Here is a 67,043-nt window from a genome sequence, read left to right as displayed (position 1 = left end):
AAGCTCTTTCAGTTTTCAAGTGTTTACATGGTTAATTCAAAAGGGTTCTCTTCATTCTTGTTGTTCATCATCTCTATTACAGTTTATATAGAGTTTTTTTTTTTAAAGAGGTGAAGTAAGAGTTAAGTGTGCCACCACATAAACCAACTTAGAGGATTAATGACCATATAGGCCAATTAGTGAAGATGGGACCTAGTATATAGAAATAAGTAAATTTTTTGCCTCACTTCGTTTCTCCTATGTGGTGTATTAAAAGGCTCTTTCAATTGCAAGTCACTGGAATTAAGTTACTTGATGCATAGAGTTGTTGTTTGTTATCTAACATTGAAGAGCTTGCTCAGTGGAATTTAGACAAAAATTTAGTGTAGGGTTGTGTCTATATTTGTCTTCGAACTTCAGACGACAGACCAAACTCCTGCCTTGTGATTATTGTGTTTCTTCTTCAGATTGTAGATATTGCTTGTTTTCTTTAATGAAATATCACTCCCTTGGAGTAGAAATTTGAGTTAAGATTGCAGAGAAACGGATGAATCGCCCTAGAATTGCCTTGTTGACATCATGTTGGTGGATTAGTGTTACTTCACAATATTTTATTTTTAAACCATGATAGAAAAGGCTAAAAGTCAAAACTTACTAGGGATCAAGTTTTTTTTTTTTTTTTCTCTAGACAGACTTTAACACTCTACTTGATGGAAGGTTGAGTTTCGTTTACGTCTAGCTAGGTGTATATTTTTAGTCGTTTTTTTTTTAATCATTTTCTTGTCACCCATTTTCATGAAGGTCCACCATTCATATGGCCTCCCATACTTGGGAACAATATAGTGGAACATGTTCCTCTATTTTGCTTTTATAGGTGGAAAAATTGATGGTAAGATGTGGATACATTTTTTTTTTTGTTAAAGGAGGTAAGATGTGGATACATAGTAGACCCAATTTAAATGCAACCAATGACTTTTTCCAACAATATTTAAATGGATGACCCATCCAATATCGGATACCCAATTCATTGATTCACACTACTCAACTTTTAACATCTCCGACAAACCACAATTCTTCACGAAATAAGATTGAGATATACGACATTCATATCTACAACAAAATGACATATAAACTAGCAAAAATTTCCAAAAAAAAAAGACGTTTCTACGAAGGATCTTGGTCCTTTCATCTATTTATGGGTATAAAAGTTTAAAGGAATCAACAATCCAACTCTCTTTTACTAGTAGAAAAGAAGTTTACTCATCAATTATTATGCAGAATTGATATGTTGCATTGTAAGGCAAACTCAACCTCAATCCCTTGTGGTCCAAGACTTTATATTTCAGACGGTGATTCAATTTCTAAACTAGTACATATAAGAGTCTTTCCGGTGGTACGCAACATTTGACCCTAACAAGATCAGACATCTTTTGGTGCCAACTATGTGGCACAATTTATGCACAAATCGACCACTTCACTTTTGCAATTGCGAAAGAAAGTTCTTCGTTATAAGGTACTTTGGGTTAATTGCTAGAGATTTGTCAACTCGTAATGGATATTCAAATTATGAGTGCTTGCTGTCCAAAAACGAGAGGGTTCATTAGTGGCTACTGTATTTTCTATGAATCTACACACCTTACAAGCTATTCTGTGATAATGCGAGGGCAAAACATCTAACTATGAACCATATGTTGTAAGAACGAAACTCATTTTGGTAGAATACCACTTTGACAAACACATGTTTAATTATCTCAAGAACAAACTAACATATTGTTGCTCGAACCATCATTTTAAAGGGAAATAAGAGAAGTGCTAACTGACCTGAATTTTGGAGCTGACCATAGACGGAAAATTGAGTTACAATGACAAAGGAATGAGAAATGCAATTCACAGAAATCCGAAAAGATGGAGACAAAAGTCTACCTCTACAATAAGTTGATTTCCATTTTCCTTTGGAATCATTAAAGAAATACCAAAATCACATTCAAGCTATCATATATTTACATGTCATACTTGCACAAATATAAACAAGTGATGGGTAAACATGTCACTTATTTTTTTTTTGTTGAGTTAACATGTCACTTATTTATTTTTTTTTGATGAAATAACATGTCACTTATTTGAAAATTTGAAAATGGAAGGTAATATAAGTCAAAAAGCTCTTTTCCTTTGGGTCGAACAGAAATCATTGAAATCTAGAAAAATAAGCAAATTTGTTTCTTCTTTTTCCACACAAGTTTTGACGTAAAATTGGCGTTTTGTTTCTCATTTTATCTCCTTTTAGGATTTTTTTTTCTCATTTTTCATTTTTAACATTAGGGTTTCAAATTCTTCTTTGAGCATTTTACAAACCCATTATAATAGTGGGAGTCCTCTTTCAATATATTCACAAGTACACCGACAACGTGATTTACCCTATTAATTTACCCTATTAACCATTCATCTTAAAAGCGATAAAATCTTGTACTACTTAATAGAGAAATCTCATTTTCTTGAAGTAATATACCTTTCTCTTTTATCAACTGAAATTTTATTAAATTGCAGACACGTAATAGATTATGCCAACAAAATGGCAAACATGAAAATAAAATGCATACATTAAGGTGCATCAAACATACAGGTCTACGACTTAGTACCCCATTGACTAAGAATCATCCTATTATGGTTCTAAAATAAAGTACTCCTCTTTTTCATGTAAAAATATAAATAATAAAATGATAAATAAACAGAAATAAGGAATAAAAGAAAGAACCTAGACTTTGAATCCATTAATTAAATTTCTTAAAAATTCCAATCCTTGGGGTGCACATAAAAGGTTACTAGGATAGTAGGATTAGGTAGAACTAGAAGAAGGGAGATCAACTAAAGAACAAGAAGATGAAGGAGAAGAAGAAGAAGACATTCTCATCTCCAAAACTTTCTTATGAGAATTTGAATGCTTATAGCTAATAAAAGTAGGGCTTTTAGCAGGTCTATATTCGGGCAGCAACCTGCCCGACTTAAACCTAACTCCACATGCATTACACAAAGTTTTAGGACCCATAGGTCCTGCCCTCCATTGTGGGGTCCTCTGAGATAAACAATGTGTGCATCTCCTAGCTGCCCCAACTTGACTGACCGAACTGCCCATCTTCTTCATTTCATCTTCCATGACATTATCTTCTTCTTCTTCTTCCCCATCTTTTTCTTCATCAATGGTGGTTGTTCTATCAATACTAGTGTTATTTTCCTTTTTGGGTATGTGAATTAGTTCACTATCAGCTAACCAGTAAGCTTGCTGGTTGACTAGTAATGGGGAAGGGTCAATTAGTAATGAAGAATTAGTATAGGTTTGATAATTTTGTGGGGTTTCAACATTGATGATTCTATTGCTTGTAAATGGGGATAATTTGGTTGATCTTTTTGTTGGTCTTTTAGTTCTTGCTTTTCCTGGAATTGATAGAAACTTATGAAGAGATGGGGAGATTTGCTTTTTTGATGATGAGAAAGGAGAAGGTGGGTTGTTGTTGTTGGTAATGGGAAGGAGTGGTGGGGGATTAATGCAGTTACCAGAGTTGTTGGATAAGCAATCTTCTACAAAATTTGAGAGCCATTCAATTCCCTCTTCTTGCCCCTACAAAACAGATAGAGAAGTAAATTCTATGAAACCCCATTATTTTAGAGAGAGGAATTTGAGAGAGAGAGAGTTTGATGAAAACCCAAAAATGAGAATGAAGGGGAGAAGAAAATTGTAATGAAAATTCCCTTAAGTGGAAAAACAAGGAGAGAGAAGTACTAACCAGATTCTCAGTTGGAAAAAGGTCATCAACAGAACAAAAGGAAACCCCAAGTTTAGATGGGTAAGAAGCCTCTACTGCCGGAGAAACTACCTGCTCAGGTGGGTAATCTGACGGCAACCCACTACCTGAAATTGACATATTCTGGCAGAAATCCATTTTTAGAATGAATAACCAATTCTAGAGAGCAAAAGAAAGAGAGAGAGATAGAGAGAGGGGGATAAGTTGAGTAGAAGTGAAGTAGCGGAGTGTTTGGTTTGAAATTTGAAGTGTGGAGTTTGAAATTTTGAATGGGGAAAATATAAAAAGAGTGTCGGTGGGGGAAAGCAACCCCATCCCTTCAAAAACAACATCAATTATAACGACAATCATGCAACAATTTCAAAAAGAAAAAAAAAGTCTCTCTCTCTCTCTCTCCCTCTCCCCCCACCACTCTCTTCATCTTTTTCTTCAAACTTGACTTTGTTACCATTACATACCATCCGTTATTTGATGGTCCTCTTATTACTAACCGTTCGATCTGATGAAGGGTTTCACACTGAAACTCTGGTCGAGGGTCTGCAAACCTCAACGAAGTCGGAACCCTCGAGAGGGAAAGAGAGGTGGTGGTGGTGGTGGTGGTTTGCAACGCTAGTCGGAAAGATGAAAGTGGAGGTAAGAGAAATATTTCTACAAAAAGAGAAAGAATGATGAATTTCAAAATGAATAGCCAATGTCTATTCACGTAAAATGTGACATATTAGTGTAACATCCCTTTATATCTTCGGTCCCCAAAGCAACAACCTTAAAAAAGACATATCAATGGTTCCAAGCTTGGGTCTCTACGAACAAGTGCAAATGTTATATAAAAAGTTTGCACCAATTTTGCCGTGTAAACTTGTAGTAGAGATTTTCTTTAGACTATATATTGATCAATAGATGTCAAGGAAACTAAGGACAAAACTAAATTATCCTGAAAGTTAATAGACAAGACAAAAATTAATCTCACATGAACTCCAAGATTCATTACATTCAATATTATAACGATACACAAAATATTTCCTTCATGTCTATTTCTTCTTACATATTAGATGGAAAATGGTCACACGCAGACAACCGTCACAACATATCAACAATCTTCATCATATTTAAAAAAAGGTTGATCTCTCTTCCTTTCCTCCTCCGCCTCCTCTTTCCGAGAGAGATGGAGGTCCATGATATTGATGGTAGTGTTGTCGGTATTGGACAAAGAGAACAAATGAGATAAAAAAGAGATCTCGAAAAGAGTTCACAAGAATCGTTAACAAAGCGGTAGCCATAGGAGGGAGGGGTCACCCAATTTGGTTCGACTGAGCTGCCCTCTCTCTCCAACTACTCCCACATAAAAAGTAGCATAAATGCTGACTTCCAATAATATGCAATATACGTCCTGTCTTTAAGGGCCCTCATGAACTGTCTATCTTCTCCAAAGAACTATCCCCACTCTTTTTCTTTTTTTGACTGCTTCTAAGACAGGAAAAGATGACTAATTTCCGTATTAATCAATAGAAAATTCATATGAAATTAAATGTTCCGATGTCTCTTTTACACTTCGATGTTGCAACTGCTTACATTTGACATGTAAAAATTTCAAGGTAGTACGCGACCTAAATATGTGTTGAGCCCATGAAGTTCGTAAACAGCTCGGCAAGTCAGAGAGTCCTGAAATTCCCAAGGGTTCGTTAACTGTCTCTTGATTGTCTCTCTACTTACCCTATTTACAGTTCAGATTCAATTTTTGAGAACTGGCATAGTCAGAAGCATCCATCAAAACATGATTGTGTTCGTATCAGAATTAGTTTATCTGCCAACCGAAACAACAGAGATTAGAATATACTTCTTCAATGTTCAATACTAACCATATTGTCCTTAGTTTATCTGCCAACCGAATCAGTCAGACTAGTCGAGTTCAATATGATAAAACCACCCAAAGTCCACGCGAATATGTAGGACAAGGTGTCTGAACCTAACTCAGTGTTTGTCTGAACTAACTCGCATGAGTCTGATTTGTCTGAATCTAAACTTGTTTTGAGTCTGACTTGTCTAAGTCTGATACTAGTCCAAATTTAACGTCTTCTGGTCAGGGGCACTATATGACTATAGTCAGCTAATAAAAATCATACCAAGTTCTTAAAGAATAAAATGTTAACTGAAGTCTTTGAAACACCAATAACACCTCATTAAGCAACCATACCATTGTTGACTTTTCCTGAACTCTGTGAGCACCGGGTATATATTCTCAAAAGCTGTATAGGTCTCGTCTCGAACCTGAAATAGAACACCAAATATACCATAATTAACTAAATCACCAAGAAACTAACATATAATCGTCAAGCATGCAACTGAATTAGTCTAAGTATATCATATGAAAAATTTATTACCTTAGCTCCTGTAAGAACTATTTTCCCTGACACGAAAATTAGCAGTACAATTTTTGGCTGTTTCATTCGATAGATAAGACCCGGAAAGAGTTCTGGTTCATACTGTATCAACATGTCGCAGCTGCGTTTCAAATAAGTAATACCACCCAGACAACAAAGAAAACCAATCTACTTTAACAAATATCAGACTATTTTTTATGCTAACCAGCTCCCAACATATTCCTGTTTTCCTAATTATGGAAGGAACTACCTAGCCATGCACACTAAATCTGCTTCTATCTGTTTTATATTATGAGGCATCAAGCAAGTCCAATTTTGATCAGAAAAGTGAGGTATTAAGAAGATACATAACCCACCCACTGGGACGTTCACTTTTGTACAGTTGTAGTTAGAGAGAGATGAGGTTCCTTTTTCAACTTGTTGAATGGACCAAGGAGATATACTTACACTTGAAAAGGCACCATGAGAGTATGCAAGCCCTTCGAGCCGTATGGGAAATTTTACATCACATGAGCCAACAATGTTCTGTATTTTGAAATCCTATAATCACGAAAATAATTTTTTTAAGAAACAACAGCAGCGACATCCTTCAGCCAAGTAAAGCCTCGAACTAACCAAGCAAACTTGGAAATGTATGAATACCTTGAACTGGGCTGGGAACCCAAGCTTCTGAATTATTCGAGCATACTACAAAAAATATATACCACATCAATTGAGAACCTTGTTGCGTAACACATAGCTCATCTTGATAAACTAATGAACCCCATTTTCGAGAATGACATGTACCTTTCTTGCTGCCAGCTTTGACTGGTGTTCACTCTTGGCCCCAGTACATACCTTCAAAGAGAAGAGCAATACATCAGATATCATTATTTTCAGAATAATGATATTTATCCCTGGAAGTAACAAAACATCAGGTAAGGGTACTTAGCCCCTCTCGCTGCCAGAATGTTAAAGGGATATCCATTAGGGTTCCTAAAGATCAACTTCTGATAAATTAAATAGAAAAAAAAAAACAATATTTAAGTTTTGAGTGCATGGTTCTTTTTACGAAATCCATTAGGGTGATCATCTCACTGTCTCAGTTGAGCGTCAGAGGAGAATATCCTGGTGACAACTCACTGCCCTATGTGCCACACTGCCACTTCAACACAACAGATATGGTACGACATAATGGTACTGTTTTTAGCCAAATTGACATTTACTCTGAACTGGTAAACTAAAGAGAAGCATGACATTCCCAAATCCACCTATACAGTAAAGTTGCATACTACTGATCCTGACTACGTTCAGGCAGATTAAAATAGGGACTCAGGGACCCTCTTCAGTGCAACATCAGACATGAAATCTGCCACTGCTTTCTTACATAGGAGATATCATCGTTAACTGCAACGACACCTCGTAATATCTACAACTCAACCACACTAATAAAGCTATCGAACAGCCTTAAAGATAAGGATCTTGTTAAAAAGCGTAGGAGTAAGATCTAATTAACATGTCATTGACTTGCAATGATTGATTAAACCTTTTTTTCCTATAGGTATTCGGGGACAAAGCAAATGTCTGCTGAACCTGATCAAATCGGACTTTGTAAGCATACAAACAAAATGAGGACGTTCAGAAAATTAGCCTTGAGTAAAAGATGCTAGCATATCCGATATGCAAGATAATTCAATGAATCTTATGTATCCACCAAGTATTAGGATATAGCTCTAACTTAGCTACAAGACAAAGTCAAATATAGCATACCGAGAAAAAGTTACAGAAGCATCAAACATTAGGCACAGATTAAATCTTGAAGAGCATTACTAAAGGACAAGCTAAGAGCATCTCCAATGCAAAACTCACAAAAATCTCTATTCATCCTATGTGTCAAGTTCCAATTGAGATTCTCACTCCTATGTGGTCTTAATAGAGATCCTCAATTTTTTTTGTCTCCAATGCAAAACTCTAAACTTATCTTATTTACTTATGTGGCATAGTTATTTTCGTAAATAAATATTTTAGAAAATATAGAAGACTTGATTTCTATTGGTTGAAAATCAAATATTGATGAGTTGGACTTGAGATATCTCTATTCCACTCTCGACATGTCATCTTAGAGATCCAAATAGAGTGTTGCATTGGAGATGATTTTTAAGAAAAAACTCTAAAAATCCTACATGGCACTCGGAGTTTCTAAGATTGAGTGTTGCATTGGAGATGCTCTAAAATCACGTATATCTTAGCGCAGACAAAGTTATGAAAACCTACCATTTTCCCGGAAGCAAATATTAGAGCAGTTGTTTTTGGTTCCCTTATTCTCATAATCACTGCAGCAAAACGCTGTGAAAAATATTTTTCAAATGAAAAGTAAGCCACAGAACTCAACCAGAAACAAATAAGAACTGACACCAAGAGAATGTTAAGGTTTGCTACATGTAAAAAATGACTAGAGTACTAGACTTAGTCATCAAGATATGCCATATCTAGTACGCCAAAACCCCATGTCAATAAAATAAGTTTACCTCTGAATTATCGATACTTTATCCGTTTTCAGTACTATCAAGATAAGGGACTAAGGGTAAAATTCTAATAAGACATTTTACGATTCTTAAACTAAGATTTAACAATTTTTACGGACTCTATCAAACCTTAGGATTATATTCTGCATTACGAGCCTGTAGAGCAATGGCTTTGAGATCCAACTTGCAGTCTAAATTCACAGTAGACACAATATTCCTGGGAACATGAAACGTTTCAGTAAAAACAGCAACAGATTTAGCATACTAGCATGTGTGGCAAGAGAACTATTATACTGAAAAATCATGATATGTAACTTAGCAAAATTACTCAACTGGAGAGTTGGAACAATTCCAGATGGATGTTTGGCAAGATCCACTGGTTGGCTCCCTTCTAAGGCGAGATCAGCCATGTTATTACTTCTTTTCCTGATTATTAGATCGAACAATTCCAACAACGTATGAGCGGTGGAAATACCTAACAAAAGCAATACTCTTGTCACTTCTAAATGTAATCCAAGTATAAGGGACATCTAGATGAGTATTCAAGTGTGATTATAAAGTGGTAATTACAAAATGAACACTGATACAATGTCTCATACATAAGTTCAAAGGGTGTAAACCAAATCATGTCTTCGTCTTGAGTTGAAATCAACATCCCCGGCATTCGACCAACATTGATTTTACTCCAAAAGATCCAATCAATTTACAAACCAAATTGACTCACACAACAAAACAGAAATGGGTATTGGGTAAAAACAACAGATCAAAATCAATATGTCTGCTTCAGTCTGAAATTTTAATTCCCATCATCCTGTTTTTAAGGATTAAACAAGTTTGATGCCCTTTCATTATACTTTTGACATTTTAGTTACAGTATCTAAAGGAATTCAGCTCAAATAAAGAAATTGATATTTCTACAAGATTACATTGATAAAAACTAGGGCAATACTGAAAGTCTAAGAACACAATTCGCAAAATTTCTTAGCCCTCGTCATGCCTTGTTTGACCTCCGGATGATTACAAGATATTACTTAAGATATAGATGACATGAACGAGCGAGAATACCTCGTTAGCTTCTTTGCCCTTGTCCGCTTTTTACAATCCGAACTAAATCAGGAGAGTTTTGCTTCACTTTTTTAGGGTTTTATCAAAGATCTGAACAAGAAATTGCTTGTATCCTTCTCGATAAATAAGAGGGGAGATTTAAGAAAAGAATAAGAAAGACAAGATTGGTACCTCTGTCACAATAAATGGGTTCAATCTCAAAGAAAATTAGGGTTCTTGTATCGATCTGGATCAGGTATAGATGAAACTTCAGTTCAAAATGGAGGGAATTAGCAAAAGTTTGAAAAGAGATGTCTTTTATACAAGACCAAGAGAGAGAGATATGGAGGCAAAAGAACAAGATATTAGTAGATTTTAGGGTTTGGTTTCGTTGAATAAGAGAGAGAGAGTAGAGAGAGAAAATTTATGTGTCCGAACGTTTCAATATGTAAGCGGTGACTTGTTCTGGTTCGATTTAGCAGGTGACACGGAAATTTAACCGGGTCTTGCCGGTTGGGGAGCCTCCATTTTATAGGCTGGGCCTTTGGGGAAAACACCCGAATAAAGATTTTTTTTTTTTTTTGTTGTTGAAAAACTTACTCAATAAACATTGATTTAGGCCCTTAGGGCAAGTCCAATGTGGGGCTCGGGCTCCCAATTTTGGGAGTCATTGATTTTTAGGAGCCTCGGGGTTTTTTTCAATTCCAACGTCGGGCTCCTAACAGGGGCTCCCAAATCAAAATTATGCACGTGTGTAATGTACGTGTGCGGACTTTTAATTTCAATTTTCAACTATAAATTATTAATTTTAAACATAAAATTGAAATTTAATATTATGTTAGAGAGAGAGAAGGAATTTTGAAAATATAAAAAAAATTAAAAAAAGAAAAAATTAGAGAAATGATTGGAAAAACAAATTTAAAACAATTTATATTTTTTGAAAAAAAAATTAGTTAAAAAAAAAATTAAAAAAATTAAAAAAATAAAAAAGAAGTGGGGTGGAATATGGCCGTTGGGAGACCCCCAACGGCCATATTTGGGGTTGGGACCCCACAGGGAGCCCAGCCCCGGGGCTCCCAAATTTTGAATTTGGGACCCCCACATTGGAGTTGCTCTTAGGGACGTATTCTTTTTAGCCCAAAAATTAAAGGTTATGGTCGCGGCTTTGGGGAATAAAAAAATCTCTGGAGAATAAAAATTCTCCACAAAATTGGTCGACCGAGATTGACTTACTTTATATCTATTTGTTGTTATAGGGCTCCCAAAGTTAGGGTTAAACAAAACTAATTTTTTAGAAGATCACATAAACGAATTTAGAAAGAACTTTTATAAATTTAAGTAAAATCTTTCTAGGATTCTAAACCCTAAACTCTTTCCAAGTTTCTTATTTTCTTCATGTTATTTTTCAAAGCTTTGTTTTCTTCTAATCACTAAACACTAAAAACATAGGAGAACAACCTAATATGTTTAGAATTGAATATGTTTTAGGGGTTATAATGTGTTTATCTTGGGGAGGATTATTGGAGGAAGAAAGTTGTTTTAGACATCCCATGAAAGATGTATTAAAAACTTCAAAATATTTTGTTTGATGATTTCTAGGGTTTAGAATGTTTTTTTCCTCTTTATCTCTCTAACTTTGTTGTTGATTTTAGATAAATAAGGTTATTATGTGTTCGAGATTTGAGGAAGATAAGTAAGAGAAGTGATAGAGAAAGAAAAAAAATGAGATGAATAAGTTTTTCTCCGGAGAAGAAGAAAGAAGAGGGAAAGAAGAAAGAGGTGAAAGTTATAAAAAAAATTGTGTTCCCCATAGAAAAATATTCCTTAGAGATTTCACAAAAAAATATGGATTTCCCGGAGAATTTATTCCCCTAAGATTTTTCTTTATTCCCCAAAGCCGCGGCCAAATTAAATTGATCAAACATTCCCCTGAACTTCATACTCTCTCTCCCTATCTCTCTTATGTCTCTCTCTCTCTCTCCCTCCCGCTCCTTGCTTCTCTATCTCTCCATCCCGCTCCTTGCTTCTCCCGTTTATTCTCTAAGTTCCGTCGAAGGGGAGAGCCCTTTCTCCGGATCCCTTCGTCTGAAAATCAGACGAGTTTCCGACGAAGGGGAGAATCCCTTCGTCGTAACTTATAAACCACCAACAGGAAAAAAAAAGAGAAGGAAAAAGAGAGAGGGAAAAAAGACAGAAAAAGAGAGTACAAGAAAAGACGAACTTGGTGGTAGTTGGCTTTAATGGTGGATGTCACCGAAATATGGTGGAACTTGGAAGTCAAGAAATATGGTGGAAGGCACCAGAATTTTGGTTAAAGAAAAAGAAGTTGAAAGGTTGTAGTGTTTGGAGGAAACAAAAGGTTTCAAAAGATGTGTTTCCCCCCAAAACTTTCCACCCCAAATAATTTTCTTATTTCTCAAAACCACCCACCTTAATTAAACACGTCAAAGAAGTGGTGTTTCTTTTTGTCGTAAGACTGTAACCGCATTTGCTTCTAGACCGTATTGACTAATCTCGGGGTTAAAATGATCTATCTTTAACTCAAACTTAGTTCAATTTAAGATTTTTTTTTCACTTCTAACCTCAACGTAAGTCTTAAAATTCAAAAATATGGATCTCACTTTTACTTGGAATATAGTTTGAGTTAAAGATATGTCGTTTTAAATGTGGAGGGTCACAAATTTATAAAGAAGGGAAACAACACCTACTCCATGAAACAGTAAAATAAGTCGTTTTAATATTCACTATAAGACTAAGACCGTGACCACATTTGTTTGTAGTGCATATTAACTATTTTGGGTTAAAACGACCTATTTTGACTCAAACAAGTTCAATTTAAGATTTTTGTGCTTTCAACTTAATTTTAGATTGAAATTCAAGAAATCTCCTTCTCACTTTTGACTTATCATACTCGTTATGCATAACTTTCAACAAGAAAGAAAACAAAATACTAGTTATGCCTAAGAATATGTAATATACTACTCTAACTAACAATGTGGTACCCTCAAGTACCAACGGGTCAGGATCGGATGGAATGGTGGGTACTACTTCAAAACCTAAGCCCAACCGTTTATCTCCTCGACCGAATAAGAGTGAACTTGTCTCTGGGTTGGGGTGTTCATGGTGCCTAACGAACTCCGGTGTCCATCACAAGTTTCTAATTTTCACATTCTTTTCCTAACCCTAATGAAAGCTAAGCTGGAACAAGTCATTACATGAACTTCCCAATCAAGAACTGCAAACCTTATTTTCATAGGATGAGTTTAGCTGACGACAATCTCCAATTCTCAAGATAACAGAAATAGCAATCCTCAACATCTAGCCGTTGATTATGAAACACATGCATGAACATCAAACTTTAGGTACACCAAAATAAACCCTAAAATTCAAACTATAAATTGAGCGGGAAATCAAGTTAATTTGAAATCTACAGAGGGGTAATATTGTCTAAACAAATATGAACGTGAAGTCAACATCTCAAGGGTCGGGATGGCGGGGGAATTTCAAATAAAGTTTAGACTTTCAAGACAAATCCTTTTCCAGACAAAAACCCAAATCTTGCTGGTTTTGTTAGCATGATAGAATCTTTTTCAAAACCCTAGTCTTCAAATCTCACTCTATTGTTGTTCTTGCTTAGTTCTTCAAGGGTTTATTTTGTGGTAGTAGAAAGAGCTTCAGTGTAATAGAAGAAATCCAGATTCCAGAGAGAGAAAGAAAGAAAGAGAGTGACAAGTAGATTTGGTTCCTCAACCAGGTATGTTTTATTGGTTTGATTCTAGGGTTTTTTGTTTCAGAAATTTAAATGCTTGAATACCCATGTCTCTATTTTGTTGTCTAGGCCACAATATCAATCTGAGAGAGAAGAAAGAGAAAAAGGAAATTTTTTTTCTACCTCTGATGAAAGATTCAGATTTTTAAAGTTTTCAAAGAGTTAACTTTGATGTGTTTTAATGATGTAAAAGAATTGTTTTTGAATTTGTAGAAGAAAATGATAATTCAATCTCTGTATAATCATTCAGTTCTTGGCTATTTTACCTAGATTTGAAAAATGGACTCTTAAAATTAGTCACTTGCTGTTTTTTTTTTAGGTTCATCAATGGGTAGAAATCTTAGCCCAGTGGTAAGACAAGAGTTAGCCAATTTGGATAAGGATGCTGATAGTAGGAAATCAGCCATGAAAGCACTAAAATCTTATGTAAAAGACTTGGATTCAAAGGCTATCCCTTTGTTTCTTGCCGAAGTTTCTGCAACAAAAGATCCAGGTTCGTCGGCTGGTGAACACACGATATCCTTGTATGAAGTCTTGGCTAGGGTTCACGGACGTAATATTGTGCCACAGATTAACAATATCATGTCGACAATAATCAAGACTCTGACTTCAAGTGCAGGATCTTTTCAACTTCAACAAGCTTGTTCTAAGGTTGTTCCTGCAATTGCTAGATATGCTATTGATCCATCAACACCTGAAGATAGAAAGAAAATGATAATTCAATCTCTTTGTAAACCTCTTTCTGATTCACTCTTGGGTTCTCAAGAGAGTCTTGCATTTGGAGCTGCTTTATGCCTTAAAGCTCTAGTCGATTCAGATAATTGGCGATTTGCATCAGATGAATTAGTGAATGAGGTTTGTTTGAAAGTTGCAGGAGCTTTAGAAGAGAAACCAACTCAGTCTAATTCACATATGAGTTTGGCTATGTCTCTGGCTAAACATAATAGCCTTATTGTTGAAGCTTATGCTAGATCTTTAATTCGATCTGGTCTAGGAATTCTGAATGCTGGAGTAGAAGAGGGTAATTCCCAGAAACGATTATCGGCGATTCAGATGGTGAATTTTTTGATGAAGAGTGTTGATCCTAGGAGCATATTTTCGGAGCTTGGAACTATAATGGAGGAGATGGAAAAATGCAACTCTGATCAGATGGCATTTGTTAAAGGAGCTGCTTTTGAAGCACTACAAACTGCAAAACTGATCGCTTCAGAGAAAGGATCGAAATTTGATAAGGACCCAGGTTCAGTTACTGGTTCCAATTTTGGTAGGAGATATAATAACAGAAGGAAAAATTCATGGGGTGGTAGAGATAGATCTCCAGTGTCTATTCCATCACCAGAATCACAAACTGTTTATTCCTTTCATGAATACGATCCTTTCGCAGAATCACCAATGTCGACTGAGCAATCTTCTTCCAATCATAACTCTAGAGGAAGATCAGTTAGCAGAAAGCTTTGGAGGAGCGGAAACGGAGGAGTCGATGTATCACTGAAGGATGGTTTCCACTCCAACTGTTTTAGTAGCAACGGGTCAAGAACTTATTCTGAATGTTTCGAGGATGATAAAACTAGTGAAGACGGAGGTGATAACTCAGAGATATTCTCCGGGTTTGTTCATGCAAATCCAAGGAATGGATTCCTAAGTGCTACTCCTAGTCCTCAGGTAATCTTCCATCACATATTTATATCAATCTGCAAAAATATTGCTTTCGAATAGAACTCATGTTTATCATGTGTCTATCATGTTAAATACATTTTTCGTCCAATTGATGTTTCAGAGAGGATATGATAAGTGCAATATCGACGATATCAGGATATATACGACTCCTAGGAAGTTAATTCGCTCACTACAGGATCCAGTTGATGATCCAAACACTGATTATTCTTCTGCAAAATCAATTAGGAGGTCCAGAAGCCCTGTATCAAACAAATCAGAGTGGAGCCCAACCAGGAGGCTAGATAAGGATTATCTGAATGGTGAACCGATCGACAATGAACATTCTGAGCCCAGAAATGAAACCCCAGATGGATCCGAATCAGTTTCATCGACATATAATGTAGTTGCTGATGTTAAAACAGAAGTCTGCCATGAAGTAAGTCCTGAATCAAAAACTAGGACTCAAAGTTTAAGCAAAAAACAAGAAGGATTCGGGAAGGTGGTTCTGAAATTTCTGTGTTCAATATTCTTCTTCATCGTTTTTGCGATTATGTTGTCAACCATGTCAACTGAGAATCAGGAAATATCCCTTGTTCCTACCTAATTTATGTTACCGACGGGCTGAATCCTCTGTTATCTGCATTTGCACTTATCAGGAAATGATCTAGTACTGATTTTTTTTTTCTTGGAATCAAGTTCATGAAGTTATGTAAGACTGTAGTAACAACTTGTATGCACTTCATTTGCTTAATGAAAGTAGGACGTTGTTTTCTTAATTCGATCTTTATCTTTCTTGTTGTGTGTTATTGTGTTTCTTATTTACCCATTTGTCATCTAAATGTAAAATTGGATAAATACTCAGCCAAATCAATCAGTACTGACAGTGGAAATTTCAAGTTCAAGAACAAATAATTGGGGTTGGGGAGGGAAGTGAGAAAAAGGTAATAGATAAGATCAGAGACAATTGAATGAAGAATCTAGTATTAAATGAATCTAATAAGTTGCAAAATATTAAAACTAAACTGAACAATCAAATACAAGAATGAAGAGTCTAATAAATAAAATTGGGAACTTGATCTATATACCTATGAAGACAAACAAATTAGTATATTGTAATGAAAGCGACTACTGCTAAAAACGCCGAAGTTAAGAGCGATGGTATAAGGAAAGCGGAAGAAGCAATCTGAATAATAAAATTGCAACTTCCTTGTGAGATGTTTTGATCTGTCACCATAGCTAGACCTTGGAAATTACAGCTCAAATCTCCCTGGTTTTGAACTTGATAATACATATTAAATGCGTATGAAGCATTCCCTTGAGCATCCAAGTTGTTGCACGATGATCCGTATCCAAGAGCAGTGCAGTCTGAAAATGTGCAGGCATAATTGACATTATCTCCGAGTTGGGTTAGGTTAATGTTCTTGGCATTTGGATTGAAGACACACCATTTCTTGGGCTGATATTGCACGTTCTGCGCACCGATGAGAAGCCTATTCTGTCCTTGGCCCGAGAGATCAATCGGGTACTTGGGTTGTCCATCATACCTAAAAATTCCCCAATGGCGTTCGAAATTTCCCGGTGCAATGCTCTTTGCATCTTCATCAATCAAACCAAACAAGTAAACTTCTATGAACCCTGGTCTCATTGGAGTGCCTTGATTCGACCCAAGTCGTTTTAAAAGCCCATTATAAAATCTCTCAGCGTAAGCTAAAGTTCCATGTTTGTCACCATCCGTGGGCCATCCAACTTCTCCCACAAAGATGGGCATGTCCCCAAATCCGACACTTTTTAAAGCCCAAACTAATGTATCAAAGTTTGCATCGAAGACGTTTGTGTATGAAATACCGTTATCAATAATTGGGCTTCCACCACCATCAAAGAAAGCATAATCTATAGGGAAATCATCATTTGCATATAGACTTAAAAACGGGTAGATGTTAACAGTAAAAGGAGCATTGTTCTTGTTGAGGAACTGGACAATCTCAGCCATGAGCCCGTTAATGTCTGACCTAAACTTTCCGGCAGAAGGGACAGGGTTGTCCTGAGGTGAGTTGTAGACATCAGCATTCAAGGGCACTGTTGCCTTCACACTATCTCCAACTCCGGCTTCATTAAGAGCATTTTGAATATTTTGAAGAGCCGGAAAAGTAACGTTCAAGAACGAATTATTGTAAGATGAAAGGAAAGGCTCATTCCCAACAGCAACATATCTGCAAAACAAAATGACGTGTCAATATAAACTTAAACTATCATTATAATGATTCGATACCGAAGAAAAGTAGCAGACTAGTCAATGAAAGATGGAATTTAAGAAAAAACCAAGTTTTCAACCCACATAAGGAAAATAAAGTAGGAAAATGAAAATTCTTGGGATTTGCTTGGATTTCACTTTCCTTGAAATCCTAGAAATTAAGTTTCCAATAGAAAGACATATCCTACTAAATTCTTTGTTTTGATCCCCACCTCCCCACTAATGAGATTAATAAATAGGATGAGTGATGCTAGAGAACAAGCAAAACTAGACAGACTCTAGACAGAATTCCTATGTGGCTTGTCGTGGTTCGTAGTTCAGTGGATCAGAATCATTGAATGAATAAATCACGACAAGCTACTTAAGATTTCTACCCTAACATTTTTTCTAAAAAACTTCATACTATGATATTTTAGGAAGTTAAAAGTGAGAAAGATAAAAGAATCCTTACTTGATATTGACACCACCATTGAAATTATACCTAGTTACATTTCTTCTAACCCATTGTTTAGCTCTATCATAATCATTCATGGAAGTAAGTTGATCATTAGGAATAGCAACCATAACTTCAATTTGACTACCAGCTAAAGCATTCATTGTAGTTTCATCTGCATCAAAAAGCTTTACTTTTTTAATCCCATTATCTTTTAACATCTTAACTACAATCTTAGGTGGTAACTTATGAGTTGCCATTGTACCCCAATTTACACCAAGACCTTCAACATAATAAATACAACCCAATATCCCAAACAAGCAAAGAAACCAAAAATTAAACATCTTAGGGAGTGAAGTGAAATCAATCTGAAAAATCTTTAATTTATAGAGAGAATTAGATGTTTTTGAAAATGGGTATGATGGGATTTGTTAGATAAACAATGGGGGTTTTGGGAATAAGATGGGTTCCTTTGGAAGGTGAGAGAGAGAGAGAGAGAAACCAACTATCCAAAATTTCAATTCCAGAAGAAACAACAGAAAAGCTGAGAATTGAAGCAAACCCACAACCAGCAAAGGGCTAATTTTGGTCTGGATTTGGAAAGTGGGTCGATCGAGAAAGTGAATAAAAAAACAAGAGGAGGCAGATGGATTACTTATAATGTTTGTTGATTTCTTTCTACTAGTTACTTACTGATATAGAGACTAGAGAGAGAGAGAGTGTCAGTTGAAAAGATTGAAGCACGATCGGGTGATGACAAGGTGCACGTTCGCCCCGATCCAACAGACCACGTAAATCGTGTGCTAAATTGCCGGTTCAAGCCCTACCAAGGTCTTTTTAGTCATTTCGAACCTATGCATTTATTTCTTACTATATATTTTTACCGCGGATTTAATCTTTTTATGGCTTGCTTTCTATTTTTTTGAAAAAGAAACTTCTTTTATGGCTTAACATGTGTGTATTTTTTGTTTTTTTATTAATTCTAACAGTTATAAAATGAATAATTATTTATGGTAATTTTAATATTTAAATGTTAACATTCTAAGCTCATTAGTTTAATAAAAAAAAAAGTTTTAAGATTATTTTATATCGAATACATTAATAGTAAAAAATAACGGATTATGAAGTAAAAAGGTTCCTGTTCCATTATTAAATTTGGGTGGTCTTGTGACTGGCGAAGGAGGAGAGGTGAGAAGAATCAAGGAGAAAGAATCGTGAGGATGAGTGATGAACAGGAAGAGTCTTGGCTAAAATCGTAAAGAAATTTTGCACTTATCAATTATTTAAGGTTTTTATTTAGTTATGACAATATATTAGTCAATATTATAATTATATTAGTGAGAATAAGTGAACGTTAAGACTTAAGAATGTTCTTTTAGAACTTACGAAGTGCTTACGTATTTTCTCTCGCTACAATTTCCTTCAGTTTCAGTCTTTGGAGGAGAAAAAGTAACAGTCTTCAGTCTCTACCGCGAAGAGAGTTATGATCATAGTAGTGTTTATTTAGAAGTCTAGCTAATCGACTCAGAGATAGAATTCCAAATTGTTTATGTTTGAATGCATATACCTATTGCGAATATATCTCGACCCTGATAACTAAAATACGCTAACGTCGAGTGAAATAAAAGGCAAGACCTCCCAAGTACAGGAGAAAAAACAGGTAACATGGTCAGAAATAGTAAAGTTTGGCACTTTCATTTTCTTTGGACAAGAATCACATGAAATTAGGCCTTGGCCTACCTTATTTTTTAACCACCTTTCTTCCTGTCACACACACACAACATTTTAATTGACCTAACATTCTTCATTTCATGAACTTCAACAATATTTACAATTTTCTTTTTAGGGTTTCGTCCATTTCTATCCAATCCAACACCAACAGATTACACCATCAAACAATTACAACTCTACCTGATATTCAGGTAGTTCCTGACTTCCTGCTGATATAATAAGGCATTATATGAGCAAAGAACTATGTATATTGTGAAACAAGTGATTAATCGAGAGCCCGAAGCTATATTCGGGCTATCTCTTAAGCTAATTATAATGTTGAGAGCTGGTAAATTTTCATCGTCTTAAGCTACATGTTCTGCAGAGGTCTGATATATCTCGTCCGCACGTGCTGTAGAGACATATACTGCATCACGTAACAAGCTGTGTCTTCGCCCATAAAATAAATAAACAAGCACTCCGATTGCCATCCATACTGAAACACGAATCCACGTCCCAGAGCTGAGTTCAAGAAAGAAAATACATGTTAGACACTTAGAGAGAGGGAGGTACTTTTATTCGAAATAATCGAAAAGTTAAGCGGCTACTAATTATTATAGTTGGATAAGAATCATAAGATATGTACTGGTAGACAATCAAACAACTACCCATGCTCAAACTATACGATGTTATACAATCTAACAGATGTGAGATTGATTATTTACATCGGACAGATAGGTTTGGTTTGTGTGGTTGCAACAAAATAACATCTTACATAAAGAATTATATATCTACGCAAATAAAAAACCCGGAAACTTCTTAACAATGGAGGTGGAAAGATGAGTAAAAATGATGAATTACTAACCCCAAGTTTATCATTAGGTAGACATTGATGAGAAGGCTGGCAATCGGTAGAGACGGGACAAAGGGGCAAATAAAACCTGCGTAGAAGTCAACATCTTACCTTATAAACAATACGTACAAGAAGTTGTAAGAAGATAACCAAATACACTATTCAAACTTCAATTTTCATTCGAAGCAGTACTCAACCAATTGACTGATCAAACCTCTGGAACTACCCTAAAACTTAAACCCATTAGCGATTGAATCTTTAATTATTCTGGGTTGTTCCTCACTTCATTTTACTTTTCCATAACAAATACAGAACAACAAAAGCTGGGCAAAAATAATTTGAGGGTCGACCTATCGATTTTTTTTGCAAGACATCGAAGCATAATCATAAATTACAAAAAGATGCATACCTCCAGACTGTCCGAAGCTGTGTCTTGCATCATCTTGGTCAATCAAGGAAAGGGCAATCAGACTACATAAAATAAGTATTCCCCCGACCCCACATATTGAGTAACGAGAAAGACTGATACAAAAAAGGACAAATCAGAAGCAGCAGCATGATAATTACCAAAATCTACAAAGAACAGAAATTGAGGCAGTTATTCCAACCGTCAAAAGATTAGTTAGATTCGAGATTGATCATGATCAAGACTCAAAGTCTCGTTTCAACTGGATGTTTTGGTTAGTTGAATGGAGAAATTCAGCCCAAAATATATTGATACATTACAAAACAATAGATGGACAATCTTGGAACATCTAGAAATTCTGAATTATGTAAACTCGGGTTCTCGGTCCAACTAGATGATCAGGGTTAACCTCACTGAACTTTCAGTCAAGCTCAGAGAAAAATCTCCGCAAAACGAGGAAATCGATGAAAACCCAAATAAGAGCATGTCAGAACCCACGCTTTTTTATATCCAAACTAAAAGTCATATGACTATGAGAAGTCGACTAAAAGTTATGGGCGTTCTTAAAACTGGTATTTTACACTTGTGAAGTGTAGGAAATATCCAGAAAAAAATACAACTTGGTGGTGTTACAAGGACGATAAGTGAATTAAAGTCCGAAATACTAACTTTACTTCAAATCTCGGACCTATGGAGGATAAAAGATTTAAGTAAAACCATTTTCAGGTCGTCATGAAAAAGCTACCTGGGCAAATAGGCAGCAGAAAATCCAGAGGTAAGCAGAAGCACTCCAATACATGCAAAAGTTATGGCCCAGCCAGCAATTCTTCGTCTCTCCAACTCACTTGATTTTTCTGTCAAACCAAGAGTAGAGCTTAAACTGAGTAGAAATAATAATGATATTTCATGCCTAGAAGAAAGCCATCAGTTATGGATCATGAAAATTTCTTCTTGTTCCCTTACCCGACTCCCTCCTTTCTAGCGTAACTTATTCTTACCTCGATCAAGTTGTTTCTCGATAAGAGAATCCCCAAGGGAAACGTCATCTCTTGCATGAAATAGCTTATAATCACTGGAAGTGCCAACCAAGTTTATTCGGTTTTCCCTGTTGTTCTCCTGATTCGTGTAGTCTGATGAAACTAGTGACTCAAGAAATGATGATGAAAGTGGTACTTCATCTGGAGGAACATATCTTAGTATCAAAATAGAAATTGCAACAATGGTGAATGCCAGAAGTGTGCCCACACTGACCTGCACAAAAAAGGGTAAAAATCCAGAGTCAATGGTACGTACTTCTAGAAACTTCCAGAATCACATAAATAGAGAGTTTTGCCTTGCTAAGGTTAACTTACCATACCCGCTAACTGCGAAACATCCATAAAGAATGCCAAGAGTGCAGCACACAACCCCGTCAATATTGTACTATTGATAGGAATCTGAGTACGTTTATTAACATTTGAGAAGAGTGGTGGCAGCAGTCCATCTCTTGACATCGTCATCAAGATACGAGGCTGAACAACAAAGGATAGAATAACACTCTTGTGAATTAGGAGAGAATATACGATAAGAATAGCAATGAGATCACAGTTCATCAGGAAAATTGCTCTCTGATACCCAGATCAATATTGAACCATTGGGTACCATAAAAATCGGTCACCCAATATGCTTAGTGAACACTAACTCCACATGCTTTTCAAAATGCAGAATCATTTCTCGTGTTTAATAATAAATTTACCTGAGGAAGAAGTGATCCCATCAAAGTTGAGCAGAGTGCAGTAACCGCTCCAACTGTGATTAAATACCTGTGATAGGAATCATAAAATGGGTATCAGGTCAAACAATTTAACCCAAATGTCACGAAATTGACCTAAAATTATCACATTCAGGAGTAATACTATTACTTACACTGCCCATTGAATCCCGTGACTGGCAAAAGCAGAGGAAATGGGGGTATCAGGATCTAGTGCATAGTAAGGTACCAGTCCAACAATAACGATAGATACCAACATATACAGGCCGCAACAAATAGACAGTGCCATCCCTATACCAAGTGGTAGATCCCGTTGAGGATTCTTCACCTGGAAGACGATAATAAAGTTATAAGACGAATAACTAAGTGGAATACAAAAATACCTTAAGAGTGTAGGTTTATTGATTAATATCGAAGTTCAAAATTTTTTCACATAACATGAATTCTCTTTTGTAATATTATTTCAAGTGTCAGAGACAGATAGGCATAGCGAGTACGTCATACCTGCAGAGATTTTCGTGTATAGTTCTGAAATTTTGAATTATATCTTCGACGTACTTGTGCACAATTGTGTTATAAGAATTAAATACAACTTTAGGTTAACGTCTTCTGTGTATGTTTTAACAATGGTTGATCCATATGCAAATATTGTACCAACTACCAAGTAAAAGTAAAGGAAATAGCAAGGCAATAAAATATACATATTCATGAAATAAGGATGGAAGAAGTATATGCATACAACAGTATCACTGTTTTTTTTAAGGGGCTACACTTTATTTGTCGAAACCTATCCAGTATCAAACAATCAATTTTAACAACCGATAATAGACTAGAAAAATAGCCTCTATCATTGAGATACACTGGCTTATCCCACTATTATTTTCTAAAGTAAAAGCCATATTGACGGTTTTACCTCCTCTGCTGTGCTGGCTACTGTATCGAAGCCAATGTATGCAAAAAAGACAGTTGCAGAACCTGCAAGCATCCCATTTACTCCAAAGGGGAAATACCTATTAAATTGATAAAAGATAAAGTTAAGCTACTGCCAACTTAAGAGGATATTAATGAACATTATACAAGATGCAACTCTCATTACCCTTTCGGAAGTTCATAGCCAGCCCAACCATTTTGGAAACCCAAATAACCACCAACTATTATGATAAAAACCATTACACACATATTAATTGCCGTTACAATGGCTTGCACGAACGAACTCTGCAAAAAATGATAGTCAGTTAAAGTATGTGGTTCAACTGGAGAACTGGACATGCAAGGAAAACACAATTAAGAAGTTAGAAGCATTCACCTCTTTGATTCCCACACACAGAAGGGCTGTTACCACGAGAACTAGAGCTGCAGCACATGGGTCAACCACAATGTCAAGTCCGGGTATGAGCATACGGGATAAGAAGAAAGGTAAATTATCCTCTCCTCCAAATAGCAAGGCCTATAAGGAACACAATTGATGCAGAATGCGTCAGATCTATCCTAAAAAAACTTAAAAGAACACTACCGAGGGGAATCTCGATAAGAACTATTTTATAAAAGTAAACAACTAAACTTGACAAAGGGAATTTACTCTACCAAATTTGGTGATATGCCACGAGCAACAGCAGAACCGCTTATCGTATATTCAAGTATAAGAGCCCAACCGATTAACCAAGCAACACTGCCACCAATCAAAGAAGAATTTATTAGGTCCACTACAACATTAGTTAGAACTGCTAACCGAGATTGTATTAAAAAAAATTTAATGATTCTTCTTTTGATAAATAAGATTTCAATAATTAGAAGAAGACAAGTAACAACCACAACAACAATATAGAGGCTATAACGATTATCAGGATATAACATTTAACATGAACCAAGTGCAAGAAACAGAACACTCGAAAGCTGTAGGAATGGTTTTACGAGCTCTTTATACCCTTCTCCAACACAGATGTATGAATAATGATAAGCACTCCCTGCAGATGGGCACCGGCTTGCAAGTTCCGCATAGCAAAAGGCTGAGAGAGCAGCTGCTATACCAGCTATTAGGAACGAAATAGCAAGAGCCGGACCAGAGTGTTCCCTAGCAACTGTTCCAACGAGGACATATACTCCTGCCCCAATTGTTGATCCAACACCTAATTAGAGAAACCACATTTCAAAGTTTTAGTTATAATAGCTATACAGCCGCATGTTTCTTTATTACTAATAAGAATTAGTCGACAATTCGATTAACTCAAGACATCAAACAATCTTCCCAGTAAGAGAGAAAAAAAAAGGTCAAACCAGGAGCAATAAAGAATTCAATTAGCTGAAAACATAATTAAAACACCCAAACCCAAAAACTGAAAAATTTGGGCAAAAAAATGAAGACCCATAGAAGAAGAAGAACAATACCAATTGCAATGAGTTCAATAATAGATAATTCCTTAGCCAATTTATGATGACCATCCACATCTGATCTAGAACGATTTGAATCTACATGCTTTCTTCTAAACAAACCCTTAACTCCTGATGAAATACAATTACCCTTTTGTTGATCACTTATGAATCCCATCCCATCAAATACAAAACTTCTCCTTTTTTTTCTCGCTTAATCTGATTATTATCCTAGAGAGGGATAGAGAGAGAAATGTGAGGAGATAAGGAATCAAATTGGTAAGATAAAACCTATCTGCCCGCTACCCAAAATGGCACCATTAAATATGGAAATTATCTTCTTACAAGGGTAGGCGGGCAGAGATCAGAAACCCTGAAATACTTACAGATGGGGTTGGGAGGGAGAAGGTAGACAAATGGAAGAAGATGAGGAAGATAAAGTTTCTTTTTCCTCTCTCGCTCCTGCCCGTGTTGTTAAATCTTGACCGTGAATCGGTGTCCCCTGTTCCATGCCGAAGAAGAGACTGGTCGCCGACTTTAAGTGATTCTTGAATCTTATTGATCTTGACTTGGAATCTTTGGTCTTGACCTTCAACAAATGTCCATTTTCAACAACAAAAAACAAAAACGGATGTCCGTCAAATTGATAGTTATTGTAAGGTCTTTAATACAGGGACACCAGACATAGTTAACGTATCATCTTTCAGATTTAAGTGCCTTGTCCAATTGAAAAGAAGACTGCTCGCAGACTTTATGTGATTCTTGAATCTTATTGATCTTGACGTTGAATCTTTAGTCTTGACCTGCAACGAGTGCTCGTCAAATTGATAGTTATTGTAAGGTCTTTAGTACAAGACACCGATCGTGGTTAAAATATCATCTTTCAGATTTAAGTGCCTTGTCCAATTGAAAAAGGGACTGCTCGCAGATTTTATGCGATTCTTGAATCTTATTGATCTTGACGAATCTATAGTCTCGACCTGCAACGAGTGTCCGTCAAGTTGATAGTTATTGTAAGGTCTTTGGTACAAGACATTATGTGATTCTTGAATCTTATTGATCATGATTTCGAATCTTTATTCTTACTTTCAACGACTGCCCGTCAAATTGATAGTTATTGCTAGGTCTTTAGTATAAGGACACCCGACATGGTCAAAATATCATCTTTCAGATTACTGCCTTGTCCAATTGAAAAAGAGAAACTACTTTTCAAAATTGAAATCGAATAATTTATTTTTATTGGAATAAAAAATTAAAAGAATTAAAACAAATTTAAGTATTGGAAATTTTATTTATTTTCATGTTCTTATTCCTTAAAACGGAAAATTCAATCATAAAATCCTATTTTTTGAACTTCTTCTAAAACCAACATTCACCACCAATAAACACTACTGGTGTGTTTGGATAAAAGAATCATGAATCTATAATTCTATGGATTCATGAGTGTAAATGATTTTTTTTTTGTTTGATAACTAATAACTATCACAAGATTTATTGTTGGGAAACGCTTTTTTATATTTTCCATAGAAATTTTTTCTCGAAATGGAGGAGAGTTGAGGTGGTGGTTTTAAAATTTTAATTTGACTCCCAAGTAAATTTTAACAAAACTGAAATTATTTGGGAACTAACCCATATTTTAAACGGGGTTAATTTTAAATTTCTAAAATTATTTTATAAGAATGGTAATTTTGGTAACAAAAATATAACCATTAAAATTAACTGACAGAGTTAACAAAAGGAACCACTTTTAGATTTACGAAAAACAGGGGGCCACAAAGGAAGCTAATCAGACACAGAGTAGGAGGTCAAAAAATAACTCATGTTTTTTTTCCTCTCAACTATTTTTTTTTTTGAGAATTCGACTACGATCTACGTTAGTCGTTACAAGGCATTAATATATCATGAAGATGGAATAAGCACGATAACTGACTAATTTAAACCAAGAATGAAATAGGCCTAATGCTCGACAAATTATTACATTATTTATAGCTAATTTACATAGGATAAATCTTGCTTCCACTGAGACTCGATCCCACAACCTCGTGGACTCAAGAGGGGACGAAGAGTGTCCAACCACTGCACCAAAAGCTGGTGGACTTTTCTCTCAACTAATTTACACAAATTACGTCAGCAATTCAATTTTTTTTTGTAAGATGAACAATTCAATTATAGGTTCTGTTCTTTTTTGTTGAAATAGATTCTGTTTTATTGCTCACTTGAATTTAGAGTTCCTGTCAACCACGCACACACGAGTTCCAATAAAATTGCTCGTTATGAACAACTATAATGTATTGTGCTTTTCCTAATGTATCGTGAACGAGAAATAAAATCTTTCTTTAGAAAAAACCTGATTTAGGGAGGAAATCATTTTATATCCAAAGTGAAGAACAAAATATGGTTTTATTATAATACATAATGAATATTCACAAAAGAAGATTTTGAAAATATGCAATTCATGATGCGTTATGATTGTTCATAATTTGTTGTAATAAAATACGAAATTTTATAGAGTTCACGAGTGTGAAATATAAATGTCCATGAATGAGAAACAACTTAGTTTATTACGAGGGGTTGAAATTGTGGGTCTAACATTTTTGAACTTTAACATGTCTGCCCGAAATGAAATGCACGTGACTGTAAGATTTTTGGGACACTAGGATGGTGCCGGTTAAAGGGACTCCAACGATCAAGTCAATAAACTAGTGTGAAAATTGATAAACACGTGGATGATGTCCCTGGAATGTTACCATCGTGGGGGTTAGACTGACTTGCCTGCAGAGAGACTATGCCAACTTATGAGGTTTGTCGTTGATGTGTAGAGAAAGGCCTGCCTTAGCAAAATGTCGACCTCATATGTGCGAGGATAATGAACCGTCGTTTGTAACAGTGAGAGTCATCTTACGATCCTCCGTAGGAAATATGAAAGTAGGCAACCTCTGTAGGAGAGATAAAGTAGGCAACCTCCTTGGTAAAGTAGTTATTAAGATAAAGATAGGTCGCCTCCTTGATAAAGTAAGGTCGACTTCCTTATGGACGTAAGAGCGAGAGTGCGAGACAATAAGTAGTAGTCGGTTGTCCTAAGTTAGAACGGTTATTTCCCTAATGGCCCCAACTTTGTGACCAGCTTCCCGCCTGACCCCCTATTTTACGAGAAATACCCATATGAGCCCCTTCCGTTATAACACCGTCACTCTCTCTCCTCCATCATGTTTTCTCTCTCTGCCAACTCACGCCACATCATCTGTTACGCCACCTCATCACCTTCCCCGGCAGAGGTCGCCGGCCGGTCAAATTTCCGGTCGGCGACCTTCAAACTAAAGAAAATATTTTTCTTTCTCTCTTCCTCTCTCTCTCTCTAAAATTACTCCGGCGAAGGGAGACCTTCGCCGGAGTGGTCTGTTCTTGAAGAACAAACCAAGATCTGTTCGTGAAGAACAGATGAAGAACAGACCAAGGTCTGTTCTTCACTGAACAGACCACTCCGGCGAAGGGAGATGTACTCCACGTTCTGACTCCTTGGTTTGCTTGTTCATTGAGACCCTCGCTACGCCCTCCGGCTTCTCAACATCAAGTGCACTCTAGTACCTAAGCATCACTACTTGCACCCTTGAGTGTATACCACTTGAACTCTTCGCAATGTCGCCCCTCTCTCGACGATCCTTGCCTCGATTGTGCCTCTGCACCTGCACCTCTGTGCAACTCAAACAAGCCTCTGCTTGTGCGCCTTCGCGCGTCCGGCACCATCCGTGCCATCCCTTCCTCGGGAAATTGTCGTGTTGCCTTCGATGTCCACTAAACGAGCACGGTAGCTTCTCTCTTGCCTTAGAAAGAGAGAGAGAGGAAGAGAAAAAAAAAATTTCGTAAAGTAGGGGGCCAGGCGGGAAGCTGGTCACAAAGTTGGGGGCCATTAGGGAAATAACCCAAGTTTTTTTTTTTTTTTTTTTTTTTTTTTGAAACCATGCGAACCAATTTCATTCATAAGTGATTAAATCACAATATTACATGGATATAATTCTTATTTCTCTCTTCTGAAAACTTCATGAGAGTTACATACGTTTAAATGCAAAGTGCCTCATGAAGAGAAAGAAATGGGACTAGACACCGACTCGATAAAATGACCCTAAAGGTCGCGAATGAAAAGACCCTAGAGGTCGAGAATGAAAAGACCCTAAAGGTCGACAAAATAATAATACTAATACAAATACTAAAGTAACCATAGTAGTCTTCGCCGGAAAGCCGTCGTCGTCACCGTAAAAACTGTTTTCAACCGCCGCCATCACCGGAGAACCACCACCACCACCACAAGGGAACCGCTGTCAATGCAACCACCCACTGCCCCATATCTTAACTTACACAAACAAACCACCACCACCACACCATTGTTGTAGTAGAAACCGACAACAGGAGTCACGCTGGAGATAGATACTGACGTTCTAGTGAGAGAAAGTAAAATAGAAGGCAGTAATGAAGTGTTCATGTTCCTTCGGCGACTGGGAGTTTAGTGTTTCTTAAACCAGAGAAGAATTTAATAATGGTGTTGGCTTTCTTACTTGTCTATGAATAGCAAGCAAACATCCCTAGTATCATAACCTTCTCTGAATTTGTTGAAGTTTCTCTTTTACCACTTTGATTTTCAGAAACCATAAAACGGTTATGTTTGTGCAAAGTAGAAAACAGTTTTATTAATCTCCCTCTCCTTCTCTTTCTTTCACTAGTTCTCTCCCTTCAAGTTCTTGAAAGATAAAGTTGTCTTTCTTACTCTGTTTCAATTTGATCAAGGTAGAGAGAGAAACAGAGGAGAGAGAAAAGAGAAGATGTTGTGTTTGATTGTGGGATCCCTTGGTTCCGTTAAAATTGTTGTTAGCGAATGGAAATAACCCAAGTTAGAATATGGAACAATCTGCTAATAACTCATGTAGTCCATATAGCAAATATTAGTCCATATAACAAATATTAGCTTCCATATAGCCCCAAGCCTCTTTCTTTCCCCGGGCAAGGGAAAAGAGAGAAAATCAACCCCAAGAAGCTTACGGAAAACGTTGAAACCCTAAAAATTGAGTAACCAATTTCATCACGAAACTTACGCACTTAATGATTTGAGAAATTTCCTTTATGTTTACCTAAACCTGAAATTCAGGTAGCTCATTTTTATCTCTTGGTTCAATGATTTAGGTAAGGTGCTGGTTCATTTCTGCCCTTCTCATAGACGAACTACAGATTGTTTTTGGTGCTAATTTGCTACTAATCCAATTCAAATTCCAGGTCTTTTTTCGTCTGGTATTATTTTTGTTTGATTTATCTCGGTGGGGAGGATTTAATTTTGAACATGGTACTATTTACATCGGCAATTGGTCGGAGATTGTTATCTCGTCAAAATGGAATTGGATTATTGATGAGGTCTACCAGCAAGTTTAATGGCGAGTCTGAGAAACTTATTCAGGTTCGATCTTTGAGTAGCATTACGGGTACTGGAATCCCGTCTGTTAGTAATAGTTTGATTGATTTTGATAAATATCCGAGATCTTCTTATGCAAATCTGTGTAATAAAGATATCCAAAAGAGGGGTTTTCTTGGTTGTGGAGATGGATCAAATGGGAATCCTTTATCTAAGACACATGAAGAAAGGAGGGTTCTCGGGTATGTTTCTCTTAAACTTCCTTGATCCCTAAATGATTTGGAATTAATAAACTGATCAATATTGTACCTTTTGATGTGGTCTTGGGTGATTATAAATTTTCACTTGCTTAGGAAATGAGAAAACTTGGCCAATGTTTTTAATTGTTTAGTTCTTGAGCAATACTAGCTTATCTTCAACTAAGTTTTGGATCATAGTAATATGAGTTTCCTAAATTGCTGATGGAATGACTAGATTTGTGCTTTATGATGATATTGGAAAATCTAAATCTTGAGTGGGTTTCCAAAAGAAATTTGGATGACAGATACTGACAATTTCTCGCAGAGAAAAAACCGATATAAGTCACCTTATACATGCTTCTCGGTGTGATTTCGTATGTTCCGTATTGTGCTCATGTTTATTTGTGCAGAAGATAGATAATGTTTCAATGCCGTATTTATTCTGACTTTTGGGACAAAGTTGTATAGTGACCTTATAGATGATATATAATTCCTTTTCTATACGTCTGTTGGCATGTGATGTGATTATGGTATCCGTAGTTTTTGACATTATGTTTGAAGTTTGTTTTTTCTTCATTGGCAAAAGTTGACTGGATTCTTTGGTAAACAGATACACCCCAGAGCAAGTATTTGCAGTAGTTGCAGGTGTTGACTTGTATGAGGATTTTGTTCCTTGGTGTCAGCGATCCAAGGTCATTCGGCGTAATGCTGATGGATCTTTTGATGCTGAACTAGAGATTGGTTTTAAATTCCTTGTCGAGAGCTATGTCTCTCATGTTGAACTGAACAAACCAAAGTCTGTAAAGGTAATCCCTTTATAAATTCTTTTATCTTATTCTCTTCCAATCTTTTTGATCATTCACTATTATAACATAGTTGATACTTGATATTCTGACTTTTTTTTTCCGAATGTATCAAACAAAGAGTCATCTCCAAAGATTCTTAACTTTTTGTGATCGAACAACTATTTGTTCTCAACTATCAGTTTAAAATTGCATACTGTGCTATTGCCAGTCTTTGCAGGGAAACCTGATGATGTATTTCACCAACTGTCCCCCATAAATTTTTTTATGTGTTTTTCCTTCAAATAACGAATTTGTTTTGCATGAAGCACTAGGCAAGTATCAATGTGTTGGGACTTGGAAGAATATCTATTAGGATTCAATATTAAATGTGCTCGGCATTACCGTTTAGGAAATCATTGGTTCCCATGCCATTGGCAATTTGCCATGTATATGCTGATTTTCAGTATGCAGTCAGAGGCTAGAGAATTCTGAAATCCTGTTTGTATTACTTGGTTTTTGGTTTTCGATATAGTTCGTAAGACCTCTTGGAGTTGTTTAGTTCAATGTTACCTGATACGCAGGTCGCTCTGGTATGTGTTACATGTACCGGTTCGCGATACGCTACCACAAGAGTATTAGGTACGCTAGGGGTATACCTCTTCACTTCACAATGCTATTTTAGAGTGTGGTACGTTTCAGACTCTTTCTACTAGGCAGCAAATACTTCTCATGATGCATATAGAATGGATACCCTGGTTTGGTTGCTACTTCATTTACTTAAGGTGTTCTATCAAGCGGCTGAATCCCGAAACAACAGTTTGTTGGGAGAATCTAGGTTATGCTGCCTTCGTTCTGTTCGTTCTTTAGAAAGAAAGTAAAAAATGTTAGGTAATTGTTGTCAGTGAATTGTGATTATCAATTGAACGACTATCTCGGCCTTCAACAGCCAAAAGCCTAAATACTCTTTTCAAAAGAAAAAACAAACTCAAATATTTTGCAAGCCGTTTCTAAGCATGGTTATCTTATGAGTAGTTTCTCTGTTTTACAATATCTCTAGTTTGCTGATATTTATTCACTATGAATCATCAGTCCCTTCATTCTTTCTTGACTACTTTTTATATAGGACTAGTGCTTACTGCTTCTTTTGTTCTCTCGATCATTAGTTGTACATTCTGATCAATATTGTTTACATTGTTTTTTTCCTTACCTTTTTTGATGACACTAATAGTTTTATACTTACCTCCTCATGTTATTATTTTTATATTTCAGTCAACTGTCTCTCAAAGTAATCTTTTCGATCACTTGGTAAATATTTGGGAATTTAGTCCTGGACCTGTTCCTGGAACTTGCGACATTTATTTCATGGTGGATTTCAAGTTCCAGTCACCACTTTATCGCCAGGTAATATATTTATATGTTTCTCCTGGCCTTTGTAAAGTTACAAGCTGAATGCTGCTGATGACCTTGATTAAGATCATTTGATATTCGAAAATGCGCACGAACTTCCTATGAATTAAAGATAACCAAGTACAACAGTGGATAAAGGGCTTTTGAGAGAGTACGAAATTGTGCTCTAACACTTCCTTTTAGAGTTGACCTGTTTGGGGTCTTCGATGATAGTGGGATAACACATAAATTATGCACATGTGTGCAGCAATACGTGCTCGTGAAAGACTTGCACGTAGACTAGAGTTGTCAATTTGTTGACACAAAAATGAACACATGGATTTCATCATATTTCCACTATTTACGATATTCGGGACGGGTTTCTCCACCCGCTGTTGATTTTGAACAGTTACATAATCTTGTGTGAAGTAGTGTTTCAAGAAAAAGTTGTCAACCTAGCCTTTCTCCTTTGGAAAACAGGGCATGTTGCCTTGAAATGAGTGTGCTTGTCTGGTGCAAACTTCAAAGTGAAGATGAACATGAAATTATTCTCTCCAGAACATTTTTTAACAAGTGCTGTGGAGGTATTAATACTGTTGTGATAAACATGCATTTGAAGTGGGGAAATAAGGCATCAGCTGCACTCCACACATGTTCTTTTCATTAATTTGTAAATCCTAGGGACCTTGCGTTTGATTGTTTACTTCCTTTTCTACTCTTATTCTGCATATCACCCGCTTCCTTTTTAAACGGCGAATGGATACATTGATTAGTTGCAAACGACTAATTCAAACTGTGGAGCAGCTTCAAGACTGTTGAGCTCTAATAATGATTCCTATAACATTTTTTTTCATCATAACCTCTTATTCAAGCATGGAAAATCTTCATTTGCGAAAAGTTGTCGCAGACCATAGAACTGTAAATTTTGAGAATCCTAATGCTTGACAGAAATGTGGATGATGTTTAACTTGAAAGATGGTTTTCTTGTGGTGCAGGTGGCATCAGTGTTCTTCACAGAAGTTGTCACTCGACTTGTGAGTTCGTTCAGTGAACGTTGCCGTACAATATATGGGCCAGGGGTTCAAGTCCTCGAAAAATCTTATGAGAGGTAGGTCAAGGAAGTAAAAGAAGCTCATCTTATATTATCACAACTAGAACTGAATCATCATGGGAAAGCATAACAACCATCTCTGTTAGGTACTTCCAGATAAGTTAACATCTATGGGAAGATCTTGGTATATTTTAATGATTCCATTTCTCAAGTTGAACTTCCAGATAAGTTAACATCTTTCAGTTAGGTACTTAGGTTCATCTTGAAAGGGGAAAAAGAAGCAGAAGGAAAAACAAAATAGATAGTTTTCATATTGCAGTCATCTCTTATTCTTCAATTTCAATGACTGTTTGTTTGAGTGGGAAGATTCCAATTATTGTTCCCTTGACATATTTTGATTAATTAATACATGAGATCTATCTAATTTTGTGTTTGTCATTAGTTATCATATTTTAACTTTGGTCACTTATTTTCCACCATCATCTCCACAACCATCACAGCAATACCTAACAATCCTTAGAGTCGCAGGGAGTATCTAAAGTAATGGTTTAGATGCTTGGTACCCAGAAATAACAAAACCCAATTCTTTAACAATAAGTTTGGGAAGTTTTTCGAAGAAATGGAACAACGAAAATCTCTATAGTAGGACCAGTCTCGACCGTCTTGTTTAGAATAAGGAGGACCAAAAAACATCAAGAACTGCATGAGGCGCTATGGCTGTAAGCTCATGAATGTTGCCTCCTGATATCGGATATAGTACAGATGTTGCATGGGGTGATAAATACACTATTAGCCTTCGACCTTGCTACTTACAGCAAATTTCAAACATACTTCCAATATTTCATTCTAACCATACCGTAAGATTGTTATTGTTTTCAGAACATCATTGGTGAATCTAAAATTTCAAAATGTAAGATTGTTATTGTTTTCAGAACATCATTGGTGAATCTAAAATTTCAAAATGTAACCTTACCAAATTCGGCGTTTAACCAAATCAGTCACTGTTTATAAGAGATATGATATGAAAATGTAACTATAAGTTTAGAGTGCGAACGTTGTGAGGATGGCATCGACTTTTCCAACTTAACCAGATCATCAACCCAATCATATGATTTAATGTGCATTGATCCGAAAAGAGTTTGCTGAAGACAGGCATCTGCGGGTGGTTATGTAACGGTATAAAGCCGGATGGAGGAAGAAAAAAGAGGCTCGCTCAACTGCAAAATAATCAAGAGTCCAGTTTGCTTTTAAGTTAAGACATAAACGCAAGAAGGAAATGGTTACGGAGAAATTTTCGCATTTGTATATAGTAGTAGTAGTATGGAAAAAGATGCTATGCCTTGACCAATGTTCAGGTCGAATCCCTGCATTTGCAATTCTATCTATATCCCTGCGGAGGCATACCATACTGTCCGAGGCTAATATGGTCATTTGCAATTCTATCTATATCTCACTCGAAATGAACCCAAAACTCATTCTCCGACTTCTTCCCGCTCGAAATGTTTATTGCTACCTGAACTTCCCCTCAAAAGTCAAAACCCTAGATTTCTCCTTTCTTCAAAACCCTAATTTCTACTAATCAAACAAGAGCCCTATTCTTCATCATCGTAAAAAAAACAAAAAAAACTTCAATTAGGGTTACAAAAAGTTCACTACAAAAATGTCGATGTCAAAGAGTTCAAAGATGCTTCAATACATAAACTACAGAATGAGAGTAACAATTCAAGATGGTCGTCAACTAGTAGGTAAGTTCATGGCTTTTGATCGTCATATGAATCTTGTTCTTGGTGATTGTGAAGAGTTTCGTAAACTTCCACCATTAAAAGGAAAGAAAAATGAAGAAAGAGAAGATCGAAGAACATTAGGTCTTGTTCTTCTTCGTGGTGAAGAAGTTGTTTCTATGACTGTTGAAGGACCACCTCCACCTGAAGAATCTAGGGCTAAAGCTGCTGGTGCTGCTGCTATGGCTGGTCCTGGTTTAGGTAGATCTGCTGGTCGTGGAATTACGACGGCTCCATTAGTTCAAGCTCAACCTGGTTTATCTGGACCTGTTCGTGGTGTTGGTGGACCTGCACCTGGTATGATGCAACCTCAGATATCTCGTCCTCCTATGAGTTATCCTGCTCCGGTGATTCGACCTCCTGGAGGGTTTCCTGGACAACAACCGCCACCACAGATGGTTAGAGGACCACCACCACCAATGCAGGGTCAGTTTCCGGGGAGACCTGGTGGTCCACCACCGGGACAGTACGGTATGCCTCCGCCTCAGTTTGGACAGAGACCGATGGGTCCTCCTCCTGGTATGATGAGAGGACCACCACCACCGCCGCATCCTGGTATGCAAGGGCTCCCTCCTCCTAGACCTGGGATGCCGCCTCCACCTGGTGGTTCTGTTCCTGTTTATGGGCCTCCCCGTCCTGGAATGCCGCCTCCACCAAATCCTCAACAGTAGAATCAGCATCAACGTTGAGTTAGTAAGTATGCTTCTTCTTCTACTACTTCCTTCCGAGATAGAAAGAACTCAATGTGAAATGATTGACGTATTTTGTTGCTTTAGTGATTAATAAACTAGGTTTTGGTAATTGCTAGTAACTATGATCCTTTCCAAACACATACAAATCCACATTTGGTGCTATTCTTGATTAAGAACCAAACTAGTTTTTTTATTTGGAATTGAAGAATTTGTATAATGTAGAAGCAATAACTCTTTTATTTTCCAAATGACATGTCTTTAGTTGATGGTCGTAAACATTGTCACAGAACTATACCCACCCTTGCATATAAGTATGCCACATTCCCTACCCATTTTTGTGTACAATGTGATTCAATAGCTTTAGTTCGGGTTAATGAAATCTACTAGCTTTGTTTACCCAATTTGTGATGGGTTTCAGTTTCATTAGTTGAGTATTTAACTAGTTAAAATGGTCAAGATCAAGATTGTATGCTTTATGATGGAGTTGTTCACTTGTTTGAGTGAAGAATATATAATCTACGAAATGAATACAAATGACTTGAGCAGTCCAAAATAGCGTACAGAAGTAATGAACATGTTAGCAATCTCTATGTTATGCACATCTGTGTTTTAGATGACATTGGTTTGCGAATGAATGAAACTCAATATAATGCATGTTAGAAAGGTGTGGAATAGTCATATGGTTATTCAATTATAATGAAATGGTAATACAGTATTGAAATATAGTAAGTTGAAGACTTGGTTCAACTTGAGAGTGATTATAAGTTGCAAACTACATTCAGCTTGTGAATTAACTTAGCTTTCGAATTGCGTGCTGTTTGTCGATTTTGGGTCTAGCACTAGCTTTTCTATGTTGGGGGTAGTCACAGTATGTAGGTTGAGTAGATCACTATGAAAGGATTTTTTGTGTAGTTAGTGACAGTTTATAGTTCTTGGACTTACACTCGTTGATAAGAATTAACATCTCCATCCGTCCACAAATTGCTGTTTATTCATCCCCTTTGCTCTTCTGTTTAACTCTACATAAGCGGGTACTCTCAATCTCCTCATGTTTGTGTTTCTAAGGTGGTGTTTGTCTTTTCTGATTGTATGAATTTGACTCGTCTCGATTTGAACTCTGACTCAAATGGATCTCAAATAAGCAAGTCAGTCATTGAGAAGAGTCAGACTAAGGTGCTGTTTGTTTTTTTTTTAATGTCTGAATCTGAATTTTCTGAATCTGAATTGGCTGAACTGAATTGGCTGAATCTGAATTTGTTTAATTGTTTAAGAAGTTAGAATGTTTGTTTTCCCTATCTGAATCATTAAATCTGAAATCGTACTTTGACATTATTACCCTTGCTTCATATTTTTAACAAACAAGCCCTAAACCCTCCCTCATCTGAATAAAAATAAAACAAAACCCTAATTCATTTCTTTTATCTCCCTTCTATCTGCCCGCCTCTACTCCATTAGCACACAAACCCTCTTTCCTCTTCCTCTCTCTACAACCTCTTCACTTCCCCATGAAATGAAGAACTAGTCAGTCTTGATCGAAATTCAAAGGAGGATATGAATCGAGGGTTTATTTGAAGAGTAACTACAACAACTAGGGTTTTCTTTGAAGATCTGAATCTAGGGTCGAAATTCAATGGAGGATCTGAAGCTAGTCGGAGGAAAATATCACCTTCTATATGGGAAATCGCCCAAATCAAGAGCCCAATACGTTAGAAAATCGCTTTGATTTAGAGGAAAATATGAATCTAGGGTTTATTTGAAGAGTAACTACAACAACTATTGTTGTGGGAATTATTAAATTTATGGTGTTGTAGAGAGAGAGAAATAGGTTTTTCAAGTTTTACTTTGATGAGGAGAGTTGGTTCAGGTGGTCTTCTTCCATTACCTTCAAGCATGTTTGATTTTTAATGGATTCAGAGTTTAATTGTTTACATCTTTTACCTTCAATCTCCATGTGTGATTTTCCTTTGTTTGTGTTTTATTTTATTTCTGGTGGTGGTTGTCGGAGGTCGGTGGTGTAGTGGTGGTGGTCAGAGGTCGGTGGTGTAGTGGTGGTGGTCGGCGGTCGGTGGTGTAGTGGTGGTGGTCGGCAGTCGGTGGTGTAGTGGTGGTGGTCGATGATCTGAAGATGGAGATTGGAAAGTATATTATTGTTTTCATGAGGGTATATTTGTCATTTGGCTTATTTTCAGATTGTGGGCTTCCATTTCAGACTTGTATTGAAGTCTGAAATATGTGGGCTCTTTTTCAGTCAATTCAGATCTTGGCCCAATTCAGCTAATTTTTCAGATTTTCTTAAATTAAAAAACAAACCTCTGAAATCTGAATTTGATTCCAATTCAGATTTCAGATCTGAAAAAATAAAAAAACAAACAGCACCTAAGATAAATAGTCTGAAATCTTACTTAAGTTAATTCAGAACTCGGGTCAGAATCCAAATCTGACTTGGATTAAAAACCATATGTGAGCCAGACAGCTGATCTGCTAAAGACTCAAATTAGCGAAAATGTCTATTCGAATTCTTACATTATAAAGTAAGTTATTCTGGAAGTGCCCTGTTTCAAAGAGCCGCCACATATTCCCAATGTTGGGCCAACTTGCCACTAGTCGTAGAACTCAGTTAGTCCTTTTAACATTTTATATTCACCGATTTGAAGAACTTAGAGTTGTATACACGGGGCATGATTGGTCGTCTAGTTTGTCGCCTTCTTAGTCTGAAATTCTACGTTATTGAACTGTACTAGTAATCTTGATTAATTCATTTCCTGTATACAGGTGATTTATCTCGTTATGGAAGGGTTGAAGTTCTTCCGGGGTTCCCCATTTCTTTTCTGTTAGTTTGTAGGTCGGGATAATTTCCAGATTCGTCAATTGGGTAAAATTTTGAGTTTCTTGGGCTAAATATAGAGTTGATTTTGCAAACATTGATTACATAGTTGGTAGAGGATATCCTTTTGTAGTCATATTTATAATGACTTTATTTTGTAATTGGAATGATGGATGCTTTCTTTGTCTGCATTGTTATTGGTGTGTCTTCCTCTCCATTTTCGCAAACATTGAGCTCGACTGCGAGTGAAAAAAACAAAGAAGAACAAACAACAAAAAAGGAACTGCGGGACGGTAGGATTTTTTCATATTTGTCTGAATTTTGTCAATTTTTTACGGTCAAATTTGTTAACTTGTTTCTATTTGTGGTGTTCTCTTCATTTTGGTTGTGGAGAAATTATAGACGCCCGATCATTGTTTAGGCTCAAAACTTTTGAACATGTCAGTGAAGTGTCATGAAACCTAGTCCTAAAATATGACCCTGGGCATGGATGAAGGCATACAGGTCTGCCCTCGGTCAGCCACCACTACGGGTAGAGAGATGGTGGTGACTTAGTGGGGACAGGTATTAGGGTTACTAAATTATACATGCAATACTACATTAAAGATGTAGTGATTGAACATCCACTCAATAATGTGGAAATCTTAGGATCAATTATCTTGGGGTGATTTTATTTTTTATAAAAAGAGAAAAACTGCTTATAAAACTTTCACCACTAGGGCGAGGTTGCACTTTTGCATTTGCACATAAGCTAGAATTCGTGTTCAGGGAGGATACTTTAAAAACTCAAAATTCAGAGTATATTAGGAAATCACACCCAAATCTGAATAATAATTGAAAAAAAACTATCTTGTAAAAGTACAATTTTTTACTGAAATCAGCGTGAAAAATATTTTCGATTTTTTTTGAACAAATCTTAGTTTGCTTCAATTTTGTAAATTTCGAAACAAATTCATTTTTGTTCAAAAATTATTTTTCATTTCGCATTTTGTCTTTTGTATTAGGGAAACACATACTGACACTAATATTTTGGTTAAAGCATTTTACAATTTGTCTTGTAAAGAAAAAATAGTGTCTGCATTTTATTTTTATTTTTTTTGCCATAAACATTTAGACTAACACATATTTAATTTGTTTTTTGCAAAAATTAAAAGGTTATTCATATTATCTTTTGTATTTGACAAACCTATTAACGAACAAATAATATTTTGACTAATACATTGTATATGTTGTTAACAACATAATTATGTATGTTGTCGACATTTTATAACAAGTCATGACAACTATATATGTTGTCAACATTTTATAACAAGTCAAAATATTATTTCATATGTTGTCAATAGTTTAAAAAGTGTTAAAAAGATGATTTTTTTTTTTTTTACATTTTTATTTTTGAATGAGTGTTTTTACTTAATAGGGTCCAGATTTTTGGGTATTTCAGGCTTTCTTTCTTGGCCGGGCTTAAGCTATTAAGACTTTTACTTTGTTAATAAAATATAGTTTTGCTTTCAGGTTTTCTAAATCTAAAAAAATAGTTAAAGACCGGCTAGAGTTTTAGAATACAGAAAATTGATCTTTCAACCAAATTTTGAGTGTCTTTTTAAATATTTTGTTTCGTTAAAAACTCAACATTTGTATTTTGTCTTGCTAAAAACCTAATATCATTTGGAACCCTTTTGTAAAGAGTTGTAAATTTCTTTTTGGAAACAGGTGTACTTTTTTTTTTGTAAACAATTGAAACCTTTTTAAAAACCAGTTGAAATCCTTTGACAAACATAGTAAATCTCTTACAATTAGTTGAAAATTACGAAAAAAAATTGAGTAATACTTCTTCACTCAAACAAAAAATTTATAAGAAATTTTTACCAAATTTTGGAAACTAGGTTGATATTCGAGTAAACATTTGAAACTTTTTAGAAACCAGTTGAAATCCTTTGACAAACATAGTAAATCTCTTACAATTAGTTGAAAATTACGAAAAAAAATTGAGTAATACTTCTTCCCTCGAACAAAAAATTTATAAGAAATTTTTACCAAATTTCGGAAAGTAGGTTGATTTTGGACAAAACAAAACCACTACCCATTGTTTTTACCATATGACCTAGCAACTAACGCAACAGAATTTCAACTACCAACACAAAGTCCCTTTCTACTTTTTAGTTTTTTTTTGTTAATGACCCGAGAAAAAAAACACGTGAGAAATTTTAAAGAGATGAATAATAGAAGACACAAGCAACTTGAATCTGGCTGCACCGCCGTCAGTAGTGTAATTAGCGTCCCACGGATTCTCCCCCACGCGAGTCCACGTGATGAACACGTGCGTCACGTCTCCCTAACACTACTACTTGTCTACTTCTACGCCCATCTACTATTACCACATTGTATCAAATTGTCTATTGTTAGTATTCAAGAGTTAGAAGCTTTGAAGTTTAAAAACACATTTCTTTTGTGATACCAAGAGTTTGGTGTCTTTTGAACAACAAAAAAAGAAGAAATTTGTGTCTATTTTGACATAGAAGTTTGTCACCTTTTTGTCTTCTCTTCCAAAATCATATTGGACTTGTGTATTTTTTATAATTCAAAATTTAAGTTCTCGAATTTTCGTTGAGTTCATCTTAGGACACCTGCGTTATCTTTTAACAGATGTTCCGCCCCAGCTAAACTCCCCACCTGACAATGTCTTTCGATCGGGTTGTTCCGACGAGTCGGGGCTTGGGTCCAAAAAGAGGGGCGATGCCCCGCCTCTGGCTCTCGGAATAAGTAAAATAACGTTAAAAGTAGTGGTGTTTCAATTCTGCCGCACGAGTCGGCTCCCACGTATGCTACACCTCTCAAGTCATTAAAAAAAGATTATTTTCCAAATGAGCCCCAACTTTGTGACCAGCTTCCTGCCTGACCCCCTACTTTAGCAATAATTCCCGTACTCCTTTTTCCGTTATCTTTAACATTCCGTTACTCTCTCTCCTCCATCTCATTTTCTCTCTCTGCCACATCATCTCAGCAAGCCACATCATCATCTTCACCGGCATGGGCGTCGGCCGGTCAAATTTTCGGTCGGCAACCTTCAAATTTTTTTTCTCTCTCTCTAAAAAACAAAAAAAAAAAAATCCTCTCCTCCCTTCGCCGGAGTTTAGAGAGAGGAGAGGATTTTTTTAGAGAGAGAGAGAAGAGAGAGAAAAAAAATATATTTGAAGGTTGCCGGCCGGAAATTTGGCCGGCCGGCGACCCTGCCGGTGAAGATGATGATGTGGCTTGCTGAGATGATGCGGCAGAGAGAGAAAATGAGATGGAGGAGAGAGAGTAACGGAATGTTAAAGACAACGGAAAAAGGGGACCATACGGAAATTATTGCTAAAGTAGGGGGTCAGGCAGGAAGCTGATCACAAAGTTGGGGGCTATTTGGAAAATAACCTTTTAAAAAATATGAAAATTTATGTCTTACCATGTGGTGCTCCTACAAGAGATGTTAGAGAAACCGCCAAACCCTCATAAAACCTAATGTTCATTATATACGAGGGTAGAGCTATACGAAGAGTAACCCAGGTTGCTATACGGGTAATAACTCATACTTTTCTTAACAGATAACAGACGTTTGGTACATTGTAGGGTATTGGTCTTAGGATTATCTTGTCTTGGAAGGTCTTTGGGTCTAGTCTCTCCTTAGACTTTTTTCTTGTCTACATTCCCAAGTTGTTCAATTGTAGCTTAGAATGACCTCTGCTCACTCTCAGAGCTTTTGAGGCGCCTTGAACATCATATCTGAGATTTTCCCACTCCCCACTCGAAATTCAAATAATTTTGATTGCTGGATCTTAGCCAAACAATGCCTAAGACTTGGGTCTTTGGATAGTTGAAGCTTCATTGACCCGAAGACACACACATTTGAGTCATCGGATCACAAGAGTAGCGCACACAAACACCCATGTCACACCTGCTTTGACATTTGACCCGTCACAGAGGGAGATCATTTCGTCACCTCATCACTTCTCAAGTGACTTAGATTTAACACCAACATTCATTAAATGTATGAAACTTCAATTGTGAATATCTTGTTCATGAAATCCAATGTTACGGAACTTTAGTTTACATTCAAGAGTTCGGCGAGAAAAACACAACATTGCCTAGATCTTCTGATTTTGATACATTGAACTAATTTAAATCGACTTCAGATTAACATGTCAAACGAATTCTAAAAATTATTGAGTACATATTGTAGTGGAATTTTATTTTCTAATAACTTTTGACTTCGTTTCCCTAGCTCGGGATCCTGACTCCGCCCTTGATGAAACTGAATAGAAAACGAAGTAAGAAAAGTGGAAGGGAAAGCAAATATCATATTCTTCTACTAGGAAATTTAAGAGAAAGTCATTACAAGTCAAGTGGTTGGTTGGCAAATGTTTAAATTCAAGTAAAAGTTGAAAATTTCAACAAAAAAAAAAAAGTTGAAAATGTGACACCAAATCTTGAGGCTTTTAAGTATAAACTGGAACAGTACCTAATGGTTTTCCATGTCTGCCTCTATTTGGTTAGCACATTCTAGTAACATTGCATATCATGATCCTTTTACCTATTTTATTAACTTCCAAACGATTTGGTGGTTATTTTCAGCATGACTTATCTAGAAATTCAAAGTTAAGTAGAGCAAAAATTCAGATAAACTGTAATCTGTCAATAATATTAAGATCACAATTATAGTTTTCTCATTGTACAAATTATATGAAATATTTTGGAAACAAAATTCATCCACTAAATTTTTGTGCATCTTACTTCTTATTTCTTGTTGTGTAAATTCTTTCATATTAGATCAGGCATTACTCCGAGAAAAACGCCGAGGGGCCTAATACAAATCTAGTTATTCAAGTTCAAAATGAGTCCATATAAGTTTGAAATGTTAAGACTGATAGTGCTCACGTTGTTACTTAATTTAGTCGGTTAGACTAACTCAGATATTTAAGTGATACACAAGTCCATCGACCAAAAAAATTTCATAGCACAGGCACAAATGATGGTTGTCTTGATCCTTCATGGTTGTCGGTGTAGATATTTTCGGCTATCCATAACATCATGTTACTAACATTTAATGTGATGTCTATTTCAACAAAAGAGAAAAACATTTACTGATGTACTTACATGAGCAGGGGCCATAAAATGTAGTATTAAACTATTCAACCACACTCTTGTGTATTTAAGAAAATGTTGTGTTAAACTATTCAACCACAGGATTTCGAGCAACTCCATACCGAGAGGAGCTTAAGTCTAAAAAATCACTTTCCAAACAAAAATTAAATCAAGGGGCTCAAGGCTCGATCTCAAAAAATCAACTCCAACTCTTGAGGGTTTTGGTTTAAAATTATACTTTGCCAAACTCATGTGTGGGTTTTTTGCGAAGATGCAAAAAAATGTGTATGATCTTATGCACATGTGAAACACGTGTGTGACCTATTTTCGAAATATTTCTTTAATAGGAATAGGGGAATCGAATAAATGCGAGTATCTGGAACATGTGTGTTGAAATTAGGGAAGCTTTAACCAAGATGTGATCGTTTGGTAAGGAGATACAACGGAACCATTATGAGCTTTGTCAATTACGATCTGCACCATCAAGTCTTACTTGAAATCCCTAAACAAACACGATCCCTTGGATCCTAGAGCATGCCCGAGAAAACCCCAAAGATTAAAAATAAGGGACCTTTAATCTAACAAATGCTCAAATTATTTCATTTGGGTGTGACATGAGCAGTTAGATTTGGTGGCCAATACGTGGACAACTGTTTTTCTTATATGGACAACTATTTTCGGGCCCGGTACAAGTCAACTATGCTTGACTTAGTTGACTTTGATTTAATAAGGGGACAACTCTATAAGGTCTTAAATGTTAACAGTAATTAATCGTGGATCATTAACAAATATTAGAAATAGAAAACCTAACTTTGATTCATCATCATCTTCATCATTCTTCTTCTTCTACCTGACTTAAGTGATCTTCTATTCTAAAAGATTTTAAATGGGTGAAACTACTATTCTACTATGAAGAAGCAATGACAGGCAAATGAATAAAGAATATAAAAGACTAGATAAAACCCTAAATCCCAAAAGATTAAGAGGAAGAAATCAAATTACCAAAGCAGGTTATATCCCTCTTTCGGCTCCTTCATTCAAAGACTCACTTATCTAAAACCCACTACCATTTTTTCAAATTGAAACAACATCTTGAGATCAATCAAAATTCCAAACTAACTACCCTAATAAGAGAATGTCTCCCTAGAAATTAAAATCCACCACCATTTTCTCAACCACTTTTTTTACAAGATTATCAAATAACTGTTTAAACTGATGTCTTTTAAGGTATAGTTCAAAAAGTAAAAGCTACCCTAATAAGAGGTCTACCCTGATTTTTTTCTCTCTCTAGAAATTTGTTGGTGATGAAGAAGAAGTAGTAGAAGAAGAGGACTAAAGTTAGGGTTCATAGAAAAAGAGAGATTGAAATAAGTTCTAATTTTCGGAGGATTTGAGTGAAAAATAATGGAGTGTTGTCCCCTTAAAAATGGTTGTCCGTATAAAAATTTTAATTTCTCTAGTTGTCCACGTAAAATAGTTGTCCATATAAAAAAATTGGTTGTCCACGTATTGGCCACCTTAGATTTGGACGTTCACTTATTGCAAACATAACTCTCAATCTTAACTTTTCCATCTTACCATTTAGTCCCTATTTTAACCAGCTTTGCTGAAAGTTTCTAGAGAGAATATGTCATTCATCTGAATCAGATTGGAGTGATTATTAGCTCTAAATTTAAAAACTCGACGAGACAAATACAGTGACGCATTTATGAGTTTAATGAGTCGGAACTATCTAAACTTGGCCTTGATTCCAACAATTCTTATATTGTTTTATCTCAGCAAAAAAAAGTCTCTTCCAAGTGCAGCAAAAAACAATTTCTCAGAATTTCAGTACCTTACTGGAAACTTAAATGTTGAGTGCCTTTTTTTTTGTTGAAATATAAATGTTGAGTGTTTGATTCCTCATTCGACTCCTCTAGGGACAGAAGATGAGAGGGCTCTATGGAGAATGTGGATGGAGGAAATAAAAAGGGTTATTTCCCTAATGGCCCCCATATTTGTGACCAGCTTCCCGCCTGGTCCCCTACTTTACGAGAAATACCCATATGACCCCTTCCGTTATAACACCGTCATTCTCTCTCCTCCATCATGTTTTCTCTCTCTGGCAACTCACGCCACATCATCTATTACGCCACCTCATCACCTTCTCCGACAGAGGTCGCCGGCCGGTGGCCTTCAAACTAATTTTTTGTTCTTTCTTCCTCTCTCTCTAAAATTACTCCGGCGAAGGTCTCCCTTCGCCGGAGTAGTCTGTTCTTGAAGATCGCCGACCGGAAATTTGGCCGGCCGACGACCTCTGCCGGAGAAGGTGATGAGGTGGCGTAACAGATGAGGTGGCGTGAGTCGGCAGAGAGAGAAGACATGATGGAGAGAGAATGACGGTGTTATAATAGAAGGGGGTCATATGGGTATTTCTCGTAAAGTAGGGGGCCAGGCGGGAAGCTGGTCACAAAGTTGGGGGCCATTAGGGAAATAACCCAAATAAAAAACTTAATGGAAAATATGATTTAGAAAAAACTGATTATCTTAACTCAATTAAGATAAAACCCTCACCTCACCAACTACACCCACCAACCAACTTTATCTCTCTTAACCCTTCAATCCTCTCTTCTTATTATTCACATTTACAATCTCGAAGAAAATCGAATGGCCTGTGAAATATACAGAAGACCGTACTCCTATACAGATCTGAATTTCATATAATATGATTGGTAGGTGTAAATATCTCACCATAAAACTTTGCTATCTCAAAAGTACATTATCTTTTCACATTAACCAATCAAATATTCGCACGTGGCCGATATAATTAAAAGACGTTTGGAAAGTTAAAATTTAATACACGTGCCATATTTTAGGTGGAAAGGAAATTAAGCTCGATGTTCATTTTTTGTAGCAAAGTTTAAACTCCCTATGTCAATACCAAGAAAATAAAATGAAATGACGAGAAAATGTAAATAAAATTTTAGGTTTAATTGAGAGGTAGATCTGGTTAAACTCTATAAATAACCAGAATTTCTTCCATTTCGACTCGTGCCGTTCTTGTTTCTCTCTCTACACTTTCTCTCTCTCTAGCCCTTAGAACCAGTCTTTTCAGAATTTCTCGGTTCTACCTCTAAAAAGAAGGTACGTACTTCTTCTTCGATCCTTAATTTGGATATTCAGTTTCTCTTCATAGTTTGTTTCTTCTAATTTAAGTATCCGAACTATACTCTTCGATCTCCTTTTTAATCTTTTCTTTCCTCACTTTTATATTCAAAGAAAACTTTATTTAAGTTGCTAGAATCGAGATTGTTGATTTGATTGTTCAGATCTGTTTGTATTTTGCTTCTTTTCGGAGTTTTGTTTCTTAATTGCTAGTTGTTCTACTAGTAAGTTCGCTGTTTTTTTGGCGATTTTTTCTGCATTTTTCATGTTTTTGTCTCTGAAAAGTAAATCTAATTGCTTTTACGTAGTTTTTTTTTGGTTAAGTTTGATTGTTATCGAGGAGATTTTCCCAGTAAAAGTTGCCGATCTTTAGTATTCTATTATTTTATGATTGAGTGTGGTCTGATCTAGTTCTTTTTAGATCAATTACTATAGATCAATTTATCTTTCAGATCTGCTTGTGGATTGTCAATGTTGATTAGATCCGTAGGAATAGTTTGCCACATTTGTTGATAAATCGATTCAATTGGCATTTTTAGATCGTTAATTATCACTGTTCAAAGCTCAGATCCGAGTGTCAATTATGTTTTAAATTTGAACTTGATTCGTAGAGTTTGAACTCAATTGAATTCCAGATCCAGCTTTGTTGTAATCGTTTAGCATTTTTCTCTTTCGATCTGCTATCATTGCTAGGTTTATCATAGTTTCGATTGAGATCTGTTATCTCTTGTTCTATCTGTTAGAGTTTTAATGATCTTTCGATTTTGAAGTTTTTTTTTGAATTTTCAAATGCAAATTTGAGAAAATAATACTCCAATATTTAAAAAGTATTATTTTCCAAATGAAATAGATCTTTGTCTTACTTAAGAATCAATTAATCTTCAACATCTTTGTCTTGTTAAGAATTTACTATATACTAATCTTCAAATGACATGTCCATGTGATATTTTTTTAATGAACTAAAGCATCTTAAAGGTATACTAGATTCTTACTGTTTGTTCTTCCATTTGATTAACCAGAAAAATGGCCTCTCACATTGTCGGATATCCTCGTATGGGGCCCAAGAGAGAACTCAAGTTTGCTCTTGAGTCTTTCTGGGATGGAAAGAGCACCGCCGAGGATTTGCAGAAGGTGTCTGCAGATCTCAGATCCTCCATCTGGAAACAGATGTCTGATGCTGGGATCAAGTACATCCCCAGCAACACCTTCGCTTACTATGACCAGGTTCTTGACACCACTGCTATGGTTGGGGCAGTTCCTGCTCGATACAACTGGAATGGTGGTGAGATCGGGTTTGACACTTACTTCTCCATGGCCAGGGGTAATGCCTCTGTTCCTGCCATGGAAATGACCAAGTGGTTTGACACCAACTAGTAAGTGCGAAACTCAAATTTGTAACATTTCCAATAATTTAATGAATAAAGGATATTGTCTAACATGTATAGCTGTTGTTGATGCAGCCATTACATTGTCCCTGAATTGAGCCCAGAGACCAAGTTCACCTACGCTTCTCACAAGGCAGTCAGCGAATACAAGGAAGCCAAGGCTGTAAGTATTCATAAGATGCTTGTGTTATTCTTTGTTTTTAATTTAGAATACTCATGTAGGTTGTTAGGTGTAAATCATTAATATCTTTTCATGGAGGTGATAGCTTTTATGGGGTTGTTATATCTGGGGCTTAATTCAACCTGTTATGTTTTAGAGACTTCTTTTTAAAACCTGAACCCTCAAAACTGATAATTTTATTCTATACTTTTATATGGCAAACTTATAGTTTTTTCTTTTTACTCATTTCTTGACTATCTTGAGAGTTGCCCATTCAAATGTGATCTTAATGTTAGAGTTGCCCATTTCTTTAACCCATATCTTCTGTGCAAATCCAATTTGGAGGAAACGAGTTTAAATCATCTCATTTGCAAAAAGAAAAAGACATTTGAATCAAATTGGAGAAAACATGAATTTTGGTAATAAGAAATCCTTTAGTTAGAGTGTAATAACAAAAAGGAACTGCGTGATGGACCATGATAAACTGGCATACATTTATTGAGGGAAGACAATTTGTCAATCGAGAAAATTTGGCAATTGATTTATTAGATCTACCACAAGACCGATGTAATGAAATATTTGTTCTTTCAAAATGACATGAGCATTAGGAAAAGATCGTTTGTAGGCAATTTCTACGACTTCGATAATACCCACTGTACCATCCATGCACATACATACATGCTTTATTTGTGATGCGAGAGTTTCACATTATCTGAATAATGGTTTTCTTTTATGTGCAGCTTGGAGTCGAAACTGTTCCAGTCCTTGTTGGACCTGTCTCTTACTTGTTGCTATCAAAACCTGCCAAGGGTGTTGAGAAATCCTTCTCTACTCTTTCCCTTCTCTCAAAGGTTCTTGCAATCTACAAGTAAGAACTTCTGAACTATTTGCTAGACTAGCATTACTTGGTTTCATATATTCCTTGAACATCTGTGTAATAATGATGAACTCCCACCTTCAGGGAAGTCGTGGCTGAATTGAAGGCAGCTGGTGCCACTTCAATTCAATTTGATGAACCTACCCTTGTGATGGATCTTGAAGGTCACCAACTTCAAGCATTTACTGATGCCTACTCTGAGCTTGAATCTACTCTATCTGGTCTTAATGTTATTGTTGAAACCTACTTTGCTGATGTTCCTGCTGACGCATACAAGACTCTTACCTCTTTGAGCGGTGTCACCGGATTTGGGTTTGACTTGGTTCGTGGTACCAAGACCCTAGATTTGATTAAGGCTGGATTCCCATCTGGTAAATACCTCTTCGCTGGTGTTGTTGATGGAAGGAACATCTGGGCTAACGATCTTGCTTCATCTCTCGAGACTTTGACCGCTCTTGAGGGCGTCGTAGGAAAAGGTATATAAATCCTTGGCTCCTTGTAGTTTTACATATATTGTTTTTCAATATATCAGTAACATCCTATCTTCATGGATGAAAACTGGTTCTCATCTTGTGTCATTATCTCTTGCAGACAAGCTTGTAGTCTCTACATCCTGCTCACTCCTTCACACCGCTGTTGACTTGATTAACGAGACCAAGCTTGACAAGGAATTGAAATCATGGTTGGCATTTGCCGCACAGAAGGTTGTTGAAGTGAATGCCTTGGCGAAGGCATTGGCTGGACAGAAAGATGAGGTAACCTTTTTATCTCTGCTCTTAAATACCGAAAACTTATATGATATTTGAAATTCTAATTCTACACATTTCATTGTCTAAGATGCCGTTTTGACAATAATTCCTAATTTTCGTTAAAACTACAATTTTGAAAATTTCAACATCAAATTGTGAAAACGAGTAAAACTTCTATTAGTTATACTAATTTTGGTTGCTCACTTTTTAACGCTCTATTTTTCAGGCCTTCTTCACTGCTAACGCTGCCGCTCAGGCTTCAAGAAAATCCTCCCCAAGAGTGACCAACGAGGCTGTTCAAAAGGCTGTAAGTGCTACCCCAAATTTATCTATGGATTTTCTTGATCTCTAATAAACTTATTGTTCTTACCATCAATGACTGTCTATGGTTTCTTAGGCTACCGCTTTGAGGGGATCTGACCACCGAAGAGCAACTAATGTCAGTAACAGGTTGGATGCTCAACAAAAGAAGTTGAACCTTCCAATCCTTCCAACCACCACTATTGGGTCTTTCCCTCAGACCGTGGAACTCCGAAGAGTTCGCCGTGAATACAAAGCTAAGAAGTGAGTGCTCTCTGATAATTTCATTTCTCTCATCCATATCCAAGAACCCGAAATAGAATGTACCTTTTGATCTTTCCTCTAATTGTTTCTTGTTTGTCAGAATCTCCGACGATGAATACACCAAGGCCATCAAGGAAGAAATCAGCAAGGTTGTTAAGCTCCAGGAAGACCTCGACATTGACGTCCTTGTCCACGGAGAGCCTGAGGTATGTGTTCATACAACACGTGTTTTTCTGTTCACCCATTTCAACACGTGAGAATTAGCTAACTGCATGACATGTCAGATGCCATGTCAGCTAGTGTGATACTGAAGAAGCTATTTAATAAATATGCTTGGTCATGCTAGCTGATATGGGCATAGGGCTGAGTCATCTTGATATCTGATTGGATGTTGATAGCATAAATTTCTAACTTCCTATTATTCTTTTTATGTAGAGAAACGACATGGTTGAGTACTTCGGAGAACAATTGTCTGGCTTTGCTTTCACAGCCAACGGTTGGGTGCAATCATATGGTTCAAGGTGTGTCAAGCCACCAGTCATTTATGGTGATGTGAGCCGTCCTAAGGCCATGACCGTGTTCTGGTCATCATTGGCTCAAAGCATGACTTCACGCCCAATGAAAGGAATGCTTACTGGTCCAGTCACCATTCTCAACTGGTCTTTCGTTAGAAACGACCAACCTAGATTCGAGACTTGTTACCAGATTGCTTTGGCCATCAAGGACGAAGTTGAGGATCTTGAGAAGGCCGGTATCAATGTTATCCAAATTGATGAAGCTGCTTTGAGAGAAGGTCTACCTCTTAGGAAGTCCGAGCAAGCTTTCTACCTTGAATGGGCTGTTCACTCCTTCCGTATCACCAACTGTGGCGTCCAGGACACCACTCAGGTTCGTTCCTCTCAATATTTTTTTCCCTTCTTAGTGTCATTTGCAAATCGTCTAGAATCTAATTGTTGGTTTGAACAGATCCACACTCACATGTGCTACTCTCACTTCAACGACATCATCCACTCAATCATCGACATGGATGCCGATGTCATCACAATTGAAAACTCCCGATCTGACGAGAAGCTCCTCTCAGTTTTCCGTGAAGGAGTCAAATACGGAGCTGGTATCGGACCAGGAGTCTACGACATCCACTCCCCAAGGATCCCATCCTCAGAGGAAATTGCAGACCGTATCAACAAGATGCTTGCAGTGTTGGAGACCAACATTCTTTGGGTTAACCCTGACTGTGGTCTAAAGACCCGTAAGTACGGTGAAGTCAAACCCGCCCTAACCAACATGGTTACCGCTGCCAAACTCCTCCGTAAGGAACTTGCTAGCGCCAAATGAAGTGGTAGTGGATTTATCTTATAAATTGATCAATCAATCTATATACTACTACTACTAGTACTAGTACTATATATCTATATATCCTTTGATTCAGTGAGAGGAAAGAAACAAATGAGAAATTGGTAGTTTGTTGTGGTTGAATAACATTTGTTTGGGAAGTAATGGGGTTTTGTTTTGAATTTGAAGGGAGGGGGTAATGGGTTTTGAGTTAAAAGAAGTGTTTGTATCTTTAGATTTTAATGCCCTCGTCGGCTTTCAATGTTTATTTTAGTCTCTCCTTTTCTTCTTTATTTGTGATTTTACTCTTTTTCCTTTTATTGGTTTCCAATCTATTGCCGATATATAGTCCATTAAGTTAGTATGTTCAATCAAGCCTTGTATATCGGCTTGTACAGTTCAACCTGCTGTTACGTTTTAAGATCATTTGGAGGTTTCTTATTTCAGTCTGTATGCGACAAGTACAAACCTGATGGCCTTCTAAAGTTGATCATTAGGAAACTTCGAAAGTATGAAGATCCATGCTTCCACTATTCGTGTAGTACATTACCACCCTATGAAAATTGCACAAAGTGAGCTGCATAGGGTAAAATTCAATTTGATTTTCATTCATTATAATTCAGAAACATCCTTGTATATAAAGTTATAGGGATTTCTAATTAAAATCCTCTCCGGGAGATTTTCTAAGTTCTCTCGTAACGTAAACTCTGGCCGCCACCATCCCAATCACCACCCCCACCACCACTACCACCCCAACAATAAACTTTTTATTTCTACTCAACTTTACAAGCAACCCGTTACCCACAGGCTTTTTATGCAGGGACAAACTACAAACTCCACCACAATTTTCAGCATTTTCAGTCATTCCCTTAGTATTCTTTCCTCTGTCGTCGATATTTCCGGCCACCATTTGGTCTTTCTCCAACGGGGTTTCGTCCGTGGTTCTCTTCTCACCAACTGGCGAAGCTTCTTGGCTCAATGGTCTTTGTTCTTGTGCTGTAATTTGAATAGGTTTCTTTGGAAAGTTTACGTAAAGAAGACCCCCAATTAATTTTGAATTGATGTCGTTTATGTTGCAATTTGTTGGGACATGAAAATCTACTCTGAAACGACTCCATCTTTTGCCTTCAATAGGTCGTTCTCCACTTATTAATAGTTTGCCTTGAATGCTTACTTGAACCCTCAATTGCTCTTTCTTGAAGGCTATCCATCAAAAGGAAAAATTTTAACACAAAAAACATAAAAAAAGTTGAGCCTAAGAAACTATCATATTTTCGGCATAAAGCAAATTATGCAGAAAGCAAATTATGCCTAATAGTAATATTAGAAGATGGTTTAGTTGTCAAAATAGAAAGTTAAGCCTAGGAAACTATAATATGAAGTAAATTTGATTACCGGGAAGATAGAGGACAAGGGTATCTAATGCTTCCTCCCTGACCCAATCGAATGAAGGTTCGAAATCTTCAAATGAACGTGTGGAGTTATAAGCTTGAGATTTGGTGTCCATTGTTGATCAATTAGAAAATGTTAAATGAATAATGAAGGTGAAGGTGGAGGTCTCAAATGGGTTTCTTTGTATAACCCACTCTTTCAATTTTCAGATTTAAGGTTTGTGTAGTAGTAGTATTATTATACTTTCTAAGGTTTCCTTGAAAGAGAATTTATACATGTCTGGTTTCTTTTAGCATTAGGTAAACTCAATATTCTCATTAATTAGCCTAAAACTAGTTTAGAATCACTTTGACTTAAAGCTAAGGTCACCCACATCCAAAAATATATGAAAAAAACAATCTTTGTAAGAAGACTTCAGGGTGGTAGAATCAGGAACTTCTGTACCAGGAGATTGGCTTATAGAACCTATTTTAATGGATAGACACATTTATGTAAAAACACCAAAACTATCAAGTCTATCACCACATCAAAACCCGATACAAACCTAATAACTTGATCGGTAGTCGAACTATAATTCTGTGAAAGTAACACACACTTACACAATTAATGTGGGATAATTTACTAGTGAGTTGGTGCAAGTCGGGAGCTAGGCTAGGTTGAAGTAAAATCTGGTGGGACTTTCGTTGAGGATCTAAATAGTAGTGTCAATTAGGGCCAGACGCCCAGACCAACCTGACCTGACTCAGATGTATCGTGCCAAAGCCCTACAAAGTCTGACTGAAAATTGGGATCAACATTTTGAAAGAACAACAATCCTTGCCAAGCCCTACCACATCGACTGAAAATTGGAATCAACATTTTGAAAGAACCTCAATCCTGCCCTACCACATCGACTGAAAATTGGAATCAACATTTTGAAAGAACCTCAATCCTTGCATAGCGCATGTGACCACCCTTTGGTGTAGTGGTTGGACATCCCTCTTAAGCCCATGAAATCTTGGGATCGAGTCTCGGTGGAAGTAGTTTATTACCAAGATTTATCCCATTTAATTTAGACACTAAATAAAATAGATGTTGTCGAACTTTAGGCCTCTTTAATTATTAGTTTAACTTCGGCAGTTATCATGCTATGATACTTCGGACACAAGAGAAAGCACCAGAGAAAAGAAAAGGTATTTCACCAAATATCTAAATATTCAAAGAAAACAATGACCAAAACTTCAGAGATTAAGAAGCAGAGTACAATTTTTATACGTGTAATTACGCAGAAGCCCTCGTATTCTTACAAATATGCAACCACCCCATAAAACATCTTAGTAAAACCTTTAACAGTCTTAACAGCAACTGTCAAAAGTTGCCCTAAAATCATGTCTAAAATCCATATACAACCAAGCATATGAAAAAGAACAAACAAATACAAGACAAGAAAAAAGAAACCACAAACCTCATCTATTCCCAATAGAAAACATTGTTGTTTTCAAGATGGATCAGAAGTAAAATAAAGCTGAAAACACCCTCTACCGCCCACGTATGTACGATTATACAAGAATTCCTATTCATTTAACTTGCTGGCTCCTCTGCACTTTTTTCCTCTTTCACACTACCAACAGTGGGCTCCACATCAGCTTTCGGCGAGCTGTCAATGGTGGAGGGATCCACGTCAGCTTTTGGCGAGCTGTCAATGTTTGTAAGGGTGCTATTGCTACCACCGATATCAGCACCACTGCTGAGAGCATCAGAACTGCTCGGAGTTGCTGGCAAGCTAAGATTGCTAGAGTTGGAAACGGATACGTTCCCTTCCAACTGTTTTGACCTATTCAAAGCGTGGCAGTGCGGACAGTAGTAAGTTATGAAAGCAAAATCCTCTTTCCTGGCAAGCCCTGCACAATAGAAGCCGATAATTAGTTATCCCTGATGTGAAGACAGTTCTTCATGTTTACAATCCCAATTCGGTCCATAACTTATTCTTTTGGACGCGTCCATAACTTAATTCAAGATAAGACATCTCAATATCTCATAATTTGGTGGCAAAACAAGTTGCAAAATGAATCAATGAGCGCAACCTCAAACTGTCAAACTATGATACTTCGGACAGCGATACTCTAAATAGCTGCAGATCTTAACATGATACTGGTGGGCGTGTAATATTCTACCATATCCTATGAAAATCTATATGGTGCACTAGATAGAGCTCGTATTACATTGTGTGAGCTCGAGCTCACTAAATCATTGAAGTTTTATTAGTTGACGAAAGTTGGAAGTAATTTCAGGTAGTAAAAAATAAAACAGAATCTAATTTTCAAACTTTTATCCAAGTTTGTGGATAACGATTTCTTGTCAAACCAAATGTCCGTATAACAGAACAGAAAGGAAGATCAAGCCCAACTTACCATTATGCATATGGCAATTGCTGCATATGAGTGCGTAAGACTGTCTTGGATCCTCACCTACCAGCAACGCTGCAATACGCGCAAACCATCCTCCATCCTGTATATTCGGATTTGGGTGGTTGTCTACAAGTACCTGATTCTGTGTAGGGGAATCAGAGCTATAGGAATCCATATTGTTTGGTACTTCCTCAACTGAGTTCTGAAACTGAAGATTTTGGGGACTCGTGGAATTGATGTGGGAGTGCTTTCTGTTCCGGAGCCCTTTAGATTGGGCAAGCTCTACATCTTTGCTTTTTCCAAAAGGAGAATCGAGATCTGCATCATTTCCAAGGTACACTTCCAAGCCTGAATCAGCTCCCAACTTTGATGCCAAAACTCTTGCTGCAGCTGCTTTTGCTGCTGGATCAGAGTCATATCTCTACAATAGAGTGGGGTTGGTGTAAGTATTTATTATTTTCATTCTTTTGATCAATTTAGTTACAGGCAGTGTTTACTAAACGACCATTTCTACTGTAACATGCCCCTCTCTTTGTTATTTCAAATATCTCATTTTCTGCCTCAGAGATAATAACTGTATCTTTGTAATGAATAGTACAAGCAATGGCCATTATAACCCGTTTTTAGTATTTTCTTTTCATTTGACTGCTTTTCACTTTTCAGCAATACCTCGTTTTGATGGAAAAATCTTTAAAATAGGTGTTCTTCCATTACGACGGCAACAATAATGGACTGTTACAGCGTTACTGTACAGTTTCAACCTTCTTTTTTGAACATTGCTTACAGGTATGAATCTCATGTCTGTGGTAGATCAGGTAGTTCCAGGTAATGTTCCACGAATTTTTAGATATTCACCTCAAATAAGTTTGTAGAGGGAAACAACTTTAGATCATATAAAGGACTTCATGTTATTCACCTGAATGAGTTGTTGAGTAATATAGTAGTTTGTCCTCTCTTTCAGTTCGTCGATTTTCATTTGCCTTTCAGCACGCAACCTCTCAAGAGTTTTCTGATCCTTCCGCTCACCTGCAAAGATGTCTCAATTCTCGTTAAGAAACTATAAACCACCATCTCCTTGATTTTTTGTACAAAGAGAAAATCTTTATAGTAAGACATGAACCTTAGGAGCAAAAGTCAAACAAGTGCGAATAACCATCAGAAGACATCCACTTATGAGAAATTTAACCAACCTAAGCAATTGAACTGGTAGCAAGTGCAGATATTATATTATGAGTAAAAATATGACTCGTATTATTAGTAATCTGATCCGTGGGGTGTTCTGAAATTAAATCTAAATTAACTAAGAAACTCGTCAAAACGACCAAAGAATTCTTTTAGATTACTTGCTTAAAATAATAAATCAGACAAGCTAAAGCTTGAAGACCGTCTATTGTATAGAGAGAATAACCTGGAAATAGTTCTTAGTTATAGGTAGGAATAATAGAATTGGATGATAGTCTAAGATACTTACGCATTCTTGTGAAGCTTACTAGTGTTGAATAAATGACAGAAGATAGACCGGGCAAAAGAAACATAGGCAAAACTCGAAGCGCTCTGATCTTCCAATCTAAATCAAATGACCGTGTTGTCATAATCGCATAGCCCACTGCAACAATCTAAATATACAAATCAAGCTTAGACAAGATTCATCCCACCTTATTTGTTATATAAGATTAACACCTAAAAGATATTTTGGAAAAAAAAATACAACAAAACTGAATTGAAACTCATGTCAAGGTCTAGGATCGGGTCTTCTTTTTTGAACAACAGGGATTCGGTGATCTTATATTCCTTTCCACTGCTACGTGACTCTACATTCTGCACGTCATGGAAGAAACGTTTATTTATACAAATCGAGTGCGCAACACGTTCACTCTATATGACGACGATTGTTGTTTTTGTAGCTTACACAACAGAGAAATATTTTTGGTGCATTAGATTTAGACCCCATTTCAGTCGATGCGTGCCAAGGAAGAGTATCTTAAGATGCAAGGGTATAAAGGAACGACAACACCTTTGGCTTCAAGTTACCTTAAGGAGAGCAACTTCTGTTAATATGTTACTAAATATGACATTAATTCATGAGAACTACATTCAATTTAAGGGAACAAACCAATGTGATCGAAAGAAAGCAAGATATCATGTGAACTAACTTTAACTACGACAAGGGAATTTCACGTGAAAGCGGGTAAGTTTTTTAAGCAACCCTAACGAAATATTAGAAACTTTATATACTCTCACCTCCAGAATGACAGATAGAACTATAACATTTCTAGCTACTCTTCGTCCACTTTGAGCTCGTCTTTTCATCCTTGCAAGAACAGAAGCTTCTTCCTTGGATAAATGTTGTAATCTCTTCTCAAAATCCTCATTACGGGCTCTAAAGACTCCGTTCCACATTCGAGATAAAATTCCTTTTCTTTGCTTCTTCACAGGAGTAGTCTCTTCCTTACTTCTATCATCAGAAACTGCTGGATTTTCAGTAGTAACTTCTGATTTATTAGAACTTTCAGCCATTTCTTATAAGTTTCAGTACAATTTTTCAGCCTTGACCAAAATCTGCCATGATAAGAACACAAATCGACAAGTTAATTTCCAATTTAGACAAACTCAAACATATCGATCTTGCCTTTAAAGAAGTTTTGAACTCTAAATATGACAACAATTACGATCAGATCCATTTAATATTGACCAAATTAAAAAAAAAAAATTAAGATCAGTGAATTCCAATTCAATTAGATCGGATTTGTATTTGAAAAAAGCGATCTTAAAATGGTGCAAATTAGAACTCAGATCATCAAATTTAACGACGAATTGAAGATCGAATTAGGTTAAGTCAGAACCAAGAGATGAAATGTTATAAATTTACCTTTAATTATGCACCTAAATGTTCATCAACTAAATTTCTGTAGTGATTACTTGATGATCTTCGAGTTTGTGCGATTATTCCCAGACTTGATAGTACTAGGGTTTCTTTCTTCTAAGAATCACGTTTTTCATCAGCTACAAGGAAATTTTAGGGTTTTAATTTTTTGCTATGACTTAGCAGAAACCCTAAAAGAACAAAAAAGATTCGAAGAACAGAACGAAAATGAATTAATCTCGGAATACTCTACAGGATATCAATACCTGTCTTATCATTTTTTTTAATTTCTCCAAGGAAAAGTTACAACTTTTCTCAATCTTTGAAAGGCGATTGGTAAAGGGAGCTGGAAATTGTTGTTGGGGAGCTATTATGGTTGGGTAGCTATAAAGATTAGTAAGGGGAGATAAGACTTTTAGATTATTATTTTAAAGACCTTTAATGTTACGGATTTTAAATGAAACTCATAATTTGAATGACTCAAGTGTATTATAGTCAAATATATCTGAAATAACAAAAAGAAAAACGCTTTCTTCCTCTTTCACTCGTTCTCTCTTCTGAATTCGAATCTCCTAAATATCCCTCTTGCAATCTTTTTCCTTCATCAACTACAAATTTACGGCGACTTTTACTCGAGTATTTTCCCCAATGAAGAAGACATCAACCAAAATCGAGAAACTATTTTACTATTTTCTAAATAGAGAACATAAATAGAGAAATTATTTGATTTTTTCTCCTGACCTGGAGGGAAATTTTACAAAAATTTCCCTAGGGAAATTGTTGAACGAACAGAAATAGTTTGCTTCTTTTTGGGCAAGTTTGTAAAGTTGAAGGAAAAAAGAGAAGTAAAATTTAACCGAAGATATTTGTCTTGCGTACTCCTTACATCTTGAGAGAGATCTTCATCTATACTAACACTGTTTGATTGGGTTGGTGGTTGTTGGTTCGACTGAAAAATATATTTTTCCTCCATTAAAGAAGCAACATCATAAATATCTTGCGATATTGGTAATGGTTGTTTTGTAACTTGATTGTGGAGAAGAAAAGAAAGGTATTGTTTTTGAAATATTTAGGGTTTAAGAAAAAATAGGAAAGAAAAGAAAAATTACTATTACAATTTTTTAATTGTAACTATTTTTTTAATCCCTCTCTATTTCATTATTTAATTTCAAATCCGAAAAAATAACTCCTAATACTAAATTGGTATGGGGAGCTGTAGTACAAAAAATTGGTTTTGTACTACAGCTCCCCAACAACAATTTCCAGTTCCCCTTACCAATCGCCCTTTGAAAATGGTCTTTGCTATAGGGAGAGCATCATCTAGGCAGTGCATCAAGGAGGGAGAGCCGCCCTTTTTATTCCTATACGTAAGGGCAAGCCAACGTGGGGCTCGGGCTCCCAATTTTGGGAGCTCCTAAATTTTGGGAGTCCCGGAGCTTTGTCTCAATTTCAACGTCGGACTCTCAATCGGGACTCCTAAATCAAAATAATGTACGTGCACGGAGTGCGTGTGCGAAATTTTTGTTTCAGTTTTCGAGTATGAATTATTAATTTTAGATACAAAATTAAAATGTGATATTATTCGAGAGATATAATTTCCAAAAGATAAACACAAATAAAAAATTCAAAACAAATCAAGCAGATTAAAAAAAAATAATTCAAAAAACAATTTAAAAAAATAATAATTCAAAAAACAATTTAAAAAAATAATAATAATAAAACAAGTTTGGGTGGATCCACCCAAATCTATCTGTTGGGAGTCAGAATTGGGGATGGGAGGGGAGCATGGGGCTCCCAGCCCCACCGGGAGCCCAGCCCCAGGGCTCCCGGGTTGGGAGAGTCGGGCTGGGGGTTGGGCTGGGATAAAAGTGTCGTTCATTCGTCATCAACTTAGCTTTCTTGGCAATCCATCGTGTCATCATCTTCACTAAGAGTAATTTGGAGATGAATGAACTCTTTCGATTTCAATGACTCGTATTTGCCATTGTTTACGTTTTGTCCTCACTTTCAAATTTGGAGATGCATACATGGTTTTCCAGGTTTGAAGAGTTTCTTACTTCATTCATGAGATCTTGAGACACCACTAAGAACTTGTAACTAAGACAATCATGATATAAATTTGTATGTTTTTGTAGTTGTTGCTATGTTAGCGGTAGTGTTAATGGTGGTGATTGATATTAGAGTTTTGGTTGTTTATGTTAAAGAATACAATAGTGAATAAAGTATTAGATTGATCTTTATTTTTTCTATCAAGTCCTTATACTCAAAGTTATTTATTAAATGATCCGTATAATGTTCTCCTTAAAAGTTTAGTAAGAACATGCACATAAATTGATCTTCTTTAATACACTCACTATACCAGGTAACACTTTCCCTACACCAAGATCATGAAATTTTGTGCATCCCTCAACCTTGTCAATTATATAAACTCATCCAAACACTCTCTGTAAAGTGTGAGTGAAGTCGTGGTTGAACAACAACTCAACACTCTCTGTAATGCTGCCCCGTCTTTCTCTACCATATATTCGAAGTGAAAAGAACATAAAGTTAATAACAAGTCAATTAATTAAGTAAACCGCTTTAGTTTAAGTCAACTTGCATAAAAATATTATTTCAAGTGGAAACATATATTTCTCTTTTCAACTAAAGCTATTTTAAATTATTGAAGAAAGATGAAGATGGGAGAGAAAATGAAGATGAGTAAAGAAAATGAAGACGAGAGATAAACAAAAGTAGAATGGGGTAAGGAGCTGAAGGAGAGCGGTAAAAAGAATACGGGAGAGGCATGATGGTAAAAGTTGGAGAGACAAAATGTTAAAGCGTAATAAATTTGAACTTATGGAAGGGCGAAAAATCATGAAAGATAAAAGACAATTAATGGGAAAAATAACTGTGACGGAAAAGGGGGTTAAGTGAAAATGTTGGATTAAATTGGGGGTGTATTGGACGAGTTGGTAATGTTATGGGACCGTTTGGAAATTAACCCTTCTAAAGTTGGCGGGAAAAATATGTTGCTTTATGTCATGGACTCATGGACTCATGGACTCATGGACTAAGGTTTTATTCCAAACCCTTGTTCCAAAACTCGATTCGAAACCTAAAATCCTGATCTTGAAACCCTAATTCCAACCAGTGCTCCTGTAAATTTCTCTCCACAAAGAGATTCTATGTTTAATTCTCAATGGTGAAGACGACGAACAGAACTATGGAATCTCATACTCTAATTAGGGTTCTTTTTTCTTCTTTGCTAGTAGTACTTATTTTACCTTCCATATTTTTATTCTAAAAGTGAAAGTACTAATTGAGTTTCTATGATATATCTAGGTATCTCGAAATGTGGACTTTCTTGAACAGATTGGGAGGGACATTCATTTTGATCTTGTTGATCATAACATGCTTCCTACTTTTCGTGTCCAGGATGAGATGATTTTCAACCAATTCAAGGTATCTTCTCAATTTCCTTCACTTTCAGTTCTAAAAAGTTGAGTATAATCTTTGCTTGACCTTGATTTTCGATTACCCATGAGATTATGAAACCGATGAATGAGAGAACAAAAAAACTAGGGTTTTTGTTTAATCTTCAAAACTGATAGCCATGTTTTAATATTAATGACATCAGATTAGCTCAAGTGTTATGCTAGTAGCAACTTAAAAACTAAATTACCTAGCACACGTTCAAAGCTCTCAGATTAGTTTATAGACTGAGCACCTGAGCAGCTTTGGGTCGGGGTCCCGACGATTTTCATTTCCATTTGCTTCAGTTCATAGAACGAGAAAAACCGAGGGATAAAAGTTTGATTTACCTAATTATAGTTTGAAAAGAGCTCATTTCCTTGAGTTACTTGGATAATTTCGATGATACTAATCTTTAGATTAATATGCTTGGGTTATAACAAGATAACAATAGTTCTCTGTTTGTGCCTTTAACTTGTGGTATGTTGGATTTGTAATATGAGCTGATTGGCAGGAGTTTATTGCAAAAGAATTTTCTGTACCAATTAAATACCAGCGTTTCTGGCTGTGGGGAAATCGTGCAAACAATACATGTCGTCCATTTCAGCCTTTGACGCTTGAGGAGGAAACACAATCTGTAAATTCTATGCCTCATTCTTTTTTCTGTTGCTTTCTGAGTTAAAAGTTGATTCTTAGGATAGTTTACTAGTTTGTTCCATTTCTTCTACTCGATGATATCCCTTAGTTAAAAATTCATTGATATGGTATGGCGACGATAACATTGAAAATTTGAAGATATTCAGCTAGCTAGGAAGCACTGAAACTAACATGCATTAACGGCAAATTACAACACGAGTTTATTAAATCATTTGGTTGGATCTGAAGCTTTCTTTTCATGTCGTAGAGACTACTTTATTGAAGATATGCATCACAAAAATGTAAACAAGCGATTAGCTCAGATAGAAATAAAAAGGAAAACAGAGAACACAACATTATTCCTTTCAACCACAACGCAGAAGAGCATAACTTATTCCCCGAACTTGTCTGAGATTTGTCACAAGATATCCTTGAAATATTAGGATATCATAACAATTGAATTATTTATTTATCGATGTTGGTGTTTGTTTTTAGATACTTCATGTGACGCCCAAACCCTAGCAGTTATCGATATTGTCCCCGCTTTACACCTCACACAGGTACGGGGTTTTGTTCTTGACGAAGGCTCCACGAGCCCCCCAAAAGGCCTCGACACTTACCAAGCTTGAGCGTTCACCTATAGCCTAGGCTCCGGACACTCTCGTGAGCGATGTGAGATTATCACACTTCAAGTGTTATATAAGCATGAAATGAAAAGAATTTGTGTTACTAGTTAGTGATATATAATGTTTCAATTTTTTTTTGCCCCTGTTTAAATACAATATAAATAAATTAAAGGATGAGTATTATCATAATAGAACTTCATTTTGTTTCATATATTTTCTTCTCCTGAATTATACTGTTATTTCTCTTCCCATTGATTTGCTCTCTTGTCTACTTCTTCCCTTCTTATATATTGGAGATCTTTATATATTTTCCTATAACCCATTCCCCTGCCAACAAAATCACTTACCACTAGCATAATAACCTTTACCCTCAAGATAAGGAAGTTATGTAAGGCTACTTTGATAAGCTAAATTTTATCGAAACACGAAACACAGGAAAAAAGAATTACAATAGGAAAGGGATAAAATTCAAAGTACTAGCTGATAAAATAGTAAGCATAACCCCATATACACACCATTCAGCTGAGACGTTGTCAACAAAATCTGATTTTCACTTTTCAATGTATTGGAATGACACGAAAAACGGTTTCTGTAAACTTCATTTGCTCAAGACTTGGAGACCAACTCGGTGTTGGATAGCAAAAGATGTGATCCCATTTTGGCAGCCAAAAATGAGGACTTACAGACCAAGTCCAGGCTTATGAAGATCCTTTTTTACTCTGTCTAGTAGGGGCAATGATTTCAGCTGAAATTGTCATAGTCGTTTTTATGAATGAATAGTTTATGAAAATATTACGTGAGAATTCTTTTCATACCTTGGTTATTGTTGCATGATTATGTAATCCCCACTTAGGCTTTTAGAACAAGATTTCTTATAATACTAGGTCATTAGCTTATAATGACATGTAGGACAAAAGATTGAAAGAGTTAGCTTCGGATTGCTGATCTGAAGGTTGGAATTAGAGGGAATCTGGAAGAATGAAAAAACAAGCTCATACGGATTCCTTGTGATATTACAGGTAGAACTGTTAAGGACGTATTCAAATGGGCGAGGTAGTACAAGATTGGATTTGTTCTTGGAGGAGCTTGGACCGGTGATTTTCTGAACTGTCGAAATTTATGTCATGATATGCACATTTGTCGTCAATCTTAGGCAGTCATTTCATGCTTATTTGGATCTTACCTTTACCTTTTCTGCATCATTAATGGTTTTCCTATGATCCTACAGGATTTACATCCAATTCCTCCACCAAAATTGACCGAAGAAGAAATTCTGCTTTTTTTCAAATTTTATGACCCTGAAAAAGAACAACTACGGTATATATATGAGTTTAAATTAGCGTTGTTTTTTAAGAATAGAGCTAGATCTCAACTTATAAAAGTTTTTCTTTGAAATCAGATATGTGGGAAGGATTATTGTGAACAGTAATGGTAAGCCTTCAGAAATCCTCGGAGAACTGAACTTAATGGCTGGGTTTGCTCCAAATGAAAAATTGGAGTTGTATGAGGTTATCGATCTTTAAATTCTGAAATCCCATTCCATTTTTTAACTTTCTTTAATCTCTCAGTCTCATTCTGTATTATATCCCACACATCCATCTGTAAGTTTCCACTTTCTAGTGTGTTTAGTGATATCTTTTGTACTCTGATCATAGGAAATTAGGTTTGAACCCACAATCATGTGTGAACACATCGACAAGGAAGGCACATATCGTGATAGCGAGGTATTTTATGTACAATAATGCATTTTATGCCATTGATTGGTTTATGGCTTAACAATTTTACTTGTTACTTATTCATTTTTATCCTTCGTTTTGCAGCTACAAAATGGGGATATAATTTGTTTCCAGAAATGCCTTGCAGTTGAACGTTCAAGACTATGTCGCTACCCTGATGTTGCTTCTTTTCTGGAATATGTTCTTCATCATCAGGTACATGTTTGTAAGATAGTGGAACTGAATCAGTGTCAAGTATGGATTAGCTTACTGGTTTCTTTCTTGCTCATAACTTATCTTTGATATTATTTCAAGTAACATGATATTTGTGGAACCACCCCTCCACAGAGTAACCCGGATTCAGTCAAGTCAACAGAAACACCCATTCCCAATCCAGTCCCATCTTTACTGCCAAATCCCAAGAATGAAAGTGAACTAGATCGACAAGTGGTTGAACCTGTAGGATTGACGCCAGAATTACAACATTCACCAAAGGCAGACGAGGGTATGAAACCCACACAGAAGACACATTCAGGTGCAGTTGATTCTTTGCTCAAGTACCCGTATGCTGGTCAACTATTCGAAGAAGGTCAACATCGCCACGATGGCATTCTCAATGAAAATTTTGAAGATATTGGAGGCTTCAGCGTTCTGAAAACTCAGGCATCACTATACAAAAAGATCTGGCTGAAGTATGGGCATATTGCTTCAAGTAAAGTTCTGGAAACCTCATCATATATGGGTAAAGTTTGGGTAGTTCGCGACATAATGACTTCCATTGTGGAAATGCATAATTGCAGCCTTTCTGAGCTAACTTCTGAAATGATCGACTCATGGGAGAAAAAGTTGATCATGGCTGAAAAACTCGAATTTAACATCAAATGGCTTAAGGAACACTTTGAGAATGTGAAAAAGGATTTTCACGAGCAGAGACTTAAGACTGCATTAGTAGGGGACGATCAACCTTTGCAGGCGAGAAAAGCTCAGTTAGTTATAGTGGAGGATGATTTAAAGCGGTTGCTAGAGAATGTGTGCGCGGTGCGGAGCAGGATTGATTCCATACTAGGAGTTGGGGTGAAGTATCAAGAAAAAGCTAGTTGTCTTGTTTTAGACGAGTTGTTTTAGTGATGAACTCGATAGATTGCAGTAAGGGTTCATTTTAATCAGGAAGATCAGTTTCTAGTTTAATGAAATCTCTTTCTAAGATCTTCATTAAAGAGATCGTTCTATTGAATGTGATCTTTGATTTTATCAATTTATTTGATTGAAACTCGTATCTGTTTTTCCTTGATCAAAATCCATGAATGCAATACTAAAGATTAGGTTTTGATCTTTCGTGGACGCCTTTAACATTCAGATTATACTTCATTCATCTTGGGGTTTAAAAAATTAGATATCTCCTTGCCTAGTAATCAATTGTTTATTTTTATTTTTTTTTGGAAACCACGCGAAACAATTTTCATTCATAAGTGATGAAATCACAATGTTACATGGATGATCATAATTATTTCTCTCCTCTGAAAACTTCATGAGAGTTACATACCTTTAAATGCAAAATGCCTCATGAAGAGAAAGAAATGGGACTAGACACC

General features: G+C 36.3%; 12 protein-coding genes, 1 long non-coding RNA gene and 1 pseudogene across 21 annotated transcripts in view; 6 read left to right on the top strand and 8 right to left on the bottom strand.

The window, feature by feature from the left end:
* The window catches only part of LOC147541873 (YTH domain-containing protein ECT4-like), a 4,636-nt gene extending 4,582 nt beyond the window's left edge, over positions 1 to 54 (top strand). The window contains exon 9 of the mRNA XM_086633599.1: positions 1 to 54. This exon is cut by the window's left edge and continues 820 nt beyond it. The gene's annotated coding sequence lies outside the window, so the exon portion shown is untranslated.
* A 2,664-nt stretch (positions 55 to 2,718) lies between these two features.
* Positions 2,719 to 4,428, bottom strand: LOC147541872 (GATA transcription factor 12-like). Its single transcript, XM_086633595.1, has 2 exons — positions 3,759 to 4,428; positions 2,719 to 3,592 (listed from the first exon to the last, which is right to left on the bottom strand). Exons 1-2 carry the CDS (start codon positions 3,912 to 3,914, stop codon positions 2,813 to 2,815), a joined length of 936 nt encoding a protein of 311 aa, XP_086489721.1. The 5' UTR covers positions 3,915 to 4,428; the 3' UTR covers positions 2,719 to 2,812.
* Positions 4,429 to 5,256: 828 nt separating this feature from the next.
* Positions 5,257 to 10,169, bottom strand: LOC147541871 (TATA-box-binding protein). Of its 4 annotated transcripts, none has more exons than XM_086633596.1 (10): positions 9,724 to 10,169; positions 8,992 to 9,133; positions 8,788 to 8,875; positions 8,408 to 8,479; positions 6,941 to 6,991; positions 6,797 to 6,841; positions 6,602 to 6,694; positions 6,155 to 6,256; positions 5,968 to 6,041; positions 5,257 to 5,577 (listed from the first exon to the last, which is right to left on the bottom strand). In XM_086633596.1, coding segments are annotated over exons 2-10 (603 nt in total). In that variant the 5' UTR covers positions 9,069 to 9,133; positions 9,724 to 10,169; the 3' UTR covers positions 5,257 to 5,576. The 4 variants fall into 4 exon arrangements, 2 of the variants coding, with proteins under 2 accessions (XP_086489722.1, XP_086489724.1); XM_086633598.1 differs by having other exon boundaries at positions 8,992 to 9,084; XR_015223256.1 differs by having other exon boundaries at positions 6,155 to 6,694.
* Positions 10,170 to 12,568: 2,399 nt separating this feature from the next.
* Positions 12,569 to 15,903, top strand: LOC147541870 (protein SINE1-like). The gene is made up of 3 exons (XM_086635277.1): positions 12,569 to 13,456; positions 13,791 to 15,133; positions 15,249 to 15,903. Exons 2-3 carry the CDS (start codon positions 13,799 to 13,801, stop codon positions 15,729 to 15,731), a joined length of 1,818 nt encoding a protein of 605 aa, XP_086491403.1. The 5' UTR covers positions 12,569 to 13,456; positions 13,791 to 13,798; the 3' UTR covers positions 15,732 to 15,903.
* Positions 15,904 to 16,091: 188 nt separating this feature from the next.
* On the bottom strand, positions 16,092 to 18,600 carry LOC147541869 (glucan endo-1,3-beta-glucosidase 8-like). The gene is made up of 2 exons (XM_086635276.1): positions 17,830 to 18,600; positions 16,092 to 17,337 (listed from the first exon to the last, which is right to left on the bottom strand). The coding sequence occupies exons 1-2, from the start codon at positions 18,153 to 18,155 to the stop codon at positions 16,230 to 16,232; spliced, it is 1,434 nt and encodes a 477-aa protein (XP_086491402.1). The 5' UTR covers positions 18,156 to 18,600; the 3' UTR covers positions 16,092 to 16,229.
* A 994-nt stretch (positions 18,601 to 19,594) lies between these two features.
* LOC147541868 (cationic amino acid transporter 2, vacuolar-like) lies at positions 19,595 to 25,641 on the bottom strand. The gene is made up of 15 exons (XM_086633594.1): positions 25,284 to 25,641; positions 24,916 to 25,128; positions 24,455 to 24,656; positions 24,115 to 24,199; positions 23,837 to 23,977; positions 23,627 to 23,745; positions 23,444 to 23,540; positions 22,686 to 22,858; positions 22,516 to 22,582; positions 22,133 to 22,291; positions 21,779 to 22,031; positions 21,526 to 21,634; positions 20,784 to 20,896; positions 20,387 to 20,462; positions 19,595 to 20,043 (listed from the first exon to the last, which is right to left on the bottom strand). Exons 2-15 carry the CDS (start codon positions 25,073 to 25,075, stop codon positions 19,887 to 19,889), a joined length of 1,911 nt encoding a protein of 636 aa, XP_086489720.1. The 5' UTR covers positions 25,076 to 25,128; positions 25,284 to 25,641; the 3' UTR covers positions 19,595 to 19,886.
* Positions 25,642 to 29,784: 4,143 nt separating this feature from the next.
* On the top strand, positions 29,785 to 34,177 carry LOC147541867 (Polyketide cyclase / dehydrase and lipid transport protein). Of its 2 annotated transcripts, XM_086633593.1 has the most exons (5): positions 29,785 to 30,069; positions 30,160 to 30,534; positions 31,142 to 31,337; positions 32,586 to 32,717; positions 33,698 to 34,177. In XM_086633593.1, the coding sequence occupies exons 2-5, from the start codon at positions 30,224 to 30,226 to the stop codon at positions 33,812 to 33,814; spliced, it is 756 nt and encodes a 251-aa protein (XP_086489719.1). In that variant the 5' UTR covers positions 29,785 to 30,069; positions 30,160 to 30,223; the 3' UTR covers positions 33,815 to 34,177. The 2 variants fall into 2 exon arrangements, with proteins under 2 accessions (XP_086489719.1, XP_086489718.1); XM_086633592.1 differs by having other exon boundaries at positions 29,790 to 30,534.
* Positions 34,178 to 34,269: 92 nt separating this feature from the next.
* Positions 34,270 to 35,160, bottom strand: LOC147541866 (plant cysteine oxidase 2-like; annotated as a pseudogene).
* Positions 35,161 to 35,206: 46 nt separating this feature from the next.
* Positions 35,207 to 39,241, top strand: LOC147541865 (uncharacterized). Of its 2 annotated transcripts, none has more exons than XM_086633591.1 (2): positions 35,207 to 36,231; positions 38,999 to 39,241. In XM_086633591.1, exon 1 carries the CDS (start codon positions 35,414 to 35,416, stop codon positions 36,203 to 36,205), a length of 792 nt encoding a protein of 263 aa, XP_086489717.1. In that variant the 5' UTR covers positions 35,207 to 35,413; the 3' UTR covers positions 36,206 to 36,231; positions 38,999 to 39,241. The 2 variants fall into 2 exon arrangements, with proteins under 2 accessions (XP_086489717.1, XP_086489715.1); XM_086633589.1 differs by having other exon boundaries at positions 35,228 to 36,227.
* LOC147541864 (uncharacterized) lies at positions 35,250 to 39,722 on the bottom strand. Its single transcript, XR_015223255.1, has 3 exons — positions 39,650 to 39,722; positions 38,603 to 39,576; positions 35,250 to 37,394 (listed from the first exon to the last, which is right to left on the bottom strand). It is a non-coding gene; the product is annotated as an uncharacterized LOC147541864 (long non-coding RNA).
* A 7,476-nt stretch (positions 39,723 to 47,198) lies between these two features.
* Positions 47,199 to 52,672, top strand: LOC147541863 (5-methyltetrahydropteroyltriglutamate--homocysteine methyltransferase 1-like). 3 transcript variants are annotated; one of them, XM_086633578.1, is made up of 11 exons: positions 47,199 to 47,291; positions 48,332 to 48,685; positions 48,773 to 48,860; positions 49,598 to 49,725; positions 49,819 to 50,210; positions 50,326 to 50,489; positions 50,710 to 50,790; positions 50,881 to 51,047; positions 51,148 to 51,253; positions 51,483 to 51,935; positions 52,014 to 52,672. In XM_086633578.1, exons 2-11 carry the CDS (start codon positions 48,336 to 48,338, stop codon positions 52,380 to 52,382), a joined length of 2,298 nt encoding a protein of 765 aa, XP_086489704.1. In that variant the 5' UTR covers positions 47,199 to 47,291; positions 48,332 to 48,335; the 3' UTR covers positions 52,383 to 52,672. The 3 variants fall into 3 exon arrangements, with proteins under 3 accessions (XP_086489704.1, XP_086489706.1, XP_086489705.1); XM_086633580.1 differs by having other exon boundaries at positions 47,199 to 47,362; positions 48,297 to 48,685; XM_086633579.1 differs by having other exon boundaries at positions 47,199 to 47,536.
* Positions 52,673 to 53,034: 362 nt separating this feature from the next.
* On the bottom strand, positions 53,035 to 53,886 carry LOC147541862 (uncharacterized). The gene is made up of 2 exons (XM_086632516.1): positions 53,775 to 53,886; positions 53,035 to 53,582 (listed from the first exon to the last, which is right to left on the bottom strand). Exons 1-2 carry the CDS (start codon positions 53,884 to 53,886, stop codon positions 53,035 to 53,037), a joined length of 660 nt encoding a protein of 219 aa, XP_086488642.1.
* Positions 53,887 to 54,998: 1,112 nt separating this feature from the next.
* On the bottom strand, positions 54,999 to 60,358 carry LOC147541861 (uncharacterized protein At2g24330-like). Of its 2 annotated transcripts, XM_086633587.1 has the most exons (8): positions 60,305 to 60,358; positions 59,288 to 59,341; positions 59,028 to 59,161; positions 58,400 to 58,717; positions 57,630 to 57,774; positions 57,075 to 57,184; positions 56,162 to 56,579; positions 54,999 to 55,651 (listed from the first exon to the last, which is right to left on the bottom strand). In XM_086633587.1, exons 4-8 carry the CDS (start codon positions 58,673 to 58,675, stop codon positions 55,332 to 55,334), a joined length of 1,269 nt encoding a protein of 422 aa, XP_086489713.1. In that variant the 5' UTR covers positions 58,676 to 58,717; positions 59,028 to 59,161; positions 59,288 to 59,341; positions 60,305 to 60,358; the 3' UTR covers positions 54,999 to 55,331. The 2 variants fall into 2 exon arrangements, with proteins under 2 accessions (XP_086489713.1, XP_086489712.1); XM_086633586.1 differs by having other exon boundaries at positions 59,028 to 59,341; positions 60,305 to 60,350.
* A 1,684-nt stretch (positions 60,359 to 62,042) lies between these two features.
* On the top strand, positions 62,043 to 66,783 carry LOC147541860 (uncharacterized). The gene is made up of 9 exons (XM_086633585.1): positions 62,043 to 62,250; positions 62,346 to 62,465; positions 62,989 to 63,111; positions 64,756 to 64,830; positions 64,965 to 65,053; positions 65,136 to 65,244; positions 65,392 to 65,460; positions 65,557 to 65,667; positions 65,800 to 66,783. Exons 1-9 carry the CDS (start codon positions 62,203 to 62,205, stop codon positions 66,574 to 66,576), a joined length of 1,521 nt encoding a protein of 506 aa, XP_086489711.1. The 5' UTR covers positions 62,043 to 62,202; the 3' UTR covers positions 66,577 to 66,783.
* The last annotated feature ends 260 nt before the right edge of the window (positions 66,784 to 67,043 follow it).

This window comes from Eschscholzia californica, unplaced genomic scaffold (genome assembly GCF_041429995.1).
Source record: "Eschscholzia californica isolate CP2 unplaced genomic scaffold, dmEscCali1.0.p SCAF_4, whole genome shotgun sequence".
NCBI classification, from domain to species: domain Eukaryota; kingdom Viridiplantae; phylum Streptophyta; class Magnoliopsida; order Ranunculales; family Papaveraceae; genus Eschscholzia; species Eschscholzia californica.
This window is presented reverse-complemented; position numbering and strand designations above follow the sequence as displayed.

Coding starts and splice junctions, on each gene's coding strand:
- LOC147541872 (XM_086633595.1), bottom strand. CDS start 3,914: ATGGATTTCTGCCAGAATATGTCAATTTCAGGTAGTGGGTTGCCGTCA. Junction 3,593..3,758: donor TTTTTCCAACTGAGAATCTG/GTTAGTACTTCT, acceptor TCTGTTTTGTAG/GGGCAAGAAGAGGGAATTGA.
- LOC147541871 (XM_086633596.1), bottom strand. CDS start 9,068: ATGGCTGATCTCGCCTTAGAAGGGAGCCAACCAGTGGATCTTGCCAAA. Junction 6,842..6,940: donor CAAAGCTGGCAGCAAGAAAG/GTACATGTCATT, acceptor TATTTTTTGTAG/TATGCTCGAATAATTCAGAA. Junction 6,257..6,601: donor CTCATGGTGCCTTTTCAAGT/GTAAGTATATCT, acceptor ATGTTGATACAG/TATGAACCAGAACTCTTTCC.
- LOC147541870 (XM_086635277.1), top strand. CDS start 13,799: ATGGGTAGAAATCTTAGCCCAGTGGTAAGACAAGAGTTAGCCAATTTG. Junction 15,134..15,248: donor GTGCTACTCCTAGTCCTCAG/GTAATCTTCCAT, acceptor TTGATGTTTCAG/AGAGGATATGATAAGTGCAA.
- LOC147541869 (XM_086635276.1), bottom strand. CDS start 18,155: ATGTTTAATTTTTGGTTTCTTTGCTTGTTTGGGATATTGGGTTGTATT. Junction 17,338..17,829: donor AATGGTGGTGTCAATATCAA/GTAAGGATTCTT, acceptor TTTGTTTTGCAG/ATATGTTGCTGTTGGGAATG.
- LOC147541868 (XM_086633594.1), bottom strand. CDS start 25,075: ATGGGATTCATAAGTGATCAACAAAAGGGTAATTGTATTTCATCAGGA. Junction 23,978..24,114: donor GTGGCATATCACCAAATTTG/GTAGAGTAAATT, acceptor TGTTCCTTATAG/GCCTTGCTATTTGGAGGAGA. Junction 20,044..20,386: donor TACCTAATGATAAACTTGGG/GTTAGTAATTCA, acceptor TCTTGAACTCAG/CTCTGGGACGTGGATTCGTG.
- LOC147541867 (XM_086633593.1), top strand. CDS start 30,224: ATGGTACTATTTACATCGGCAATTGGTCGGAGATTGTTATCTCGTCAA. Junction 30,535..31,141: donor GAAGAAAGGAGGGTTCTCGG/GTATGTTTCTCT, acceptor TTTGGTAAACAG/ATACACCCCAGAGCAAGTAT. Junction 32,718..33,697: donor AGTCACCACTTTATCGCCAG/GTAATATATTTA, acceptor CTTGTGGTGCAG/GTGGCATCAGTGTTCTTCAC.
- LOC147541865 (XM_086633591.1), top strand. CDS start 35,414: ATGTCGATGTCAAAGAGTTCAAAGATGCTTCAATACATAAACTACAGA.
- LOC147541863 (XM_086633578.1), top strand. CDS start 48,336: ATGGCCTCTCACATTGTCGGATATCCTCGTATGGGGCCCAAGAGAGAA. Junction 50,490..50,709: donor TGGCTGGACAGAAAGATGAG/GTAACCTTTTTA, acceptor TCTATTTTTCAG/GCCTTCTTCACTGCTAACGC. Junction 51,048..51,147: donor CGTGAATACAAAGCTAAGAA/GTGAGTGCTCTC, acceptor CTTGTTTGTCAG/AATCTCCGACGATGAATACA.
- LOC147541862 (XM_086632516.1), bottom strand. CDS start 53,886: ATGGACACCAAATCTCAAGCTTATAACTCCACACGTTCATTTGAAGAT. Junction 53,583..53,774: donor CCTTGTCCTCTATCTTCCCG/GTAATCAAATTT, acceptor TTTGATGGATAG/CCTTCAAGAAAGAGCAATTG.
- LOC147541861 (XM_086633587.1), bottom strand. CDS start 58,675: ATGGCTGAAAGTTCTAATAAATCAGAAGTTACTACTGAAAATCCAGCA. Junction 57,775..58,399: donor TTCTATCTGTCATTCTGGAG/GTGAGAGTATAT, acceptor TTGTATATTTAG/ATTGTTGCAGTGGGCTATGC. Junction 57,185..57,629: donor AGTAAGCTTCACAAGAATGC/GTAAGTATCTTA, acceptor ACATCTTTGCAG/GTGAGCGGAAGGATCAGAAA.
- LOC147541860 (XM_086633585.1), top strand. CDS start 62,203: ATGGTGAAGACGACGAACAGAACTATGGAATCTCATACTCTAATTAGG. Junction 63,112..64,755: donor TTGAGGAGGAAACACAATCT/GTAAATTCTATG, acceptor GTGATATTACAG/GTAGAACTGTTAAGGACGTA. Junction 64,831..64,964: donor TCTTGGAGGAGCTTGGACCG/GTGATTTTCTGA, acceptor ATGATCCTACAG/GATTTACATCCAATTCCTCC.